We start from the raw sequence: 51,549 nt of genomic DNA on the forward strand, positions 1-51,549 counted from the left end.
ATAAGTATTTTAATATTTTGATCATAATTATTATTATTTTTAATATTCTAAACTTTGTTTGCAATTACTATTAACCATTAATTAAAATTTAATGTTCAAGTCCTTGTTTTTAAATATTAATGAATGAATGCTCATAAGAAAGCTTAACCTATGAAGGGACTTCACCAAAAGAAAGAAAATTAAACAATATTATTCGATCCACACCAATATTCGTTTAAGAAAAGTTCGAATTAAATTAATGTTTCTTCTCTTTTTTTAACATCTATTAGTGTTGCTCTTATACTTTCTGTATTTTATATTTTTTTCATATTTTTAATTTTTTCATCAAAAAATGATTCCGCAAACATAGACATTAACTTCAATTAAAACTTTAAAATTTTAATGTAAAATTAACTGAAGGAAAAAAATTAATTTTTCATATCAAATCTAAAGTGAATATTTATTTTTTGATACAGAGAGGGTGCGTACCATTTTCTATATTTATTGTTTATAAATGATATGAAACGAGAGATAGTACACGTTGGTTAGGTAATGAAAATGAAGGGAAACAAAAAGCATTTAATATCTAAAGTGACATAGCTAATATCTTCGGTATTTTTAATTAGGAAAAATAAATTAAATTGACATTTAATGTCAATGTCATGTGGATATAAGATAATAAGTGATATTTTAACTAATGACAATTAGTTCATTTTTTAATTATAAGAACTTAATTGAATGTAATAAAATAATAAAATTTATTTAATTTTTTTTACATAATTTGAAGACTTATTTAAGCATTATACCTACTAATTATAAAATTCCATACAATTTTCAATGATGTACTTCGCAATAACATTCTATAAATAACCTTAAATAATTGTTTTCCAAAAATTTATTAAGTTAAAGCCAAGTGAAAGAACACAACAGTCATGTAAAAACCTAAATAAGAAAATAATAGTAAAATTTTATTAATAAGTAGCAATATATAGCTTTAATAACTCATTTCTTCGTTTTTCTTCTACGCTTTCTCCATCTCTAACCAGTTCTATTGAATTCATAGTTGTTACATTACGATTTGTTCCCCACGTATATATTTTTATTAATTTTTTTCAATAAATCATTTATGTTAAATAATAATTATACATATTTATTGTAACGACCCATCCTACAGTCGTTACCAACGCATGAGTCATGTAGGCAAGCCCACACAACTCGAAGCCTTACCAGAATATTTTACATTACTTTGATCAATATTACTTAGTTTTAATTTCTAGTAATGTGAAGCTTCCTTACCTTCATAACTAATTTAGCTAATAATTTTCTTGATCTCACATAATGATTTTAATGATGTCAGACTTCAAAGCATCCATACAACACTTCTAGATAATAAAACTTTTGAAACATTACACCATTAATAATCCACAATATTCTAGGACCCCTAGGCCCATAATTTAACAAGTTTACTAAAATACAACATTATTTTGAAAATGACAAACAATACGACAACGGAGTGACTCAAGGGTAGTGCTATAAGATGCCAATTACCTACTTAGTAAGCTAGACTTTTCTCATTGCGGCTGCCCTCAATCCAATTTCTTATCTGCCATAGGCAACGATTAATTGGGGTGAGTCTTTCATAACTCAGTGAATGGGCAGGAAAGGAAACAAGCATAAGTGTGGAATATTTATAACTTAAGAAGAGATCAATAAAAATATTGTTAATTAAATTGATGGAATACAAGCCTTTGAAGTCTAAGAAATATCAATTTTTTAAGTATATCACATATAGTAAAACAGATTAAACTTGAACACATAGTAAAGAAATTTCCCAAAACATATGAAAAATTGATACTTAGCATGTTGAAATCAATTCAACTCCAATCTCATATCAATAGTAAATCCATGGCAAGCATATGATAATTAACTTGAAAACATAGGGATGTGATATGTCTAATCATCATTCAACACGTATAAATTCTCTTGCCATGAAAGAAAAAACAGATTCCAAGTATAATTACCATGCCATGTTATAATGAAAAATCAAATAAGTGAGCATCAACCTTGAGTAGATTTTGTATAGCCCTTAGGCTTATTTTTTCTCTTGTCAATAATATCATCACTTACTCGTGAGAACTCTTCACGCCACCAAATATAAATTAGAGCTTCAAGTTCCCCTTTTACCTACTAGTGGAAAGTTCTCACGCCACCAAATATAAGTCAGGGTTTCAAATCTCCTTTATAATCAAATATCAATAATCAATAATCATTACTTTGTACACAAAGATCACATTTACCCTGGTGTGGTAATAGGTCCTACCCCTGAGTGTCTCAAATGTATTAAGAGAAAAGTCAATATAATTTTAATGTATTTACAAAGCACGATAAAACAGTATGTAATGTACTCATAAACCATATGCTTATCCACAAACATATTTCATGACATGGCATATCTATCAAAACTGCAAGCTTAGTGAAAATAGAAAGTTAAAACTTTGCATTCCATGAGTCAAATAATGGCCAATCTTGGCCTAATGCATCACACAAAGCTTGCAAGGCTAATTTTGAATTGAAAGCTTAGTTAAAGTCTTGTTTCCCCATCTTTAAAATACAAAATATATTTATATATGTGGTAGTGTATGTATATATACAATATATAGAAAACAGCTTCAAAAATCTAAGTCACAATCACAATCAATTTAGAGAATTCCTACCAACTCATGCTTTCCACAATTTCGTTCAACCATCATGTGTAGCATATATTGATAATATATTCCTGAAAATATAGTTTGAAATTTAGCACCCACTCAGCTCAATTGGTGGAAATTCTCACCAATATTACTGATCAACTTTCTTGGCTTAAACTTGATTCGGTTAATAGCTATAGCAAAGTTCAATCCTCTAACTTATTGGCCTTCAAGGGTTCTAGTGCCATGGCCTATGCTATTTTTTCCAACCTTACCAGCAAGCTTTGTTTAACAATCAAAGCACTATTTCAGACGGATCGTAATTAATCACATTATGCACTTATTTAGCCTAATTTAAGAATGGTTATTTTTTACATATAACTCGCAAGTAGTATAGGAACTAAATATCTAATTTCATTTCTTATCTAACCTCTTAGACTCCACCAATCTGCCTTTTAGTATTAGGTTACGGTTTAAGCAGCTTTCACACAACAATGTCTAGTTAATAGCCAAGGTGCCTACTCAAGTATTCATTAGTAGCAAATTAGACTTCAACGCCAATATTCCACAATTGGATAGCAAGCAGAATAGTAGTAAAATTCTAATCCCAAGTGATTTCTTTACCACCATTAATTTTCACCAACTAGGCCTTGATATCCGGTCAACATTATCAGCAGAGTCTCCTATCAACACTGTCCTTCATACCTTTTTACAATCAATACACATTACATTAATTTATCAAATTCCAATATTCTTTACAAACCGAAACTGAACCAACCATTCAACCAACAAGTAAATTAATTATTTACCTTACCTCGTTGGCTCTTAAAACCCGTCCAAAACGCTATAATTCTTGCTCACTTTACTTCTTCAAAGCTTACTCATTGAGATTTCCAGCAGCCTACTCCCATTTATGAAGCCTTAACTCCTTCAAGGTTGCATTGGTAGGATCGGGTTATCAAGGGTTAAAAGAATTTTTCCATTGTTTTTTTTTTTTTTTTTGTATTTCCCTTGAGCTACCCGAGGACTACCATAGAGGAAATGGAAAGGGAAAGCTTGGGTAAAGCTTTAGGGATGAAAGAAAGAAAGGTAAAATGAATAAGGGAAAGGATAAAGAGAAAATCAGCTTGGCTATCTTTTAAACATAATTCAAGTTTCGAAGACTTACATAATCCTTTTCCCGTCCATCCATTCCATTGCACGTAACTAAGAATTCAAGTATATTCATGGCTATCTTTAATAGGCCAATTAGGCAGACTACAACTTATATTCTTATAATATATATATATATATATATTATAGATTTATTGAATTTTTAGATATTAGTTATATTCTATATCAAAAATCTCACATTTGGTATCCAATATTTGAAATTTCAAGTCTCTAATTTTCAAGTTCCAGGATTCAAGTGTCCTCCTTTCATTACGAGCCCACTGGACTTTCTTTTTGTCTGTTTCAGGGTCATGCCCAAAACATTGCAGCAACCTCGCCCTGTCCAGCTTGGGCATGTTTAACCAATTTCATTGGCGTCTAGCAAATTTAGGCTTGGTGGATAACCACATTCAGGCACATGCATGAATTTCACCTTTTTAAGTCGACAATCGTGGCTGTTAAGCGGAACTTTGTCTTTATTTATAAATCTAAGTCTCATCCAATTTCTTACTAATATAAAATTTGTAACACATGCATACATGAACATATACATTCAAATAAAAATAATTAATTATATTGATGAAGGTTTGACAAGTAATTTTACATGACCAAACAAGGTGGATCTAACCAAACATAACCTCTTTGATGCTATACTAGCTGCATTGAAGAACACATGATAGTTGTTTTAAGTGCCATAAATTAATCAAAGATGTATAGGAACAAAGCGTTTAGCTTCGAGGATCAGCCACCTCAAAAAGATTACATGAAATAAATTTTTTAAAAAATTTAAAAATTAAAACTTCGAATTCAATTCTTCAAACAAGAATTATAAAAATAAATCATCAAAAAGTAAACTTCACACAAACTCTTTTTGTGGTGTAATTTTTCTCACATTATTTAACTAAATCCTTGATTATAAAACTCTTTTTAGGTTGGTGAAGATATTAATGTATAGTTTGGGCCAATGGCCGAACTCTTAAGCCCCCTCGAGTGCATCAATCAATGGTTGGGCCATAAGTTTGGGCAAATTAAGTGGCGAAGCGTTGACAAGTGGGGAGGTTGGTCCGAAAGGTAGAAACTAGGAAATTGAATGTCTCGTGACCTTCCAACTTGTTTTTCTCAAGCCTGCATCCGAACTTAACTTTATATTAATTACGAGTTGTTAATTTATGGTTTTGCTCAGTCAAAAATTTTCTTCTACATATCTACAACGAGGACCTCGCTGCTATGCTATGTCATCTCATCGTCTTCGATCTGTTGATCTCTATGAGCAATATCAACACAAATACAAAACAAAGAAAGCTTTTACAAAGCAAGATTGAGAGGAATCTACGACCTTTGGCGTTTGCAACTAGCAAAGTAGCAACAAGTAACAAGAAAACAATAGACATTGGCGAGAATAGATTTGATTTTTGACGTCAAGCTTTTTGGCTAAATTAGAAAATCAAAGGAGAAACGAAAGGAGGTCTGGTCTGACTATGGGCTCTAAACCAAACAGGAGTATAATACACGAATGAATGGCTTTCCAACAAAAAGTAAGTTCCAAGAATGCAAAACAAAACAAAGGTCCTTCTCTAAATTGTTTCTTTCGTTTTTTTCTTCTGGTAATCTTGTTGAATACAACTACCCATCGACTATGGAAACGCCGTTATTACGCCACTAACCAAATACCCAAAGCAATTCCCTTCATAAAGATTTACATTTTACCAAAAGCATAAACCCAGGAAAATGATTTGCCTTGTAAGAAAAAAAAGAAAAGAAAAGTGAAGGCCTATATTCACTATCAAATCTGTGAAAAGGTTTTATGCTAAAGCAGTATCGATGACCCAATGTTGACCATCAGTTTGGATCTTGAGATTATTCAATTGTGCAAATAAATTTACTGCTCTTCTTACCCCACGGTTATCCGCAGCGGTAAAATAATCGTGCCCGAATATTACCCCACCGGGTCTCAAGATCCGATACGCCCGGTTTATGTCTCCCCATGCGGATATGAAATCATGACCCGCATCGATCTCTATTAAGTCCGCCGTTATTCCCCACTCGCAAAACTTTTCAAGACCCGAACCGGTTGAGAATGGAACGGGTAAAACCGATTCAGTGGCTTTGAGATAAACCACATTTTGCATGAACTGCTGAAGCAGTAAAACGTCGCCGTTTATCATGATAATGTCCTTGAAACGGTCTCTGAAGCCTGGCCATCCGCGAAAGTCGTCAAGGCAGAGTATCTGAGTTTGGAGGCCGAGTTTACGAGTCACGTTGACCATGTGGAGAGCTGACGCGCCCAAGAAAGTGCCTACTTCGATGATAACTCGGGGCTTGACTCGTTTAATCAAGTGTTCAAAGACGGCACCATCGGAGCCCCAGCCTTTGACTCTTTTTTCTTGAGGAAGGAGCGAACGTGGGGTGGCGGGAAATTGGTGTAAGGAGAGGAGCCCTTGAAGACTCGTTCAAGAATCGTTGGGAAGATGAGGTGCGGCGGTAGAGGCGAGTTGGAGCAGTGGCTGGTGACTCGGAAGTTGTCGAGTTGAGTTGGTAAGCTGACGAATTGGAGAACAGGAGGAGAAGGAGGAGTCACTTGGAGAAGGAGTTGTTGCTGGGAAGGAGAGGAACGGGAGAAGTAACCCAAGGCGTAGGATAGGAAGAGGAGGATAACGTACCGTGGTGTGAGTGAACAGCTTGGCGATGGAAACTGTTGTTTCTTTGGTGGTGATGAAGGGGAAGAGGGCGTTGGTCTTCTTTCATGGCGATTTGGTTTGCTTTTCTTGGTTCAGGTCTTGAAGAGGAAAAAAAAAACAGAGCAAGTTTTGGTACTGATTAATTTTTGAGTGCTGACCGACAATTAAAGGGCAATCATCGTCGGTTGTTCAAAGAAAGGAAAGGGCATTGAACTACCAAAAATGCTTAATCACAGTTTTGACCTTCTTGGAAGCCAATAGCAAACTACAAAAGAAATTAATCTATTCAACCAAGAGAAAGAAAAGTAAAAAACAAGTTCTTAACCACATCGTGAGACCAAAAGAGGGGCCTTGGCAAGTAGATAAGTTGCGTGTTTATTCAGGAATGGGGTGCTTGAAATATTATTTGATTCCTTTGGAAATTATCGTTGTCTGTTTTAAGGTTTTGAATGGTTCAATTATGTTTATTTCTCATATGATTGGTAAATTTTAGTAAATTTTATTGTGGTTTGTTGTTCTTTTCAACTACTCTTCATAATAAAGAATCAAGCTGTGATTCTGTGGAAAAAAAGGCCGTGGCTCCTTTTCCTGGCTCTATTTCGTGCCATGGATTGAAAGAGATTTTGTAATGCTGATTATATTACTTTTTAATATATATTTTTTTAATGATTGAGAAGGGATGACACCTAAAGATATATGTCTCAATTTCCTCACGTCATTTCATTTTCTTTTCTTAAATTTTGATTCGAATCTTTTAGGTTAAAAATTGACAGCATCCATAAGATCAAAGTTAGTATTCTTAATGCACTGATTGAGGACATGTCTAAATTAAAGATTCAATTTACAGCATGCTTGGTTCATCGAAAAAAAATAAAATAAGAATAGAATAATTATTTCAAGATAATAGCATAACTATTTTGCAAATTAGTTAATGAGAATAAAATAGTATAGAAATTGTTATTATTACTTATTTTATTATTTGATTAGTAAGAATAATTTTAAGGATAGTTAAAAAATAATGGATAAATGATAAAAATACTTTTTATTAAACTTTAAAGATTTTTTAATTAAAAAATAAAAATAATATGATGAAAAAAACATACTCTTTATTACAATCAAAGAATTTATTTTGTTACAAGATAAAAATATTCTAAATAATAAAATCAAAATAACTTTTACTATAATTAAATAATATTTTCATCAAAATACAAACACAATTTTATTATAATTTAATAATATTTGATATTAAAAGACAAAATATATTCTTCATTAAATTTAAAGAATATTAAATAATATTCTTTATAATATTTATTATAATTAAATTAAATAATATTAATATAGTAACTAATATTTAAATATTTTCATTTTTTTAAAAACAAAGTAACAAATTTTGTGCTTTGTGTGCTTTAGAGAGAGAAGGAGTGAGGGAGAGAGAGAGAGAGGAAAAATTAGCTTAGTATTTTTTTATAAGATAATTTTTTAATTGTTAAAAATTATATTTATCTAATCAATTTCTTTTCTTATTCCTAACAATTCGAAATAATTATTATAAAAAAAAAAATCTTAGTAACAACTATTCAGACTTCTTTTAGAATAATTATTTCATTGAATCAGATGCAACTTTCTCTCATCAATGAAAATAGAGAAGGAATGGTTATTCCATTTCCCCCGACCAAGCACAGCCTTTTAAGGAATTGAAATAGAAAAGCTGTAGTTGAAGACGCCATGGTGGTTGGATTTGGAGGTTTGGACAATTCCCATCGCACATAGCTTCTAGATGCAGTATTTAGAAGGCAAATTTTCTGTTAAAAGTGACCATTTTCCCCGGCGGTTAGAGTGGTCAACATCTTAAAACAGCTTCATACAGGACTGGAAAAGGTTCCAGCCATCAAGGAGAATTATTTATCTTGTTCATGGATATCTTCCTTTTCCTCTTCTTTTTAGAACCTTGAGAGGTCAATTCCTTTCTTTTCTTTTCCTTGGCTCCCGTCTTATTAGCTGCCTCTTACCCCTTCCTTCCTCAAAGTTCGGCGCCATTTATTTCACTAGGAATAGAAATTTATTTTTTTTGTCTCAACTCAGATGATTAAAAGGTAAGTAAAGGTACACCATTCTTGCACATGTCCACTTCGGAAATAATAGAGATTAGCATTACCTTCGCGCAACCATAGCCTTAGCCTCACCCATGGACCCCTGTTAGTAAATGAGATGCCAACCGCTTGCAGCCCCTTGCCAGGAACTTGACGGGTCATTTTAACATGCAGAGCTCTCATGGTAGGTTCCACAATCACGACCTTGATTTACAGCTCTTTTTACGCACAATGATACACAAACCATTTCCAATAACAACCAAGGAAACTTCAATTGGATCACAATTCTGATACACGCTGCAAGCTTTTATAGGTTATTACAAAATAACAGCACTGGAGGCAGTGACCACATGCTTTAAGCCTCCTCCTTTTACAACTAAACCGTCTGTGTCTAACCACCTGTTCTTTAATTAATTGGCATGCCAAGAACCTCAACAAAAGTTACCTACCTAAACTGTTATATTAAAGAGCAACAAAGAAAATTTTAATTCTAACACTGTATATCAAAGATCACCAGAGCAATACAACTCCTACCGTAAGAGACGCCTACTATCAACAGCCACAAGTATCCAATTAAAACAACCGATTAGGGCAGTTACTTTGCCTCCTCTGCTCCATCACCACCACCATGCCCAGCAGTGGTAACCCCCTGCCCATCAGCACCAGCCTCAGAGCCCTCTTGCTTGTTCCCACCACGTGCATCATTTGGGCCTGAACCTGGAGGTGGGCCACCACTGCTGCCACCTCCAAGAGCAGCCTCAGCATGCATGGGATGCATGCCATTATTGGGCCCTCCAGGTCTGATTCCCATTTGCCCTTGGATGGCTTGTTGATGCTGCTGATGCAGCTGCTGCTGTGGATCCTGCATTTGATGTGGGTTATTGAATTGTAATGGCACCTTTTGGGAGAAAATACCAGGTTGCTGTGCCATTGCAGCAGCCTGAGGATGTTGCATAAAATATCCTCCTGGTTGCATTGCAGGATGTGGCGCCATCTGCAATTGTTGGTAAATATGTGAGCAAGAAGTGTAACAGCAGATAGACTAGAAGAAAACCATTCATTTTTAACACTTACCTGAGGAGGTATCGTTGGTGTTGTCTGTGGTTGTGCATCCGCAATCGCAGCCAAGTACATCAAATTCTTTTGCAGCTGAGCTTGATACCTAAATCATCAAAAGCTTATATCTATGCTGCCCAAATGTGACACATGTAAGCATATGTGCATGTGTGCATGTGCAAAACCACACACATTTATGGGAAGAAAAACTAACAGTAATTTTATCGGTATTAAATGAAATTGCAACAATTCAGTATTGACCTTCAAATATTGAAACAGATTTATCAAAATTTTGCAAGCTTCATAGGTTGATAACTTCCTCTCTGGCTTGTAAATGCCGCTCCTTGGTACAATTTTGATAAAAAACCCACTACGATCATTGACTACACGGGGGAGGGAGGGAGGGGGAGGAGAGTACGAAAGGGAAACCTCACTGCATTATCAGTGACCATATCATATGGTGATGATCGACAAATAGTAGACATGCTAATATAATAAACTAGATTCATTAAATAGGTTTCTATCTAGAATCCTTGGTAGCAGATTATGAAGAAAAACCAAAACACAACAACTGAAAGTTGTATCTTCTTCTAACCAAAATGGTACATTGCCTTCTCCAGATAAAATATTAAGGTTATTTCAGTGCTTGAATTATGCAGGGACCAGAAACAGACATTTATACCACAAGACTCATGGTCACTACCTACTCATATGTATCATAAGGTAATATGGTGATAATCATGAGCTCACTATGCCTCCAGAGTAGAATTGGCAGTAAGAACAATGGGAGCCAAGCACTAAATTAGTTCCTCAAAATAGGTTTGGACATTACCATCCGTATCTGCATATCCATGAGAAGAAAGACTTATCTAACTTTGGATCAAGAGACTCCTTAACTTTGGTCCCAGTTTCAACTAGAAACACATATAATTATCTAGGACGAATGAACAATTTATAATTAATTGACAGTGACATTAGATACTTCAATTTGAGCTACACGAAGCACAGTCCCAAAGCAGCAACATCCGTTACTAATACAAATGTTTGGCAACAGTTCTTGACATGCTAAGGCATGTAGCAGTTTAGAAAAGCTACTTCCGACTTAAAAACAAACATGTAACTCAAATGCTAGTTTAAAATGCTGCATACATATACTCAGGTAGATAAAAGAGAAAGAGAAATTTATAAAATACTTACGGGGCGCATTCAGCTAGTTTTCCAAGATTCTGGTTGTCCAAAATTGCCAAAATCAACTTCTTGTTCTCATCAAGGTACTGCAATAAGAATGACAAAAAGAACACTTAAAGAGAAAAAAATAAGACCACAATAACAACAACTTAATGCCTCTATCATCATATACTCCATTCTTAAGCATGAAGTGACAAATGCTTTAACATGCATAACAGATAAGAGACAGGGGCAGAGATCTATACACACTTCTATGGAAAACATATCCCCTAGAATCAGGAAAAAAAGAAACAGTAAAACCATACATAACAAGACCTAGGGTACACACTTTACTCTAAGATCCAACCTCTACCAAACTTTTTGCATTTAAGCACTTCTTAAATTCTTCATGAGTTTTTCTCAATCTTGGGTTCCCAAAGAGAATCTTGACCCAGAAAATGATAGCCCATTCAATAGGAAATTGCTGGATAAAAAGGATAGTAGGATTAGTAGGGCATATAGTTATTTCACAAATCCCTCAAATGCATTACCTTCAGCAGAACAACAGATAGCTATTAAGCTTTCAGCTTAGTTCAAGGTAAAACAATGATCATCCATGAGTATTAGCATATAAAGCCCACCTCTTATGTTTAGAACTTCTCAAAATCAGCCAACAGTTTTACAACATCAACCACTGCTCTTGCATCTCATACATGTTACACTTTTTCGGAACAGGAGGCAATATCAATAAATTCTTTAATACAATTATGTTTCATGTTTAAAGCATAAGATACTAATGCTCTTCCTCTAAAATGAACATTACTCTTTCATGGGAAACAATGACTATCTAAAGTGAAACAGGAAACAGACCCTGTCTCATCTAAATTAAAGAATTTCTGTAAGCGACGTAAAATAAATCATAATATTGAGGCCTACAAGGACCCTTTTTTTTTTTGCTTGCTTTTTAATCGATTTAACTCAAGCATGGACCCAATGAAGAGCCACTTTGTCAGCTTTAGGAAATTAAACTCACAGGCCCTTTATTAGGAAACCTATGTTCAAGGCTTCTACTGCAATGGGCATACTTTACCATTATTTGGAACCATACAGACAGCTCAACCAATCTTGTTACTCCAATTGAAAGCCATTTTCAAACAAGGTAATCAAAAAGGAACTCATAAAAAATCAAGTGATCACAAATATAGATATGTCCCTGATAATCTCTTTACTGTCAGAAAGAACAACGGGTTTTTATTAAACCTGCAAAACCTTGATATAGATCAATAATATATGCCAGTAAAATTTCAAACAGGTTTATTGATTTCATTTTCATATCAATATTCCAAGTAAGATATTTTTAGTTGCATCGGTGATTTAGAAGTCGTATTACCTTCCCAAAAAATAAAATCTACTGAAAAGTTCCCAGGGGATGCCACCAGTAAAATAATAGCAGCAAATCAGCAGTTTACTTAAGCAAAAAAAAAAAAAAAAATCTCATTCACTGTAGAGGCATGTAGAAAAGAAATAAATGTTGAACTCAAAAATTGATATAAGAGTCTACTTTATCCTGGCATCACATAAAAGCCAAGATAAAGGTGGACATCAAGGATTGATATAAAGATGTTAGAAGACTTCAAAGAAACTCACTCAAACACTTCGTAAAAGACAGAAACAAAAATTAATTCTGGGGATAAAACATAGACAACCAAATTGACACGAGTAATCAAGACTGTAAGTCTCCCCAACATCAAGCACGATCACTCTCATGCGCCAGAAGTATTTTACCATTCAAGATGGCACAAATCTCTTGCTTTTGACCACAGATACTAAAATAACAGATAAAAACCAAATTTAATTAATAGCATTGCATCTAACAAAAACAATATTAGATCCCCTGCTTTACCAACAAGTTTCATTCATCTTTCTATTGTATCTGTCACTGTTATCATAACTCCTTAAAACCAACACCAACCTACCATTACCTTCTCAGCATCATCATCCTATTCCAAATAAATATCAATGCAGGGGAAATCAATTCACAGAAAAGCACAACTCTTCCATTTCATAAATGTTATGTTAATACACATCCTTAAAAAGGGCTCTTTTTTTGAACAAATAATAAGGGCTTCTCCTATCTCATGAAACTGAAAAAATTACCATATAAATGAATAAATCCAGGTCAGTAGCATTAAACACGCTATATAAGGATAATAAACATAAATAAACGAAAATAAAAGGAAAAAAATAATGATTACGAATTTACCTTCTGAATCTGTTCAGTAGTGATGTTAGTAGGTGGAAATGAAGGCATCACAGGGATCATTTGCGGTGGCTGCTGCATCTTGTGTGAGCTTTTTACTTTACTTTACTCCAAGAAGAAACCCTACCCCTAATCAACCTAAAAATATTTTCCCTCAAAAAACCAAAACAAAAAACCCTAAATCGAATAATCCCCAAATATAAAAAATATGAAAAGAAATAAAAGGCACCTACTATTTTTACCTTGTTTGAGCACGGGTGAGTGTGGAGGATTTTCTTCCTGTTTCTTTTCTTTAAATTTAGAAGTCGGTTTCTTTAGATAGCGACGATGATTCTGGACTTTAGGACAAGAGGAAGTAACATAAAACTGATGAAAAGGTTTTTTTTTTAAATAAAAAATAAAAAAATAAAACCGAACAAAAGGGGCTAGATTTGGTCTCTCCTGTCGTTAAGACAAAACTCACGCGAAAGAGATTTTTGGTTGTTAGTTTATTGGGTTTTTGCACGGTTGCTTACGTCAGCGGGGTTTTCGTTCGTTTGTTTGGGCTATTGCTTTGGCTGTGGCATCTCTTTGACCGACTTGGCGTGATTTTCTTGAGAAAGTGCATAGGGCTCTCCTTCTTCTTTTGTTTTTTTAATAACTCAATTAATATTTTTACTAAAAAAACTTTTATTTATTCATTATTATAATAAATATCTAAAGCTGTCGGCATTTTTTTATTTTTTATAAAAGCTAAAAAATGAATTCAATCACACCTAACCCTCCCAGAAGAAGGATTTGGTGGATAGCCATCAGAACGGAATCATACATGCTTATCCAAAAAGAATTGCATGGATGAAATTTCAGTGTACCTCTGCTTTGAGTTCTGACATAAAATTGCAGCAGTGCCACCCAGCCCTGCGGGGTTAAATGATACCATCCATGACCACATACACTGTTTTGAAAGCCTAATGTTCCTCACTCCTTTGCCACTTGCCAGTACTGACCACCTGCCCACCCATTGGCTCTTGGTGGATATGTCGGACCCCGGGGTGCAAGAATGTTCCAAGCCTTTACATTCAGTCTAAAATTACTAGATATTGAGCAAAATTATCCTAGTTGTTTCTTTGTCCTTTTCTCTTGTGGAGGGTCAGACAAGGCATTGAAAGGCTTTATGATTGGAAAATGTTGTTGGTGGATCTTAATTCTTAGTACATATGATGGTTGATTGCTTAATTCAACAGAAAATTTATTTAATTTCATCTTATTAATATTATTGTATTATTTTTTATTTTTTGAAAAAAATTAATTTATAAACAATTTTGATTATAATGATTATAATTTCGTATTTTTTGTTGATATTTCAAAGTAATTACTTAATAATAATAAACACAAAATTGTGAGTGCTACTCACACCGAGTCCAGTCAAGGCGAGTTATCTATCCGAGTTGGAGGCAACCACCGACTATACCACGCCCTTATTCCATTTCCCAATCAGTTTCTTTTCCCGCTACGAAGTTACCGATCCACGCCTCCATCTCTCCGATTCCCAGAAAACAAAAACCAGAATACCGAAATCCCCATCCCCAAACACCAATCAACCAACGAACCGAACACTGAACCCTGGCGCCGGACATCTGGAAACGTCTATTCCCGGCGCGAACCCGGAGGCCTCTCCCAATCATTCCGCAAGTCGGGATAACCCGCCGATTCAATCCCCGAATGGAAATGAACCTATTCAGGCTTTGCTCTGGCCTCAGAGTCCTCGGCTACTTCATGATCCTCCTCGTCACCGCAATTATCGGCGTCAGTTACTACGCCGTCGTCTTGCTCACCTGGGGCCCACAGTTACTCCGCGGCGGATTCCACTCCTTTTTATCCGTCGCCATCATCATTACATTCCATGTTCTGGTAATTTTGTTAGTGGGTTGGTTAGTTTTACTGTTTGCTTAGCAAGTTTGATTTTTTTTTCTTCTTTTTGCAGCTTATACTTTTATTATGGAGTTATTTTAGGGTAGTGTTTAAGGACCCTGGCTCTGTACCTGCAAATTGGAGACCGGTTTCCCCGGAGGGAAATTTGGAGGTTGGTAGTTCTTTTGCAGCAGCGGATGGTGGATTGGAGAGAGCACGTGGTGGTTATTGCAGCCATTGCCAGAATGGGAAGCCACCACGGTGCCATCATTGTTCTGTTTGTAAGTCAAATTTTGATCTCTTTCAGTTTACTTGTTATAATTTTCATTATGATTGTGCTTTCGGAATTATTAGATCCGTTTTTTTTCGAGAAACATCATTTTGTACCCTGGAATTCCTGCAAAAGAATAAGTAAGGCAGAAAGGAATGAGATAAACTTATTTCAAGGATGATTTAGATTGAAAAAAAGAAAAAAAGGCTAAAACTAATTGTTAATGAAGAATGGATTTAGAAATTAGGAGGCAGTAGCGGTAAGGATTAAGGAATATAAATCAATAAGTATGGGCTATGGTTGGATTTGTTGACACTGGAGAAGAATTGCTCATTCCTTAAATCAAGGGAAGAATCAGGATTTTGACACACGGAGAGTAGGTTGTGACTGTTGGAGTGGTGATTCCACTTTCCTTGGCAATCTTTCTCTTATAGGGTCACAGAGTTTCTTTTAATGTTTTACCTATCTCATTAATGTGTGAGAGTTGTAATAAGTTAATTAAATAAAAAATTTAATTTTAATAAAAAATAAATATTTATATTTATATTATCAGACTAAAAGTATATAATGATATATAAATTTTAATTTTTAAATAAAAATAATTATAGTTTAAAATTGATATAAATAAGTTTTAATATAAAACTGTAAGAATTGACGTAAAAACTTATAAAAGTAGATTAATTAAATTTTAAATTTTAATGTAAATGTGTGAGAGTTAACATAATAAATCAATTATGTAAAAAAAAATTTAATTTTAGTGAAAAATAAAATTTTCAATATATATTTTCAAACTAAAAGTATTTAATGATATATAAATTTTAATTTTTAAATAAATAATAATAATAAAAATAATTATAGCTCAAAATTAGTATATATAAAAGTTGTAATAATTGATGTAAAAATTTATAAAAGTAGAATAATTAAATTTTAAATTTTTACGTAAATGTGTGAGAGTTAACGTAATAAGTTAATTAAGTAAAAAAATTTAATTTTAATGAAAAATAAGCATTTATATTTATATTATCGCGCTAAAAGTATGTAATAATATTCAAATATTTATTTTAAATAAGGAATAATAAAGATAAAGATAATTATAGTTAAAAGTTACTATTGAAAAGGCTTGACGTAAAGATGTAAGAATTAATATAAAATCTTATAAAAGTGGAATAACCAAATTTAAAATCTTAACGTAAATGTGTGAGAGTTAACGTAACAAGTGATAATAATAATTTTTATTACATTAATTAATTAAATATAATTTTAATATTAAAAGAAATAATATTCTTATAGTTTAAAGTAAACAATAAAATAAAATTAAAAGTTAAATAACTTTTAAAATAAACTAAATAAATTTAAAAATTATTTACGTTGTTATCATAAAAAGAGTAAATTTAAAAATTATATATATTGTTAACCTGTTAACCTGTTAACCTGTTAAACAGGTTTTTATTTTTAAAAAAAAATTTATTTATTAACTTTACAGTAAGGTTAAACTTACTATAGCGTTCACCCACGAAGGGAAGGTTGTGACAGTTGGAGTGGTGATTCCACTTTCCTTGGCAATCTTCCTCTTGTAGGGTCACAAAGTGTCTTTTAATGTTTTACATATCTCATACCATTTCCCTTTATAGAACAGTGCTACTGGTTTTCATTGGCATAACTGGAAGTATGAGAATGAGTTGTGTTGATAGTATGAAGCATGACTTTGTTTACATTATGTTTCTGTAGGTCAAAGATGTGTTCTCAAGATGGACCACCATTGTGTATGGGTGGTGAATTGTGTTGGAGCACGCAACTACAAGTTTTTTCTTCTTTTCTTGGTAAGACGCCATTCAATTTATCCAAGGTCTGGTAGTTATGAAGTATGTCTATGAGTATGTCCATCTTTCTTTTTTCTATTTTTGTTTTCCAATTTATGGTTAGCATGGAGTTAAGGAGTTTTACGGTTGTCAAGTTTAAGATTTTGACTGTGAAAGATCTGTTAACCTCAACATGATATTACTTATCAATTTTGTGTTTGAAAAATATGTCTCATAGCTTATTTTATTTTATTTTATTCTGGGGGAAGGGTGATTCAAACCTGCTTCTTAAGCATGCAACTACATGCCTCATACCATATTTATGTTGCATGGTTTGCTAATATGGCTATAATTAAATATAATTTCTCATTTAACTCCTAATAAGCTCCAGAAGGAAATTTTTTAATGGTTAGTCAAAGTTTGGATCATGTTTTGCAATCTCCTTGAGACGTCTAACAAAGAACTCAGCCAGCCCGTGATTTTTGCAATTCTTTGAACTCAACCAGTTCAACTTTTAGAAATACATCTGGGGAAGTTAACCAGAATTTGTTGTTGTTGATATGGTCAAAGATACACGTAGACCACTAGTGACCTAGTAGAGTAAGTAATTAGTGCTACTAATATATAAAAATATTGAATATTTTCCTCATGGCTTGAACTTGTTGAGTTGTAATTGCGTAAAATTTAATTTATGGTTTTGTGTGTTTTTTTTAATGGGTTTGCTGTTGCTTCTTGTTGTCCTTCTTGGGCAGAACTAAGTACATTTACATAGAGATACTTCCACATTTCGGAATAAGCATGTAAGATGTACATCAGTGTCCTTAATATTTAACTGCTCTATTACTTTCTTTCTTTTTTTCTTTTTCCCTTGTATATGAAAGAAGCCCTCTTCTGCTCAAGATGAAGGTGGCTGGACTGAATGTTGGCTTTATATCTTTAAACTATGCATAGAAAGTATGATGTTTCTGCATGTCTCCCCCTTCTTTTGAACCAAAAAGAGGGGCAGGAGTGACCAGCTTATTTCATTTTTCCTATATTCCTGACATTCTCTTATCGCAAAAAAGCTATATACATTTTTGGAGACAACAATGAACACCATAGTATTGCTGCCAAGTTTTATCAATTTCTTTGATGAAGCCAAGAATCACTCCTCCGGTCCTGCCAATTTAGCAATAATATTTTTGGCCTTTGGTAAGTTGTCAACTCAAGTTCATGTATTATTTTTCAGCTCAACATATTTGTTCTGCATTCTCATTGTTTTTATGTTTCTTACAGATTCTGTACCTTGATGCAGTTCTCAATTTGGCGTTTGCTCTGAGTCTTCTTTGTTTCCTAGTCATGCACGCATCTCTTCTTTCAAGCAACACGACATCAGTAGAGGTATAACATACAACTAATATCTTTACAGCCCTTTTCTCTTTTGTTAACATGTCTTTGCTATTACGCTTGGAGATTTGGTAAGGTGTTGGATGCTGATTTTTAATGTGTTATCTTCCTGTTGTTGGATGAAGTCATGCTTTTATTTTAAGCAGGCATGTGGGGTCGTGATATTATTATTAGGATGGGCTGTTCTATTCTTGGTGAAGGCTTTATTTACATTGTTAATAATTTATTATATATTACTTTTCTGAAACAATATATTCAGGTTCATGAGAAGAAAGGAGCAGTCAGGTGGAAATATGACTTGGGCAGGAAAAAGAATTTTGAGCAGGTGGTACTTGTTTGCATACTCTCTTAACTTTCTGTTTTTATCTATGGACATAAATATGAGGAAAGTTGACTTAATAATCAGTGACATCTGAGATGTATCTAGGGCTCATAATTTGATATTGAAAGCATAAGTGTTTAACATGAAAGCTATAATGCTTGGGAAGGCAGATTCGATGAAGTCACTTGCTGCCCCTTATGTGTGCTCTTGTGGCCGTCTGGCCTGCCATTTTAATGGCTTCTGCCATATCATGCTATAAAATAATCACATGTATTTTGATCAAAATAGGTAGCGAAAGGGGGTATTTCTTCTCTCTATATGGACGACATATTCCAACTTTCTCATGAGTCATTTTCCTTGCTCAAGGTATTTGGCACGAAGAAAACTTTGTGGTTCCTCCCATTGTTCTCAGAAGATGATTTAGACAACATACCAGCACTTCATGGCATAGATTTTCCAACACGTTCAGATGTTGAGGCTTGAGGTTTTGTTGTCAAAGCGACTGCCCATGATCATATTGCATTGTCATGATTATGTTTAAATGTTAAAGTTGGAAAAGATATACCTCGCATTATGTTTGCTTCCATAATGTCATGATATTCGCTTGAAGTGTATGTGAATAAAAGTTTTAGTGCAGAGACATGTTTCTTTGTTACTGAAGTTTGACTTCAAGGAGAGGCATCCGGTCAGCAACGTGATAGTTTAGAGTAAGCCTATCGATTCCTGAAAATTCATCTGTCAGAGTGGATTATTTCATTGGAACCAGTTTCCCAGTGATGTTAAGCCCTTCAAAAAAGGGATGTTATAGGCGAGGCACGTTAAGAATGAAGCGAATTTCCTTGTTCCTCAAAGCCATGCATGTTTGAAGGCTAAGCTGTTAATTGTTATTGGTTTGAGTGACCTTGACATTTTTGAAACTTATATCTGGCCAACCATGCCGAAAATAAAATAGACGGCTTGGGTTGGGACAGCGCAGGGCAATATCAACAATTCCAGAAAGAATTCGGCCATGTGGTTTCTTTAAATAAAAATTGCTGGAGTGACTCTGGCTTGGGGTCTGTAATTGTTAAATGTTTCTTTCTTTTTCTCTAGAGCTTGGACATTTTTTTTATTGAAATCTGGCTTTCGTGAGGGGATTCCAAAGGACAATCTCACACGATTTCAGTTGGCCGATTCCTTGTTCACAGTCCATCAGCTAATTTCACTTACACACTCAGCTGATTGTCAAAGCTGTTGGGTAAAGTTCTTCCCAATAGTTCTAAGATGAAGAATGAAGATCAATTGATTAAAGTTCTCCCGGGACCCTTTTTTTGTCCTTCCCAGGATGGCACACAGGCAGGCATAATCGTTTTGTTTTTTTTTATCTTTTCTACAACGTGGTGTTGGTTTTAAACCCACGTTGATCAGAGTAATTGAGAACGAGTAGTATAGTAGTAGGTAAACGCGTGGAAGAACATGGGATTGGAACAAACAAATAGAGGCGAGATCCTTGAAGTTTACAAAACTGGGGAAGGTAATATTCTCGTCTTAGTTTGCCTTTGGTTACCTCATATTCTTGGTTCTCATTGATTTCTCCTACATCATTCATTCACTAATTAATCATATAAAACCGACCAAGTTGACACCTATCATCACCTCATGCTTTGGATTTTTAATCTGTTCTCATTAAAAAAAAGTACTTAGCTGTCTTTAGCCTGGAATATCATCATTTAATCTATATAATATGCTTTGGCCAATCCAAAATGCCTACATAAAGAAATGCACTACCAACTAATTAATCTAAGCTCTGAACTAGGCAATCTGATTGCCAAGCAGCTAGCATGCCAATCATACTCGGTTATTTGTATCAAAATCATGTTAATAATTCACATGAAGCAATAATAACAAGTAATCTAAAACTTTGAACCATAAGCAGAAGGGTGATCTGATACTTTATAGCCTGCAATTCTTGTAAATTTTATCCCAAAAAGGAAAATGTAAAGCTTCATATAAACAATCAATAGGAAGGTGAAATAACTTTCTTGATCATCTTTTCCGGGTCATGAACTAAGCCATCTGGTGGCCTTACATCCTCTGTAAAACTGCAGATATCAGAAACGAAAATGGCGAACCAAATGATGACTGGAGTAGTAAACAGAATAAGACCAAAGGGCACCATCCAGAGCTGCCTATATGTTGGATGATATTCATATTCCCACCATGCCAACATCAGGCCTCCTGTCAAACTCACCAAAAACGACCATAAGCAAGCTGTGTATGTCTTCACAATCTTCTTTGGTTCCTTGGTCCTGGTCTCAAAGCTCTCTTCTTTATCATAACCCATAGCACCAAACCTAAAAACAAAACCTTTCTCTCTTTTGGCCCTGAATTCCCATAAAACAAAAAAAAAAAAATTAGTTTTAATTACACAGAGAACAGGAAAACCTGCTAGTTCTACATACCAAGGTTAAACCGATGATAGGAGAAGAAGAAGAATTAGAGCCTCTGGAATGTTATTTGTGTGCTGAAAAACATGCTGAGAAGGTATTACAGAGGAAGAACAAAGTGCTGGAGAACTAAGACTAAAGCTTAGGAACGCTAGGTTCCAATGAGTTGAGGTCTGACTTTAGGCGATACTCAACCAAGTAAAGACTGATAGAAGTACCAATCAGGCGTGCCTTTTAATCAAAGTCGTTCTTTGATAGTAATAGAAAAAACAATGTAAGGAAGAAAATGATTGAGTTTCGGCTTTTATCACACCTCGTGATGCATGGATGTATCTGGGGTAGATTCGTTCTGCGTATTTTTTAATTGGGTTCCTTGTTTAATTGACAAATGCGTTGTTCGCTTGCAAGGAAATTATATTGTATTCAAACAGTTCCAGGGCAACCCAAGGAAACACCTATAAACAAATATACAAGCAAATAAAGAAGCAAATAATTGAAGTTTAGTAATATATGTGGAAACTGAATATTAATCTCTTAAGATTCTATCCATCTAGGCATTGAAAATGAAGTTTCCTTACAGGCATGACTCTAGGAAACTTGGGACTTGGTAATATGTCAGATTTGAGCTAACATGACAAAACTAGTTTCATCGTGGGGACATATCCAATCCAAACTTAGTGTTTTAGTTTTCAGTGACAACTTTCTGATAGTTATAAAATAATTTACGTAACCATGGCGATGTATTTTAGCGGGAGCAAGAATATCCCTTAACCGGCTCTGGTTTAATACCAGGGTTTTGCCTCATGTCTACACTTTCGTCTTTCTTGTAAACTGAAAGCTATCAGGGTGTAATCCTGAAAGGGGGCTGCAGCTACTCAGCCACAAAAACATAAAAAAAAATTGCTCTTCTTTCTTGCAAGGAATTTGTTTACCAAACGAAAGAGAGAGAAAACAGAAAATTTTGAACTATAAACTCTTCCAATTGTAAATTCAAAAGTTGAAGGTAGTCAGATTTCACGAGTAGGCTTCAAGCCCAAATGTTCAGATTGGGCTCAACTAGTCAACCATATAGGCCACTCCACTTAAATTTAAGATCAGTCTCATGAATACCCAGGAAGGCCAATACTATAGTCTTTACCTCTCATGCCCATTTTCTTTAGGAATGGATTAAGGCTTCTCTAAGATATTCATCTACTTTAAACGGTAAACTTCATCATATTCGCGCAAAGTTCTCAATTAATGTCTTGTGTGGTAATGCTTTTTTTTTTCTAATTAACACTTAATGGATAATTTTTATTTTCATAAAAATTAAGCTTTTAATTTTACCTAGTAAAATTAGTAAAATACTCTCAATTCAAAGTTAACTTATTTGTTCACATTTAAAGATAGGTTTATAATTTTATTAAGTAAAATAATTAACTTTACCTTTTGTGGGAAGAGAAGTTATTCACAATGCGCTAATCGTGAAAAAAATTTATATTTATAAGATGCTAATTTAAAAAAAAAAAACCACATGATATCACATGAAAAAAAATTTGAAATCATAAAAAAATATATATATATTAATTCCCTTTATTAAAAATTTGTTCTCAAAACTTCATTTGAAAGCATGATTCGCAATCCGAAAGAATGTAATGCCATTTTGTCCTTAAAGAGGTACCATCCAATCTTTTTTTTAGGTTGATGTTGGGAGGTTAGCATCCCTCGAAGTAAAAGGGAAAACAGGACCTTAAGTTTGTCTCTTACCTAATAAGTTTGGCCAAAGAGCTGACCTAATTTTGACAGTACTAATGTATAAGGCAGGAGACAGCATAATTCAATGAAAGGGCCTACAGAATTAACACTTGTAGAGAACAAATCACATGATCAAACGGAAAAAGAGAAACAATTGATTCCACCTCAAAGTACACAGACTAAATGACATGAGAGAGAATATGATTGTATCATAAGTTTACGTTTTAAATCTAAAAAATATGTCTAATAAATAAAAAAAATTTGTATTTATATATTTAAAATCTATTCTATTTTTTATTATTGATGTGATGTCGTCTCATGTCAAAAATCTCTTGCCTTGCGAATTTGTTTGTGGACGAGACTTCTAGTGCGCCACGTCGACTGAAAGTTGCACAAGATAAGGCTCAAATGCTAGGCATGGAAAAGGCTGCAGAGGCCATCTGAAGAACACAAAGAAGCCACCGAGCAAGTTCCTAGTCAACCTATTACATCCTTTTCATCTGGGACGACTGGACTTCATCTTGTGGTTTGGGTATTTTTGGACGTTCTCAATTATTGATCCATTTCTTCATTTGAGTTATTGCATCATTGATGTTGGCTCCTGGTTCTGGTCCCATTGCCCTGCCCTTATTAATTGTTCAATTACTACATCACCCTCTTCAATATTGAAGACCCATAAATTTAGAACTCTTAATGCTAAACTTAGATCACTGGTTGGTACAGAGTAAGATTTAGATTCTCTCTTCTTTAAATAAAAAAAAAAACGAATTTTCTCAAAGTAAGTTGACTCGTAACTAAATTTCAACGTATTGAATAGGTTAAGGCTACCAATAACGTGAACTAAAGTTGATAAGAATTATAATGTAAGAAGATCTTAGATCAATTTAAAACAATCATTTATTACTTACGATAAAAATATATATATAATATTTATGTGACATTAGTGATGGTATCACTAAGACATAATATTCAAAAATTTTCTTAAATTATTTAAGAAAAAATTTATTTATTTATCATAAATGATTATATTTTTATTTTAAATTAATAATTAATTAATTATTATTTATTAAAATATTACTAATTATTTTATATCATTGACATGAATATTTTCAGGCAAATTGTGCAGCTTCTTTGTTGAAACGAATATGCCTTTATAAAAAATAATCCACTAAATGCGTCGGAAACATATCCTACACTAATAAACTTCAGAATTTCTATGTATCTCAAAACTTTGGATTCTTTGGCAGCGGATTCTTGTCTTGCTAGCTCCTCAAAAAACTCTTTTGGAGAGAAAGTAGACTCCCCCACTGAATTAAATCTCCATCTTTATCTTAAATTTTTTTTTTTTAAAAAAAGAGGAAACAAGATAAGAGGGAGAGATTGGTGAATTCAAAGGCAAATATATCATCCCTACTAAAACCAAATAAGGGCGGGCAGCCACGGAGAAACACGGAATTTTTTCACAGATGGTAAGGGGGTCCACATCATCATCTTCTGGGCCCACCCGCGCAATAATAATATTTCAGTTCCATTCCAATCCGTCCCTCTCCTTCCCACTCCTTGTCTTCCTCTCCTTCTCCAGTTTTCCCTCTCCTTTCTCTCCTCAATTTTGCTGCATCTCAAATTTCAATTTACTGCAACAAAGGAAAAAAGCACCAAAGTCGAAACCGAGATAGGTTGAAACCCGGCAATCTGATCGGACGGTTGAGCAGCGGAGAATGAGCACGAAGAAGAAGACGGCGCAGGGTCAGACGAGGACACGTGTAGGGAAGTACGAGCTGGGAAGAACCTTGGGTGAGGGTAGTTTGCGAAGGTTAAGTTCGCCAAGAATGTTGAGACCGGCGAGTGCGTGGCTATTAAAATCCTGGACCGTGACCAAGTTCTCCGTCACCGAATGGTTGAACAGGTAACCTTCTTTCCTTCCCTTGCAATCTCCTCCACTCCATGCATGCACATGGCAACATTAAAAATTGCATTCAATAAACGAGGGTCTCACGTGTACTAATTACAAAAATTAGGACCACCTGGTCCCACGTTTAATGTGGGGTCCAATGGTCAAATGTTGTACCATTAATCAAATCTGGGTTATGAACTCATGATTAAATTTTGTTGCAAAGTCTTTGGTTAATTTGTTGTGACGTTTGATAAACTACTATTCAGCATTACATTTCTGGTATTTGTTGGTTTTTTAACGGTGATTTTATTGGGGCAGATAAAAAGAGAATATCAACAATGAAGCTTATCAAGCATCCAATGTCATTAAAATATTGAGGTAATAACTATCCCGGAACTTATGGTGTATGGTTTAGCATGCCAGCATTGCTGATAAGAATATTAAATGCGTATTTTATTTTAAATTTCTTTGCTCTTAATGCAAAGGTTATGGCAAGCAAGACAAAGATTTATATCGTGATCGAGTTTGTTGATGGAGGCGAGCTTTTCGACAAAATTGTAAGGAATTGTCGTTTATTGACAGTTATTTATAGTAAAAATGAACATAGAATATCGCTCGTGGAGTTTTTGCTTGATGTATAGTAGGTACCATTATTGCTTTTATATTTTTGATGGCACTAATTCTTTGATATTTGTAGGCCAAGCGTGGGAGACTCAAAGAGGATGAAGCTAGAAGCTATTTTCATCAGCTTATTAATGCTGTTGATTACTGCCACAGTAGAGGCGTCTACCATAGAGATTTGAAGGTTCAAGCCTTCTCTTTCACTAACTGATTGAGGAGTGTGTTTGAAAGTTTTTGAATTTGGAGCAGTTTGTTCAACTTGGATTCTACTTCCTAATGCATGCGTAATTATGCATTTTCTTTTAATTTGCAGCCTGAGAATCTTCTTCTGGACTCGTATGGTGTTCTTAAGATTTCAGATTTTGGATTGAGTGCTTTCTCGCAGCAAGTTCGGGTAAGCATGTAATGTTTAGTTATTGACTAGGGTGGTTTTATGAAATTGAAATCCAAACCTAAAGTTTTAGTGGTTTTTGATACCGAAAGTTTATAATGTGATAGCATAGAATGCACATTCTAATGATGGCTAGGAAATAGGAACGGCGTGTGGGGATGCAGGCCAGTTACATAGGCCATTGCATTAATAACATACAATCAATTATGCTGTTTGACAGATAGCTAGGTTGACCCTTGACCATCAAATGTCCAATGTCAAAACTCAAAAAGGGGAGGAAAACAAAGAGGGAAAACTTCATGTCTAGTAGTTAATCTTCTTTCTTTCCTGTTTTTTGTGATATGGATGCAAACCTTTCTAACATTCTTCGAAATTTAGGAAGATGGGTTGCTTCACACGGCCTGTGGGACTCCAAATTATGTTGCTCCGGAGGTATCACTCATGACTTATTGAGATAGTGAGCAGTAATTGTGCAACTTTTTGTTCACTCCGGTATATGACATCTTTCTTGTCAGGTGCTCAAGGATAAAGGTTATGATGGTACATCATCTGATATTTGGTCTTGTGGAGTTATTCTCTTTGTACTTATGGCTGGCTATTTGCCTTTTGATGAGCCAAATCTTGCAGCCTTGTATAAAAAAGTGAGTACTCCCAGATTTGGTTTCAATTTCAGCTGGTGAGAATTTCATTAAAAGTGTTGGTACTTGTTGATGTAATTCAGATCTGGATGGCTGATTTTACCTGTCCATCATGGTTTTCATCTGGTGCAAGGAAATTGATTAAGCGTATTCTTGACCCAAACCCTCTTACAGTAAGTTCCAAAACTCTTTCATGATTTGGAAATTACTGATTACCTGCTGTCTTTGTTCTCGGGATAGGTTACATTCCTAAATTATAAAAAGCATATTGAACAATTAAATTATTCCTTTCCATCTCTTCTTTCTTCTTCTTCTTTTTATTTAACATTTAACTTCTTATAATACCACATTGCAACTCTGCACATTCTTTTTGCACAGCGAATAACTATTCCTGAAATTCTACAAGATGAATGGTTCAAGAAAGGCTACAAGCCACCACAATTTGAGCAGGAAGAGGATGTAAATCTTGATGACATAGATGCGGTTTTTAATGACTCAAATGTAAGACATAATTTCGTGTCTGTTTTATTAGTGTGTGACAAGATCTCTGTTCTAAACGTATTCTCTTGCAGCCACTTTATAATGTGCGGCTGATAGACAGGTTTCTTGTTGTACAAAAATTTTGACCATTGACCCTGTAAACTAGTGCTTTTGTTATGTGTTTGTTGCTTTGCAGAGTATCTACTCAAAATGAAAGAATAATATGAGAATTAATTTCATCTGAAGTAACTTATTGTTTGTTTATTTTACAGGAGCACCTTGTAACAGAAAGGAAAGAGAAACCCGTATCAATGAATGCTTTTGAGCTTATCTCTAGGTCGCAAAGCTTCAGTCTCGACAATTTGTTTGAGAAGCAGACGGTATGTAATTAAGATCCCTTTAGCTTCTGTACTAAATATTGTGTTAATAGAAAATTTTGAACAATTCCCTTTATTGAATTTTTTTAGCCTGGATCTCCACTTTCCATCTTATAATTATGAGACATTCTTTCATGGCTAATTGTATCTTTCCTGCTGTGTTGGTTTGAATTGAAAACTATAGGGTCATGTTAAGCGAGAAACCAGTTTTGCTTCCCAATGTCCTCCAAATGAAATTATCTCCAAAATTGAGGAAGCTGCAAAGCCTCTGGGCTTTAATGTTCACAAGAGAAACTACAAGGTTTGGTTTCTCTTTCATCTATGCTGCACAACCTGATTTGATTTCTTTGATTTTCTGTGATATGATAGATTCTTATTCAAAACTGCTAGTTGGAATGTTCTCAAATTCTGTTTCAAATCTCATGCCTTTGTTATATACGTGTTGTCACAGATGAAGTTGAAAGGCGACAAAAGTGGGAGAAAGGGCCAGCTTTCTGTAGCCACCGAGGTACTGAATTATTTGCTCACCGGTCAAGCACCTTGTTAAGTTTTTTGGAATATGATGAAAATTTACTGCCGATTGAAATGAGTAGCACATAGTTACAATTGTCTCATTAAGAGCCTACATCATTTTTTAATAATGTAGTCATGGATTCATGGGCCTGGCCTGGCTATGTGGATTCTGGTTATCCAAATATGTTAGTCTCAAGCCTCGTCTCACATTAGGTTTTACTAAGACTAAGTAGCACTTCCTAAGCTGGCCTCGAAAGGATTTGGGAGTCCAAGCTCAAGGACTAATCCCTTTCAACTATGAACCGATTATTCTTTTGTAAGTTCAAATATGTACTGTTTTAATAATATTAACTCATGGTTTTTCATCTTTAATGCTAATACCACCTCTGCCTGAAAAGTTTACCGATCGAAGCGCTCAAAGTCCATAGAAACTTTATAGATACAGTGCAAAAATGTTTCCAATTCTCAGCATCTATTCTTACATTATTTCACACCAGAGAAATATGAAAAAAACTCATGTCCCTTTGATCTCAGGTGTTTGAGGTGGCTCCCTCCTTGCACATGGTGGAGCTCCGGAAAACTGGCGGTGACACCTTGGAGTTTCACAAGGTATCGTTTTGGCTATGAATATCAACTTGAATTTTGTCCAGTTGAGTTTATGTGTTGAATAAGATGTCCCATTGTTTCTTTTCCTTTCCCTATGTAATAGGAATATAAATAGATGGTTTTGAATGATTTCTTATATGTGTTAGTTCTTCTTTTCAAATGACAGTTCTACAAAACTTTTTCATCTGGATTGAAAGATATAGTCTGGACATCTGAAGAAATTGCTGAAGGGCAAAGGTGATTCTCTGTTACTTGCTCCCCAATTCCTGTTACCGTTGTAATGAGCAAAGTTCGTTGACTTTGTGATTTGCTGGTGCTGGCCATAACAAAAGCTACATCTTGTTTGGTTCATGCTTGCTTTAGCCTAGTGCACATATTTTTCTTAGAGTGTCAGTGTATACTGTTGGTTGGGCCTTTGGGGAAGGGAATTAAGTGCCTCAAAACGTGAGGCATGGTTCATTGCCAACTTTCTTGTATAAAGTGGAAGATTTTTATTTCCTTAAGAAGTAACCAAACCCATTGAAATTTTGCCAGTAGGTTACTGTTCCTCAGATGGAGGAATGCTCTATTTGATGCTATATTTCGAGCAATTATTGTTTTTATTAAATTAATCTTAAGTAATGACTATTGATCCTCAGATAAATTTGTGACATTGAATCTAAACCTAATCACCACGTTGCAGATTAATTAAGGGTGACACGAACAATGATGAGAACCACAAAATGTATGAACAAAGACAGGCCTCTGACCTTCGTTTAGAGGAAAAGCAGAGCTGGTTGATTTCCAGACCACAAATGGTCTAAAAGGGCATCTCAGTTTCCAAAGTTATAGCCCAAAGAGGTCCATTCAGACAGAAATTGCTTAATTAAGTTCCTACAATAAGTCAACATCTGGCCAACTCCATCGGTTTCTAAGTCCTTTAGGACATCTAGTTAAAGCCCAAAAAGTACGTCACATTGTTTCCCATTGTCTCGATTTACTTTTGTTTTCAAGTGGTCCAAATTCAAAAATAAAAATATAAAAAATAATAAATTTTTTATGATATGTAAATAACATAAAGACATAATATTAAAAAAAATTAAATTATATTAAGTATTTATTTAGCTTGACTTTTTTCAACTTATTTATTTTTTAAAAGTAAAAGTCAGATCAAATATAATTTTTTAAAATTTTTTAAAAAAAGTAATTTTTTTAAAAAATAAAATTTTTAAAAACAAAACTTAAAAAAAAGCTATAAGGAGGAACTTTCTCTTCTTTTTTTTTAAAAACATATTAATTTTTCAAAAAATACTCCTTCCTCAATCAATGTTCCTCTCTTTTCTCTTCTTTTTTCTTATGCAAATTACTATTTTTCAATGTAAATCGCGATGTCCTTTCTTTTACCTCTCTCTACCAAAACTTTTGAAAAAGACAGAAGACCCAACAACAACAGAATATCAAAAGCTAGAGTTTTTTAATTCTTACAAAGATTAAGAAAAAAAAATCTAAAATTTAAAACTGCATTCAGAAAAAAATAGAAAATCCAAAAATAGAATATCAAAATCTAAAATTTTTTATTTTTACAAAGATTAAGAAAAAAAAATCTAAAATTCAAAACTACATTAGATAGTATTTAAAAGTTTTCTCTCTTTTTCACCAAAAAGAATTTTAATATTAAATACATAGTTTCCTTTTTTTTTCTCTTTTTTTTGGAGAATTGAAACATCATGATCCGATTGTTGCTAAATCAATAAAAATCTAATATTATTGCTACTATACAAATTTGAAAATTATTTCATTTTTTCGTCGATTTCATTGATTTTAACATCTGAAATTATATATAAACTTGAAGCATTACATTATAATTTATTAGGTGATTGAAGATGGCATAAATATTCTTTATGGTAATTTTAACTGAAATTAGAGCTTATGTAATTTATTTTATTAAACAGTTTACCAAATAATTTTAGCTTAATTCTAAAAGCTATTATTTTTCATAAGAGCTTAATAATAAAAATATAAAGATTTGATTAAACATTATAAAAAATTAAAATTTATTTATTTTAAATAATTCCATAATTTTTTTAGCATTATAACTAATATAAACTTAATGAAAGTCAAAATTTAAGGACTCACATCAATCATTCTGATTGATAGTTACTTGACTGTAAAATCCTTATAACTAGAGATAAGGATGAGAAAAACCAAACCAGACTAATTATTCATCCAAATCAAATGTGATTTAGGTAAAGCAGTTTAATTTAATTGGTCTATGGGATCAATTGGTCCAACCAGTTTTTTGGTTAGTTTTCAATTTTAAAATTTTTAGATTAATGTATCTAGAAAACCAAACTAATTTTTTATATATATTAATATATAATTTTTTTATATATTAAGAAGAATTGGTAGTAAACTTAATTAATAATTTTCTTAAATATATTTTTTTATTTTATGTACATATACAAATCATAATCATAACAATTTAATTTTAGTTTTATTTATTTATTTATTTATAATTTTATATTAATATAAAATTACAAGTTATATATTTTAATTATATAACTTATATGTTAATAATATAATATATTATAATAAATATCTTACATATTAATGTGTTATAATCATTACACTTTAGTAATGTTTCGTAGTATAAAATGTTATAAATATATACAACTGTATAAACATTATATATATATATATTTAATTTATACATAAATATTACTATAACTTATTATAAACTTTACTTATATAATTACACTTAATAACCTTATTAATTATCATTTTAGTTTTTATAACATATTGTTTATAATTAGTTATTATTTATACAAACTTTAATATAAAACATTATAACATAAAAATTAAGTCATTAATTTCACATATACATAATAAAGTAATATATTATATATACATATATTTAATTTATATATAAGTATTACTGTAACTTATAATAGAATTTATTTATATTATTACACCTAATAATTTTATTAATTATTGCTTTAATTTTTATAACATATTATTTATAATCAGTTATTATTTATACAAATTTTAATATAAAAATTAAAATATTATAACATATAAGTTGTGTCACTAATTTCATATATATAATAAAGTAATATATTATATATATACATATACATATATTTAATTTATACATAATTTGTATATTTTATAATTATGGATGAAATTTATAAATTTTAATATTATAATTTGTAAAAAAAATAATAAAATTTTAATCTATTGGTCTAAAACCAAACTCATCAAACCAATTATATATTTGGTCAGTATGATCTTTCTTTAAGCTTGATAGGTTTTAATTTTTTTAAAATATTTAATTTGTTTGGTTTTTAAGAAAAGTAAACTAAATCATCTAATCCACTCATTTACTCACTCCTAACTTAAAAACATTTTTATATATGAGAGAAGAAACATGTCACCTTCGAGCAATAAGGCAAACAATAATTATTTCAAGGAATTATCTAATTATAATTTGTAATCTTACATAAAAACGGGCACATGCCATCTTGTAAACAGTCAGTAGTCACAACTGACAAGATAATGACGTTGACCTTCAGCTACAAACTTTCGACAATCAGTTGGGGAAACAGCGTACCTGCAAGTGGTGGTTCAAGGTCCTTGACATCAATCATTGATTGAATTAGTTCATCGTTAGGGGTTCGACGCATGAAGCTCTTTTATGGCTTGATTCTCCATTTGACAGTTAATAGGGATGGGTCGGATATTGCTGGCGAGATGCCTGTTTAGGTAGGCAGCAAATTCTTTGGTTATGTCATTTGCTACCAAATTGGACAACTTGGTACCTTCGACTTGTACTGTGATCAAACATACAGGATTAAAACTCTTATAGAATTGCACCCTAAGGCCAAAGGGTTAGACGTCAATTATTGACAGATGTTAAGCTTATAAGGTGAACGGAATAAAAAGTCACCTCCCGTTGAGTTGCAATTTATGACTAGATGATTGCTTGATAAGAAAATAACATGGCCTGGAAGAAGCAAAGAACTACATAGAGTTTTTGCGTGTTTGCGATAATCTACTATATAAAGAAAAATAATAATGGGATCTGTGGTGGGGGGATCGTAAATAAATGTCAAGTAGTTCGGATTTGCCATCATAAGTATAGGAGTAATATCGTAAATTTCAAGCCGTGAACTGCTTCTTGAATGTTTGGTGGCTACAAATGTTCGTGAGTGCGCCACTCGACTACCCGTACGCCTTGAATTAAATCCTCAGTTATTTTCACGTTAATTTCTTATTCATTTCTGTGCCGAAAAGGTCAATTTAATACTTTGAAACTAACGTTTTTATCGCAAATGTCTTCTCAAGCAATTCAATACCACATAATTTTTCTGTGGAAAACTCATAAATTTTCTTTCAAATTCTAGACGCCTTAATTTTCGAAATAGTTTCCAGCAATGCAAAAGCAATTTCTAATTTTATCTTTCAAAGTTTTGAAAAATTTTGATTTATGGACACAACATAAACATGGATTAGGGAAGGAAAAACCCAGAGATAAAATTTGTAGGATGGAGAAGGGCCGTGAGAAACTGGTTGGCTCTGTTGTTGGGGAACTTCAGTTTTATTTTGCAAATATAGCGTGATAAAAAGAAATAGGGATGAATCGTGAATGTAATAGTTAGTGCAGATAAAAGAAACGACAAACTGATCAGACCACAAAAAGAGTGCAGATTTGGCACCAAATTTTACCCAAAAGGATTTTAACGCAGTTGGTAGATTGGTTGAATTAAACCCTTGCTGCCCACACCCGAGAGTTGGTTTATTACACGCGCACACTCTTTTCTTCTTGTTACTCCCATGGTTAATGGTATGAACTACTAAACATGGGCACTTATCTATAAGATGAAGTACATAGCTATTAATTATTTGGTTATTTACCATTATAAGGAACGACTGGGGATTAAATTGCATAGAGGGCGTGGGCTAGCAACCTTTACAACCCTCTCAAGAAGTCATCCACTTTGTTTTCAAATAATCTATCAATAGTTTAGTCAATCTACGACTTTGATCAAACCAGAAATACTGAGAACGGAAAGGCGTAGAAGGATTTTGTTTTTGTAATAAAAGAGAAATGCTAACCTTCGGAAAAAAATTTGTCTCAACTTTCATTCCCACCATGAGATAAATTTTAAAGTTTGTTTAATAGAATTATAAAAATATTTTTAAATATGAATAATAAGTTTAATTTCAAATTAAAAGTATTATCGGGTAAAATTAATAACTCTAACTCCATGTTAGAAATGTTAATTAAAAGAAATTTATAAAATGCGCTATAGAAAAAAGTTGAAATGTAAGTAAATGTTTACTCTTAATTGAGTTATTTATTACACTTATAGCATTTAGGAGTAATGGAATAATTCTTAAAAATGGGACAAAAGAATTGTTATAGTCAATGGAAATATGGGTGAGTAAAATTAAACCGGATCAATGATTCAATTGAACTGAATGAGATTTGAATAAAACAGTTTGATTTAATTGATTTATTAAGTCTATTGGTCTAAAAAAGTTTGAACCAATTAGTTTATTTAATCAGTTCTTGATTTTAAAACTTTTGGACAAAATTGACTAAAAGACTAAACTAATATAAATAGTTATATTTTTTATATACTTTCAATTGTTAGATAGCTTATATAAGCGAATGTGAAGAGTCAAGTCATGGAAGAGATTCAAATTGATGATGTGCGATAGTTGATCGTTTTGTATTATATATTTTTATTATATAAATGTTTATTTTATTTTATTTATTATGATAATTTGATAATTTATATGAAAAGATACGATTATGTGAGTGGAAGCATAAATATTATGTTTAATTTTATATTTTATAATTAGAATAAAATTTATAAATTTTAATATTATAATTTACAAAAAAAAAAAAAATTTTATTTTTATGATTTAAAATTGAATCTATCGAATCAATTCGATGTTTGGTTGATTCAATCTTTTTGTATATTTGATCATTTTTATTTAATTTCTTAAAAATATTTAATTTATAATCATGACAAATAAAACTGAACTAATTATCCAATTGTTCACGTCTAGGAATATGTATTAAAATGTAATGACGGACTGAAAGTTGGATCTCAACCACAGAAAGGAAATCTGCCGTAGGATTCGTCTGAGATTGAAAACAGCAGTAAGTATCAAGTTCAGGTCGGGGACAAGGGAGGCGTTGCCTAAAAACAAAATTGTTTTTTGTTACCCAAACCCGTAGGTTTTGGTTTTATGTTTCTTGGGAACAAACACGTGGCAAAATTTGTGATTCGTCAAGAAGACTAAAAGTTAAAGACCAAGATCGTCAGTTTCTATACTGGGAATTTGGACAGGTTAGCGGCAACCTTCTTTGACCCCTCTATTTATTGTGCTCTGATTGCCAGTCACCTAAAATCCACCGGCCATTTCTTTGCTACTTCCCCGGAGTACCCTTCCCTCTCTCTTTTGACTTCCATTGCTTTGGAGGCCACGTGGACCCCATTTATGTAAAAACCACATTCATTGATTTTTCTTGGCAAGAGGCAAAACTCCATGCAATGGAAAATGAGAAGCCCTGGAAGGACTCGTTTGAGCTTTCTTGAAAGAAACCTCTGAAACGCACATGATGGCAATTGCCCCCACAAATCGACATCCTCCCATCAACAAAAAACATACCAACACTCTTCTTCCCCAAACCTGATTTTTTGAACTTTTTGACTTAGAGAGATGGGGGCTTAATTTATTCTTTTTATTATTATTATTAATTTGATTTCTCAATACTAATTAATCCCGTACTAGAGTCCTACGGTGGTTGAGCTATCTATCCTTTCTCGGAACTACCCATCATTAATTCAAGACTCTCCCTCCAGCTTTCCTTGCCGTTCTTTCTTGTAGTTATTGTTATATTAACTCCAGTGGTCTAGCTTCCCCATTCCTCAGGTTAATACCCAAAGCTTTTCCTTTTCCTCTGGCTTTCTCCCACTCCTTTCAGACCCAAATTCATTTCTAGGCCTCACTTTTATTTTTAAGAAGATTTTCGGTGATTCTAGTTCAGCTGCTCGCCACATATATAGACAACAACGCCATATTCCTTAAGCCATCAAAAGGAGAGTTACGAGAGACAATATGGATAAGGATAGTATAGAAATGGATAAAGAGAGGCTGACTGCGGAAATGGCATTCAAAGACTCCTCCTCCGCCGTCATCAAAATCCGGCAAAGATTGCCTGACTTCCTGCAATCTGTAAAGCTTAAGTATGTAAAGTTAGGCTATGGTTATTCATGTAACCCCGCCACTATTCTCACGTTTGCTCTAATCCTACCACTTTTAATTGCCACGATGCTTCAGTTCACTGGTCTAAAATTGGACCGGATTTCCGAGTTATGGACCAACCAAGCCCTTCGACTTGATAGCATTGATGCTGCTACAAGACTTGCCGGTTCACTAGTCCTGTTCTTCCTCTTTGGCCTCTACTATGCAAAGCGGTCCAGGCCGGTTTATCTCGTCGACTTCTCCTGTTACAAACCTGAAGATGATCGGAAAATGTCAGTTGATTCGTTCATTAACATGACTGAAGATACCGGAGCTTTCACGGAGGAAACGCTTCAATTTCAAAGAAGGATATCGACCCGGTCCGGTCTAGGAGATGACACGTATCTCCCAAGAGGGATAACATCAAGACCACCAAAGCTGTGCATGGAAGAGGCTCGATCTGAAGCAGAAGCTGTCATGTTTGGAGCACTCGACTCACTTTTTGAGAAAACTGGAGTCAAACCGACGGATATTGGCATCCTTATCGTGAATTGCAGCTTATTTAGTCCAACTCCATCTCTCTCAGCCATGATAGTCAACCATTACAAGCTACGTACTGATATCAAGAGCTATAATCTTAGTGGAATGGGCTGCAGCGCAGGCCTTATATCAATTGAGCTCGCTAAAAATCTCCTTCAAGCCAATCCAAACACATATGCCGTAGTGGTGAGCACCGAAAACATTACTCTGAATTGGTATTTCGGCAATGACCGGTCCATGTTGCTATGCAATTGCATATTCCGCATGGGCGGAGCCGCTGTGCTCTTGTCAAACAAGGCACGAGACAGGGCCCGCTCCAAGTACCAGCTCGTTCAGCTGGTTCGAACCCATAAAGGCGCGGATGATAAATATTACAACTGCGTGTACCAAAGAGAGGACGACAAAGGAACCATCGGGGTTTCATTGGCTCGTGAATTGATGGCTGTGGCTGGAGACGCATTAAAAACCAATATCACCACTCTGGGTCCCCTTGTTTTACCATTCACGGAACAGTTCATGTTCTTTCTTACCCTTGTTCGAAGGAAGATTCTCAAAGCCAAAGTTAAGCCTTATATACCTGATTTCAAGCTTGCTTTCGAGCATTTTTGTATCCATGCTGGTGGCCGGGCGGTTTTGGATGAAGTGCAGAAGAATTTGCAGCTAACAGATTGGCACCTGGAGCCTTCAAGGATGACTCTACATAGGTTTGGAAATACTTCTAGTAGCTCACTGTGGTATGAGTTGGCTTATACGGAGGCTAAAGGTCGGGTCTCCGGTGGTGACCGGGTTTGGCAGATTGCATTCGGATCGGGTTTCAAGTGTAACAGTGCTGTTTGGAGAGCTCTTAGGTCGACTCCAGAGAGTGAGTCAAGGGGTAACCCGTGGAAGGATGAAATTGAGAAGTATCCGGTGAAGGTTCCTCTTGTTTCATTGACATCTCCGAGTAGTAGTACCAATTAACTGGATGTGAAGCACATCAGCGGTGCCCTGGCTGCGGGCTGTGGGGTTTTCTCCCTTCTACTATTATTCTTCTAATCTTTCTCTTTCTCGTTTTTTCTTTTATAATTTTTTTGTTGTAATTTCCTTTTCTTTGAGGATTATGATTTACTCAGTAATGATGGGTTGTTGAAAGGGAAAAAGATATAAACCCCACAACATTTGAATTTGATGTGGTAAGAAATTATTTTTAGTTAAGGGAAATATAATTATTTTGTTATTTTATTCTAATATATACGGAAATAAGAATTGGGAATATCATTCATTCAACACCATCTCCCTCTTGATGTCATACTTGACAAAGCATTACTTTCCATACATTCGTCTTGTTCTTCTTCTTAATTTAGAATACTAATTATAACTTGCTTATATCCAAAAACCCAAAAGAAGTGGGTAAGAGTCCCTCTAACCAATGAGCTCCTAATTATGCTAAGCAATGATAAGTTTAGTGAAACACGATTCATTTGAAAAATGAGAAAATGAAGTTGAAGATGTTATGGGTTAATTACTGCCCAGCATCTAATTTTCAAGATTCAATTAAGTGTCAAAATAAGTATTAGTATGGAAAAAAAAAAGAAAATATCGTTACCCTGTTTTAATCAAAAGATATTACTATTCATCAAATTGAGTCAGTTTTTATAATTAGATTAGATGAAGGGCGTTGATATAAGATTTATATTTAATGTAAAAGTGTGTTGTTTTTGTACATGATCAATAAATCATTGTTTGGTCAAAATCGAATAACTCGATTGAAATTTATCAAATTTAATTTAGATAAGATAATTTTATTTTGGTTGTTTTCAATTAAATAAATTTGATTAAGTTGATTTAATCGGTCAATTATGAAATTTAAAATTACTAACAGAATCGATAAAACTTATTAATAATATACTAATTTAAATATATTTTGTAAAATCATTTTACTATTTTCCTACTTTCCTCTACATTACCCCAAGTCCGTTCGCCCCTCCTCTACTAGCCTCATACCCTAAAAATCCTATTAAGCTCATCGTGGGTGCCTGACTCCACAGCCCAGCATTACGACAGTAGCCGAAAGCCACAAAAAAATCACTGGTTCACCTAAATCACCAGGCCTTTGTCGAAGGCTTGAAGTCACCAGCCCACAGCCACTAATTCACCTTTGTCCCGGCACTCATCACTCATCACCGATTCATGCCCAATGCCGCCAACATATCAATGTCGCTTCTCCCTCTCTCTCTCTGTCTCTGTGCTTAATCACCGATTCACCTTTCCAGTCTTTGATTAAACTGGTTATTTTCTGCAATCAATTTTCATTTTAATATTTTCTGTTAATTTTTTTCATGCAAGGTAGTGTTGAGTAATAGAAAGTTTAATATTTTTTATTAATGGGGTCTGCATGATTTCATTAGACCGGTTTCATTGTGATTTTGACTCCATTGAGTAGGAAGATCATTCATGCAATTGCCTAGTATAGAAATGAATTCGGTTTTTTTTTTTTTGTTCAATTTTTTTCATGGAATTGTTTGCATTTGTAGATGGTAAGTGAGGGACATTTCATGCAAATTAAATTGAAAGAAATTACATTACATGGTTGGTATTTTGAAATCGGAAAATGATCCATCAGCAATCATATTATAAGGAAAAATTACTTTCCCTTAGTAAAAAGAAAGTGAAAAAAAAATTTTACCCCTACTTAACCTCTCGATTTCTTTTTTTATTTTCTGCTCTTTTCTTTTTCCCTGCCTTCTCTTCTCACCATTTTCTGTTCTTCTCTTCTTTTTTCCTGCCTTTTTCTCTTACTGTCCGTAAGAAAGGTAGTCAACCACTAGCACATTTAGGTCAAGTTTCACACCAAATCTGAAATTAGAGAGATCGATATCTTAGGGTTTTATGAAGCCCTAACTCAAATTTTTAAAAAATTTTGAAGTATTTTGAGAAAATTATGTTTTTATATCGAAAATTGAAAGAGAAACATTATAAACAATTTAGAATCAGAGAAATTTAATAAGGAGTTCGGAGGGTTTGAGAGGGTGAGGTATTTGGGTTCTGCAGGTATTTGGGTTCTGCAGGTATTTATCTATCGACAAATAATGTGATCTATGAATAGATTTTTTTTTATAATGTTTTTTATTATTCATGTGATAATTCTAAGCATTATTATTTTTAATTTTATAAGTTTAAGGTAAAAATAAAAATTTAGTGATTTTACATATTTTAATATTTAGATAATTAATATTAAAATATTATGTTATTTTTGTCATATTATTATTTATTATTTTAATGAATAAAATTGAAAAGTTAAAATTTTACATTAAAAATGTAAATTTTATTCAATTTTATATTTTTATATATAAAGGTAATTTTATAAATTTATATTACATTTCCATTAAAGTATTTCCAAGCCAAATATTACAATATAATTCTCCTGCCAATCACATTCTTTGAAATTATCATTTTCTCATATTATAGTAAATGCTGCAAAGTTATCTTCTTCCAATAATCACATTCCTAGCATTCCTAACAACGTATGAAACGCAACGTAAATGTGAAAGTTGAATCTTTTGAATGTAAAGTTACTCTTGGAGTTGGGGTTTACCCGTTGGTTTGAACCACCATGAATCTAGTGCTTTGGTGAAATGGTTTTGATTAAATTTCAATTTAAACCCTTCTTCTTGTTAAATTGAAATCTTTTTGTTTTTGCATCAAAATTTCAAATGTTTTTAAGGATATGTTTCTGGGTTTATTGCACATCAAGCCCTTTACTTATTTCATACTAGATTTTTTTTTTCAAATTTAGTGATTCTTTTGCAGGGACACGCATCTATTGTCGTCATGGGCTATGAAGAAGAAAATTTGGGAGAGTGGAAGTGTTTTTTTTTTTTAACAAAACTATTAATTTGTGTTTAATAGAGAAAGAAGCAAGAAATAAAAATAAAAAATATAAACTTTTAGTAATTACTTTTTGTTTTCGTTTAGATTTAGAGTTATATATTTATTTTCAAAATTTTTTAATTTTTTAAATTTATTCAGTATCGAAATGTCAACATGTTATTAATTGATTATAAATACATATAATACTATATAAATCCGTTATATATATATATATATATATCATAAATTAAGCTATTTAACGATAATGGCATTAATTAAAATTGAATCTGACCTTTAATTTATTGTCTGATGATTATTTATTTTAAACTTTTATAGAATTAGGATGATACTTGTAGCTACGTTACAAAAAATATCATAGGAAATATAGATTATATTGTATTGGATTTTAATTTGATACCTTAAAAAGATAAATTGTTTGTAGAAAAAAAGATAAATTGATATTAATTGCAAATAGTTATTTGTTAAAGTTGGTAAAGGATAAATTTGTTTTAATAGTATATATAGTAGTAACAGTATCTTAAGTAAAAGAGACAATAAAATAATAGAAAGGAAACACCATAAGCAAATCAAATTGTCAAAAAAAAAAGTTTCTATTTTGGTCAAACAAAATGATTATACTATTAGACGACTGTGAGATATATGTTTTTCTCATTTGTTTGGTTTATGTTGTTGTGCTGCTTCAGCTAAACCTGTTGTATACATGAAAAGATAAAATTTATTTAGCGTCTAATTTTGATAAGCTTTTAAGTTGGATTAGTAAAATATTTGTAAAATAATGTAATTAACATACATGATTTTTTATTTTTTGCTTGTGGTTCTTCTAGCATTAAGTCCTCAGTTGTTAGGACAAAAGTAGTATTTCTAATCGTACTTTTTTCTGTCATAACAGAAGCAGAATCTGAATCGCTAGACAAAACAATTAAGGTAGATATCATGTTTGGAGTTATCGTGCCTTTGATAATGACTCCCCTTGGCTAATGGTTAATCAAGGTTCCAAATTCGGCTTGATTTGATGGATTCCTACTTTAAGATACAATAGGCCCTCTCAACAATCCCCTCTTTGCTAATTACTCATGGTAAATAACAACACAAAAACAAAATGATCAAGGCAATCATTCTCCACAAGTTTACTTTACTTTCAAATAGGTCATCTAAAACCAACTATCTGTCATTTATTGGCAGTTTTTTTTCCCTTTAATTAGGGAAACAAAAATTTTTTTGGGTGGGCATGAAAACGTAAACTTCAATCTTTCATCAAAGTTTTCATATTTATTTGCACCTCAAAAAATAGATCTAAAAGAAAAATAGGCATTTTCCTTACCAAAAAAAAAGTAATCTTTTCCCTTATGTAACGTCACAGTAAAGAGAGTTCAACTCGACAGGGGAGGAAATGAAAGCTAGCCAGCAAGCAGAAGAGAGGCTAATGACAGTTGGGAGGCTGATAATTAAAAGCAAAGATGCCAAAAACAACAAACTGGGAAGAATATTGTCAAATTTGTAGTAGTATTTATCTTTTATATAAATAATGAATGGTAAAAGTTTTATAAATTCAGTATATTTGTTCATTCAATGATGATTATGTACTATGTATATTGAGAAATGAGTAGACTTTTTTTATTTTTTTTATTTTTTTAAAGAATTGAATAGATATTTATTGGAATTTAAACATTCTTGTTTAAAAAATATTATTTAAATTCCAATAAATATCCAATAAAAGTAAAAAATGATTGTTTTAAAGTATTTTTTACTAAAATAAATAAGGGCAAACCAAAGAATTAAAAAAAAAATTTGTTCAATGAATTGAATGGATATTGATTGTATTTTAAATATTCATGTATAAAAGAGATGGCTAAATACTATATATTCAGGTTCATGCAACATAAGATGATATAAATATTAAATAATATTATATTGCAATTAATAAGTATGATATGAATATGTCCTCTAAATATTAAAAATTAGAAATTATTGTTTTCAAGTAATTTTAAATGAAATAAATAAAAGCAAACCAAAGAATTCTGAAAATTTAATGATGACACTTACTAAATACTATTTCTTAAGAATACAATGAGAGGAAGATAATATTGTATTGTTAAGTGCTTACCTAAGACTAAATGCTATTTCTTAAGTATGTGTTAATCAAAATGCAAGCAATGGGTAAGAAGGGAACAAATGGGTAAAGGAAATCTGAAAACAGATGAACAAATCAAATCATAAGCCTATAAAGTTGTAGTATTTTAAGTTAATAACAACATTCAAATTGTCCTTGAATAAAAATATTTGATGCTTTGGATAAAAAAAAAGGCAGCATTGGACATATTCTTCTTCAACAACTATTTCGCTGGGTTTTTGAAGTTTTGAAAAAAGTTCTAATAAGACCATTAAATTGGTAAATAACAACTCAATAACCCTTGCAAAGAAATAATCTCAAAACCTTTAAACAGATTTAGCAGCATTAAATATAAGAGACATTAATACCATGGCTTGATACTAAACTCCATCCACGTTCATGCATAAAACTTTAACATATTTCATGTATGCTTAAAGCTGTGCCTTACTTCATCCTAGTTTAAACATATGAAACAATCAAACTGCACAATAGAATAGCTATACTTACTGCCTCCAAGGTGAAACGAAGAAAGCTGGTACAACCAACACAATGGTTAAATGCATAAAAATCTTTAATTGCATACTATAACAGATCTTATTTAAGAAGTCATTACAAATAAATAGTTTAAATCTTGTATATCAGAGGGAATGTACAAATAGTTCATATCAAACAATCTAACATTGTGATTATATAAGGAGAAAATAATAAAAATTTATACCTTTTCAGCCTCAAGCTCTTTCCTCAATCCTTTCATTACATGTTTAAGTTCTTATACTTTATGCTCAAACGCACAATTGCACGTTAAATGTCAGATTCTGAATCGATTTGCATGTACTTGTCTATATAAGCAGGCACAAAAAGACATGCTTATGTTTCTTGCATATACTGTGGCTTGTTGTGCTTCGCAAAATTGAGTTTCTAGTTGACAAACTTTATTATCAGAGATCCTTTCAGAATTTAGATGAAATGCTGGTATCATGTGTTTAAATTTCAAAATAAGATTGCAATGCAGATGTTACCACATGGATGTAATAACTGTGGCATCCACTTGGAATGGGTTAATCAGTATGGTTCTTAATCAAGATTTCCAAGGGTTCTAAAATTAGATTCATTTTGCACAAAAAGCTAGATGATTTCATTTGTTCTAAATAATCAAACTAATTATCTCAAAAAAAATCCAAATTAGGAAAATACTCCCCTTTTTTGAAGAAAAAAAATAATTAGTAGATTCAACCAATAAGTACAAAAAAAATAAAAATGAAAATTTTCATATTAAATTAAACATCTCTCAACACCAGATTTAAAGCAGAAATCAGAATGAGAGTACTTAAGAGAAAATTGATGATGGTTATAGGAAAACCGCCTACAAAATGAGAAAAAGGAAATGGGGACGGAGGAGATGCTACTTAAAAAACCATTTAACTAATTGAGTGGGAAGAGAAAGAGAGGAAGTACTGACAGAGGAGAAAGAGTCCGGCGAGATAGGGAAAGAGATGGAAGCCGACTGACGGACAAAAAAGAGGAACCAACTCTGAGAAATAAGGAAGAGTCAAACGCCTCAGAGAAAAACAGAAGAGTCAGATAGGAATGCGAAAAGCCTTATGTCAATATGACGTCGTTTCCATGGCCTAAAGGTAAAGACAAAGGAAAATTCTTATTAAAGTAAGCTTAAAAAAACATCCAAGGCCATACGTTCTTAAACTTCACCTTTTAAGCAATCTTATCTAAGATAAAAATAAATAAATAAATTGAATTTGACATTCATTAATGATAATTTATTTATAGAATTATTTTTAACTTAAAATCGAAGAGAAGAAAGAAAGTGATTACAGTTATAGATGATAGGGAAAAGTAAGGATGATTTTTCTTCAAAATTACCAAGAGAAGTCTTACAATTCTACTTCAAATCATTTTTATGTCAAGGCTTATCGTTATCCTGAATTGGTATGTGTCCATATTCCGTTTCGTCATCTGCCACAGAGCTAGAATGTGTATAAATTGCCGAATTTGTGGGTTAGCCATGTTGAATTATTTTATCTGAGAAAGAAAAGAAATTCCCATTAAAAGAGTTTCTCACCCACTAACGCAGAACTACGTACCTAATAAAAATATTTTTTAAAAAAGGAAACAATTTCATCCAGCTAATATTTTAGGTCCTATTCCTATTTCTTCGCCTCCGCTTGCGGATGACAAAACCAAAGAGCAAAGACAAGCGCACAAGGGCAAAGAAGCATGTGGGCTGCGTCTCTAACTCCGGTCAAGTCAAAATTCCCCGCTCCCAGACCCAAACCCACCAAACATCCACCACTCACCCCTTTTCCAATCAACGTCTCAGTCCATCCCCGTTTGTCTCGAAAGACAGCCGCCTCCAACGCCAAGCAAGAAGCGGGAAAGGAGATAAGTGGGTCAGATGTGCTTTGGGCTCTGCAGAGAGCAGCCGTCCGGAAGACGAAAGCCAAGAGAAAGAAGAAGGGATTAGCATCATCGGAAGCCAGCCGCAGAGAAAAGGATGGCATTGATTATAGTAACGTCAGGCCCTTGGAAATAAAGGGTGAGTGGAGTCTTAAATTGGATGAGCTGGAAAAGCGTCTTCAGGAGCTGGAGCAAACCGCTTGATTCAATCAACTTTCTTTTTCTTTGTATAATTCAATGTTTATTTGTTTGCAAGCTGTTATTACAGTTAAGCATTCATGTCTGCTTCCTAAAATCTTGGTCTGGGACAGCTTGAATTTCAAGTTGCGTAAGTTGCTTGTGGTGTCTTTTTCTAACGTTAGCTGTGCTTGACCAACTCTAGAGGGTTTAGTGGTTGGAGCTTGGTTCTGTCTGGCCATTGTACTCTATTCTTTGAACGCAATAATTTCAGTTTGCTTTGTGTCCGTTTATCCTGTTTGCTCATAGCTGTACTTAATATTGTCTGTTCAGATGTTTCAGTTACAAGTTGGAACTCGCAACCTGATACAAAAAGGCTGCTGAACTCCAAGACCCAAAAATAAAAAAAAATCAAAACGAATCTGTTCATCTAATTCTTCCTTGTGGGTAATGATGTTTATGTTCACAATTACTCGTGATAGTCTTTTGTTAATGAAAGGTTTTCTATACCTGAAATCTTTCGTTCAAACATCCCCTAACAAGAAAAGACAAGCAAGCAAAGAATAAAAGGGTAAAGACAAATGGAGGATAAAAATAAAGCCTGCGCCAAAAATTTTGTTGAGATATACCCAAAACCAATCCAGCCATCTGTGAAACTGAGTAAACTACAAGTAATCGACTTTACCTTGGATTGCGGACTGGAGCCTGTACAGTTCTTCAAACAAAAGCTAATTTTTGTTTCCTGCTATGTGCCAATAAAACAATACCACGAAGTACACAGACTAAACATGTCAAACAATAATTCAACCGCCTCTCACCTAAAGACATTTAAGTTTTATATGATACTCCAAGTTCCCAATTCCAACATTGTTTTCACTCTTTCTAATTTTTCTCCTTGATGTTTTGGATGGGGGTGGACTTAAGGAGAGGAGAGTGAAAGAGAAGAGAGAAAGTTAAGGAGTTTGTTATTTTCTTCTGCATAACCAGTCATCCAACTACAATGTCTCCTGTTTCCCTGAAAAACCTACAACATGTCTCTACACTTCTACAGACTAATAGGGTCGATACCTTCTACTGCGGTTGCCATCATCACCACCACTACTGCCACCTCGTCCGGCTGGTCCACCTGGACCATTGCTCCGATCAACTCTTCGAGGGCGAGGAGGTGGCATTTGCACTCCAGGCTGCTGGCTGCCCAAATTTAGAACAGCAAAAGCCATTGTTGAAATGTATTATCATCCAAGTAGGGAATTACAAATTTAAAAAGATGAGGCAACTTACAGAACATATCCAATTCGGCCATCTGGTAGAACCATGGGTACCATTTGCATCCCTGATGGCATTGGCCCTCTTCCATATATTACTGGCTGTTAATTTGCATGATTATGAATTATTGAACCAATATTGGAATAAGAAAGGTATCAAAGAAGAAACATTCAACGAAAATACCTGCTGAAAACTAGTAGCAACACCAAATCCAGCACTTACAGAAGCATATGGAGCTCCAGTAAAACCACCATACCCAGGATGCGTAAGCTGGTTTGGATGAAGCCCAGCATTGTAAGGGTATGCTGCATCAGTTTTCTTATCAGTCTGAGGCTTGGCAAGGACAACCTCCAAGACTTGGCCTACAGTCAGTCAAAACAATTTTAGGGGTAAGGCAACAAGCCAACAATTATAGCATACAAAAGAAACTTCAAAAGCCAAATCTCAAAGACAACCAAACCCATCAGACCTATAATAATGCTTTCCAAAAGAGTACAAGGTAATGCATGAGAAAAATTACCATCTATTTCATATTTCTCTGTATCTTTGACAGCCTTTAAAGCACTTGACCTTTCAGCATAATGTATAAACCCAAAATCCCGCTTCCCAGCCTTGCCAGGTGGCATCACCACTTTTATCACTTCCCCATGGCGCTGAAAAACTTCCTTTAGTTTCTCCGTAGAAGTGTTATCAGGTATGTTTTTGACATACAGAGCCTTCACCTGTGAATTTTAAAAACATGTACGTCAGTCAATCCAAGGGATAACAACATGAACATTAACTCTCTGCCTCCCAGTGCACTTCTAAACGGAGGCAAATATATCCAATTATTATCAATTGTCAATATATGATCCAAAAAGAAAAGCTCATAGAAGCTTTGCACATGTATACATGTTCACATATATCGACACCCTGCAGAGTATCTGGTTTCATGTTAACACAAAACAGAGTGGAGCTTCATAAACTGCTGAGCATTCATAGTGATTGAACACATAGAAAAAATGCTAATCACAACTCATACAACAAATTTCAAGTTTGTTCTTTGCACATCATTCCTGTAGACTATAAAACATCTTCCATAAGAAACTAAAAAGAAATTTTACAAAGAAACACAAACTACCATTATGCTATAGCAATGACATTTTATAATCTTGAAATACTTATGATTCAACAACAGTATAAATCTGTTTAGGCTTAGGATTATTATCATAGCATGTACTATTGATATAAGAATAAATCAATAGAAGGACGCACGTATCCACTGAAGCAAAAAACAAACATTCTATCCAAGGATACAGCCTCTCCAGGTTGCCAAAAAAGTTGCCAATATCACCAACATCGTATCCAAGGATGTCTAGTCTCTTACATTGGTCGCTTAAGTTACCTAGCCTCTTTCTTGGCCGGTTTTTCAATTCTTTTCATACAAAAGCATTACTTTCACATACAACACATATTATGCTTCTATCATTCCTTGAATTTTTAAGAAAATACTCCTATTATAGTGACATCTAACACATTACAGACTCCTAGGTCATAGCACCATGATTGTACAGAAAGGACTATTACTGCTCAATTGAACACAAGCATCATAAGTACACATCTGTTGACGATATATCATTTCACAACATAGAGTCTCGTTTCTATTTTCACAGAAGTTTTATTTTTCCCTTTGTCGCAACAAGTTCTAAAAATGGAGGGGAGAGATAGAGAAGGCACACGATGGTTCCTTGAGATGGCAATTCAAAATATATCTCAAGTTCTAGCTTGTCCTAATTCCATTCGAATCTACCTGGGAAGCAGCAGAATGATCAGGTGTACTCTTGGGATCTGCCCAGGTGACAGTAGGGGTATTGCCATCCAGCTTAAAATTAGCACTTGACATTTTCTGCCTGGAATAATCAGCGCAGGCATTGTTGTAGTATAAGATAAAAGCAAAACCACGATTACGGCTTGTATTTTGAGGATCCTGTAATTAACAAAATTGAAATGGTAAAGGGTATCTCAGATATTCACACTTAATATGTTCTAAAAGCATCATCTAGCTCAAAATTCTACCTTTATTAGTTCAACATTTTCAACTCCAGGACCAACACCCTCGATGATTTTCTTGAACTCATCCTCAGTCCAGCTCTTTGGAACATTACCAATAAATAATCTGTTTTTAGTTTCAGAGAGAGAACACCTTATTGTTTTACCCTGCAGAGATTATGCATATTAAAAGAAATACAAAAATACATTGCTACAGAAAAGAAATTGTAGTGAATACATTACGACACCAAGCCATTAAAGCAAAAGCAAGAGGCACCAAAATTACCCTGAACTCTTTACTATGTAACTCCTCAATTGCCTTTTGTGCAACCTCTTTCGATTTGAATGCCACAAAAGCATAACCCTTGCTTTCACCAGATTCCCTATCTTTCATTAACCGTATCTGCAAAATAATTTACTATTAAAGTGAAAATCACAAATTACTGATAGATAAAGAGCTTGAAGATCACAAATGCAAAGTTGCGACCTCGAAAATTTCTCCTATTGGTTCAGAAAGTTCTCTCAAGTCTTCTTCTGAGACATCCTTTGGAAGACCTCCAATGAAAACCTCAGAACCATGGGGAGGCAAGGCAAGAAGTTGGGCATGCTTCTCTTTTTCTTCGTCACTAACAGAAGCAACAGGCTTTTCTTCATCTTCCACATGCTCTGTTTCAATGTGGCTTCTTTCTATTTCAGATGATTGATCTTTCCCACTCACCCCAGATTTTGAGTCCTCAAACTCCTCTTCATCATTTTCTTCCCCATTTCCATTGCCACCATCATCCACCGCATCGTCATCTAGATGCTCTTCAACATCATCATCCTCTTCCTCCATGTAATTGTCATCAAGATCCACCCTCTCATCAACTTCTGCATTCTCCGCCATGCCTGCCTCTTTTCGCAGTTCAGCTCATCCAATAACTACATGCGAAATTACATTAATACGCCTATACTTTACAGAAATATGTTCAAGTGCTGCACTGACATTAAAATAAAAGTGCCTAATAGAGACGAGTTACTTAATAAACCAGCAAACCAGGTATCAATTTGTCTCAGAATGAACTGAAATTGAAACAAGGGCTAGAAAGTGGGTCAACAGAAAAACGAATCCCCGATTCACATAAACCCTAAAAACGCGGTAACCAATTGAATAAAGTTCAACACTACAGAATGCCAAAGACGTAAAACCCTATTTATGCAAAGCCTGTAAATTTACATATCCCCTTAAATCCCCATCATGCAAAATATAACAAATTGTAACACTAAGGTGTAGACAAACGGATTTCAATTCAAGAAAGATTAAAATGTGAGAAATTTAATCACAATGGGACAAAAAGAATAATATTATTGGGCAGCTGAAAACAAAAGGATTTAAATAAAACAATTAGCTAAAGAAAATAAAATAACAGATAGTGAAATGGGCTTACCAGTTAATAATTTATTGGCTTTGTGAGCTTCGATTTGATGGGTTTTTCTTTTCTTTCTTTGGGGGAGTGGGGTTTGAAAAAAAATACTGAGTTAAATATTTTTGCTGGGTTTAGACCTCCGGTGCGTATTCTGCTGAGTTTTATTATCCGACGATGGGTGATTCTTCGTTCCAGAACCACCCTAATTGGGAAAGTGTAGGGCTACGCTGCGGTTTGGCGTTTGCTGGTATGGTGTGATTGACGAATCCTGCTTAGTCACATATTTGACACGTGGTATTTGTTCATGAAATTTCTGAAACACCCTTGTTGGGCTGGGCCGTTTTTCTATTAGTTTGTGAAGTTTTTAAATTTAATAAATGGGGTAGAATTATGTTTGATGTTCTTTCGTATATATTATTAATTTATTAATTTTCTTAATTATACTTAATAAAATATATACAACTCTCTAACTTTTCATGTGAAATTTAAAATTTTGATAAACAATATATCATATGATAATCTTTATATATATATATATATATTTATATGTACTTTTTACACTAACAAACTATCTTTTTTAGATATTTTATATTCTATTCATATATATCATAGATCTCACATTAGTAAGAGATGGGGTGAATCTTAAATGTATAAACCTAAATTTTTCACTATCTATCATGCATATCTTTTAGGTCAAAGTTTAAAAGCATATGTTAGTGATTGAATCATCAATCTTACATTAGTAAGAGATGGGGTGGGTTTTGAATATATAAACATGTATCTTTCGTTACTCATGAGATATGTTTTTTGGATTAAGATCGTGGTCTATGATTAAGTCAAAGTTTAAAAGCATATGTTAGTGATTGAATCATCAATCCTACATTAGTAAGAGATGGGGTGGGTTTTGAATATATAAACATGTATCTTTCGTCACTCATGAGATATGTTTTTTGGATTAAGATCATGGTCTATGATTTAAAGGTTTATTTAAATTTTATTTTCAAAATTTAAGATAGTACGAGGTTAGACTTAAGTTTCGACCTATAATATATATACTTTTAATAAAATGATTTGAAAAATACAATTTCATAATAACTGTTCTTCTTTTCCATTTTTGATGTGATGTTAATGATGTTTAGAATATTATTTAATGTATAAGCCTAAGAAAAAATTAACTAAATTGTAATGTTTTTAAGCTTTAATGGTTTTCTATGCTTGACATATGCACATGAAGTTTTATTCGATTTAAAAGATAGTTTGGCCTTTTCTGTTCTTTTCACTTGTTACATAAAGAGAGGATATTAAAATCATTTCATATTTTAAACATGGGTTTTTTGATAATAAAAATATTAAATGTTTTAACACCTACAACTTGTCTCTCTCTTTAACAACAAAATATCAGCTAAAGAGAGAGAGAGAGAAAGAAAGGGGGGTGTTTCGGTTTGTGTTTTGGGAGATGGTTTTTTCTTAATTATGAATAAAAATAATATAATATCTAAAAAAGTCATTAAATTATTTCAAAAATTTTAAATAAATATTTATATTTTTATTACGTTTAATCAAACTTTTATATTTTTTGAATCAAATAAGTTTTTATATGTTTATTTAAGTCAAATAAACTTTTATGACTAAAGATTAATTTAGTTAAAATGTCATATATTATTTTATATCGCATAACGTTAACATAACATGTTAAAATATCATAATTAATTATTATTTGACATATAAATAAATTATAATTGATGATGACATGATATATTAATTTAAGATGATAATATAATAATGTGATATTTTTCACCATTTACATTAACGTCACGTCAATGTGTATGGATATAAAATAATAATTAGTATTTAGATTAATAATAATTAATCAATCATTAATTATATAAATTTATTTAATTTAAAATAAAATTATAAAAATTTAATTAAATATAATAAAAATAAAAATTTATTTAAAATTTTTAAATAATTTAAAAACCTATTTAAATATTATATCAATTAAAAAATTTAAAAAATCGGCCGTAAAAGTTCTTGGGCCTCTGCCCTGCGAAACTTTTGCCAAGCAATTGCCAAGTTTAGCACCA

The 51,549-nt window shown here is 33.2% G+C and overlaps 6 protein-coding genes across 12 annotated transcripts; 3 read left to right on the forward strand and 3 right to left on the reverse strand.

The window, feature by feature from the left end:
- Positions 1 to 5,188: 5,188 nt before the first annotated feature.
- LOC110413987 (S-adenosyl-L-methionine-dependent methyltransferases superfamily protein) lies at positions 5,189 to 6,588 on the reverse strand. Its single transcript, XM_021425037.2, has one exon. The coding sequence runs from the start codon at positions 6,083 to 6,085 to the stop codon at positions 5,621 to 5,623; it is 465 nt and encodes a 154-aa protein (XP_021280712.2). The 5' UTR covers positions 6,086 to 6,588; the 3' UTR covers positions 5,189 to 5,620.
- A 2,233-nt stretch (positions 6,589 to 8,821) lies between these two features.
- Positions 8,822 to 13,649, reverse strand: GIF3 (GRF1-interacting factor 3). 4 transcript variants are annotated; one of them, XM_021424794.2, is made up of 5 exons: positions 13,312 to 13,649; positions 13,073 to 13,198; positions 10,840 to 10,916; positions 9,661 to 9,748; positions 8,822 to 9,580 (listed from the first exon to the last, which is right to left on the reverse strand). In XM_021424794.2, the coding sequence occupies exons 2-5, from the start codon at positions 13,148 to 13,150 to the stop codon at positions 9,182 to 9,184; spliced, it is 642 nt and encodes a 213-aa protein (XP_021280469.1). In that variant the 5' UTR covers positions 13,151 to 13,198; positions 13,312 to 13,649; the 3' UTR covers positions 8,822 to 9,181. The 4 variants fall into 4 exon arrangements, with proteins under 4 accessions (XP_021280469.1, XP_089639352.1, XP_021280468.1 ...); XM_089783226.1 differs by having other exon boundaries at positions 13,073 to 13,207; positions 13,303 to 13,649; XM_021424793.2 differs by having other exon boundaries at positions 13,073 to 13,207; positions 13,312 to 13,648.
- An 800-nt stretch (positions 13,650 to 14,449) lies between these two features.
- On the forward strand, positions 14,450 to 19,379 carry LOC110414248 (DHHC-type zinc finger family protein). 3 transcript variants are annotated; one of them, XM_021425334.2, is made up of 7 exons: positions 14,450 to 14,959; positions 15,033 to 15,240; positions 16,959 to 17,050; positions 18,094 to 18,220; positions 18,324 to 18,409; positions 18,675 to 18,740; positions 19,026 to 19,379. In XM_021425334.2, the coding sequence occupies exons 1-7, from the start codon at positions 14,771 to 14,773 to the stop codon at positions 19,218 to 19,220; spliced, it is 963 nt and encodes a 320-aa protein (XP_021281009.1). In that variant the 5' UTR covers positions 14,450 to 14,770; the 3' UTR covers positions 19,221 to 19,379. The 3 variants fall into 3 exon arrangements, with proteins under 3 accessions (XP_021281009.1, XP_021281010.1, XP_089639238.1); XM_021425335.2 differs by having other exon boundaries at positions 14,452 to 14,959; positions 19,104 to 19,379; XM_089783112.1 differs by having other exon boundaries at positions 14,821 to 14,959; positions 15,062 to 15,240.
- Positions 19,380 to 25,234: 5,855 nt separating this feature from the next.
- On the forward strand, positions 25,235 to 29,439 carry CIPK9 (CBL-interacting protein kinase 9). 2 transcript variants are annotated; one of them, XM_021424171.2, is made up of 13 exons: positions 25,242 to 25,348; positions 25,489 to 25,596; positions 25,726 to 25,806; positions 26,182 to 26,235; positions 26,319 to 26,444; positions 26,525 to 26,614; positions 26,820 to 26,942; positions 27,194 to 27,301; positions 27,483 to 27,599; positions 27,750 to 27,806; positions 28,346 to 28,420; positions 28,584 to 28,654; positions 29,100 to 29,439. In XM_021424171.2, exons 1-13 carry the CDS (start codon positions 25,280 to 25,282, stop codon positions 29,218 to 29,220), a joined length of 1,200 nt encoding a protein of 399 aa, XP_021279846.1. In that variant the 5' UTR covers positions 25,242 to 25,279; the 3' UTR covers positions 29,221 to 29,439. The 2 variants fall into 2 exon arrangements, with proteins under 2 accessions (XP_089639343.1, XP_021279846.1); XM_089783217.1 differs by lacking the exon at positions 29,100 to 29,439 and having other exon boundaries at positions 25,235 to 25,348; positions 28,584 to 28,953.
- A 5,587-nt stretch (positions 29,440 to 35,026) lies between these two features.
- KCS1 (3-ketoacyl-CoA synthase 1) lies at positions 35,027 to 37,462 on the forward strand. The gene has a single exon (XM_021424170.1). It carries the CDS (start codon positions 35,531 to 35,533, stop codon positions 37,154 to 37,156), a length of 1,626 nt encoding a protein of 541 aa, XP_021279845.1. The 5' UTR covers positions 35,027 to 35,530; the 3' UTR covers positions 37,157 to 37,462.
- An 8,016-nt stretch (positions 37,463 to 45,478) lies between these two features.
- LIF2 (RNA-binding (RRM/RBD/RNP motifs) family protein) lies at positions 45,479 to 49,692 on the reverse strand. Its single transcript, XM_021425272.2, has 9 exons — positions 49,487 to 49,692; positions 48,547 to 48,980; positions 48,346 to 48,462; positions 48,087 to 48,227; positions 47,821 to 47,997; positions 46,552 to 46,753; positions 46,215 to 46,393; positions 46,047 to 46,132; positions 45,479 to 45,956 (listed from the first exon to the last, which is right to left on the reverse strand). Exons 2-9 carry the CDS (start codon positions 48,943 to 48,945, stop codon positions 45,818 to 45,820), a joined length of 1,440 nt encoding a protein of 479 aa, XP_021280947.1. The 5' UTR covers positions 48,946 to 48,980; positions 49,487 to 49,692; the 3' UTR covers positions 45,479 to 45,817.
- Positions 49,693 to 51,549: the final 1,857 nt, after the last annotated feature.

This window comes from Theobroma umbraticum, unplaced genomic scaffold (genome assembly GCF_002168275.2).
Source record: "Theobroma umbraticum cultivar Fairchild unplaced genomic scaffold, ASM216827v3 scaffold_4.1, whole genome shotgun sequence".
Taxonomy (NCBI): Eukaryota; Viridiplantae; Streptophyta; class Magnoliopsida; order Malvales; family Malvaceae; genus Theobroma; species Theobroma umbraticum.

Bases quoted from the DNA above. Each gene is read 5' to 3' on its own strand.
- KCS1 (XM_021424170.1), top strand. From the start codon at position 35,531: ATGGATAAGGATAGTATAGAAATGGATAAAGAGAGGCTGACTGCGGAA.
- GIF3 (XM_021424794.2), bottom strand. From the start codon at position 13,150: ATGCAGCAGCCACCGCAAATGATCCCTGTGATGCCTTCATTTCCACCT. The intron at 10,917-13,072 runs GTAAATTCGTAA...TTCTTATTGCAG, and splicing joins CTACTGAACAGATTCAGAAG to TACCTTGATGAGAACAAGAA. The intron at 9,749-10,839 runs GTAAGTATTTTA...TTGATGATTTAG, and splicing joins AAACTAGCTGAATGCGCCCC to GTATCAAGCTCAGCTGCAAA.
- LIF2 (XM_021425272.2), bottom strand. From the start codon at position 48,945: ATGGCGGAGAATGCAGAAGTTGATGAGAGGGTGGATCTTGATGACAAT. The intron at 48,463-48,546 runs GTCGCAACTTTG...ATTATTTTGCAG, and splicing joins CAATAGGAGAAATTTTCGAG to ATACGGTTAATGAAAGATAG. The intron at 47,998-48,086 runs GTAGAATTTTGA...TGTTAATTACAG, and splicing joins AAAATGTTGAACTAATAAAG to GATCCTCAAAATACAAGCCG.
- LOC110413987 (XM_021425037.2), bottom strand. From the start codon at position 6,085: ATGGTCAACGTGACTCGTAAACTCGGCCTCCAAACTCAGATACTCTGC.
- LOC110414248 (XM_021425334.2), top strand. From the start codon at position 14,771: ATGGAAATGAACCTATTCAGGCTTTGCTCTGGCCTCAGAGTCCTCGGC. The intron at 17,051-18,093 runs GTAAGACGCCAT...ATCGCAAAAAAG, and splicing joins AGTTTTTTCTTCTTTTCTTG to CTATATACATTTTTGGAGAC. The intron at 18,741-19,025 runs GTGGTACTTGTT...TGATCAAAATAG, and splicing joins GGAAAAAGAATTTTGAGCAG to GTAGCGAAAGGGGGTATTTC.
- CIPK9 (XM_021424171.2), top strand. From the start codon at position 25,280: ATGGCAAGCAAGACAAAGATTTATATCGTGATCGAGTTTGTTGATGGA. The intron at 26,615-26,819 runs GTAAGTTCCAAA...CTTTTTGCACAG, and splicing joins TTGACCCAAACCCTCTTACA to CGAATAACTATTCCTGAAAT. The intron at 28,655-29,099 runs GTGATTCTCTGT...ACCACGTTGCAG, and splicing joins GAAATTGCTGAAGGGCAAAG to ATTAATTAAGGGTGACACGA.